Source organism: Miscanthus floridulus, chromosome 9 (assembly GCF_019320115.1).
Source record: "Miscanthus floridulus cultivar M001 chromosome 9, ASM1932011v1, whole genome shotgun sequence".
Lineage (NCBI taxonomy): Eukaryota > Viridiplantae > Streptophyta > Magnoliopsida > Poales > Poaceae > Miscanthus > Miscanthus floridulus.
Genome location: NC_089588.1, coordinates 96568083 through 96639628, shown reverse-complemented (window position 1 = coordinate 96639628; position 71546 = coordinate 96568083). Strand labels below are relative to the sequence as shown.

The 71546-nt window shown below is 44.6% G+C and overlaps 3 protein-coding genes and 3 long non-coding RNA genes across 7 annotated transcripts; 3 read left to right on the top strand and 3 right to left on the bottom strand.

The window, feature by feature from the left end:
- The first annotated feature begins 20394 nt into the window (after positions 1-20394).
- Positions 20395-55672, top strand: LOC136482435 (uncharacterized). 2 transcript variants are annotated; one of them, XM_066479642.1, is made up of 3 exons: positions 20395-21275; positions 55006-55113; positions 55476-55672. In XM_066479642.1, exons 1-3 carry the CDS (start codon positions 20754-20756, stop codon positions 55596-55598), a joined length of 753 nt encoding a protein of 250 aa, XP_066335739.1. In that variant the 5' UTR covers positions 20395-20753; the 3' UTR covers positions 55599-55672. The 2 variants fall into 2 exon arrangements, with proteins under 2 accessions (XP_066335739.1, XP_066335738.1); XM_066479641.1 differs by lacking the exons at positions 55006-55113; positions 55476-55672 and adding exons at positions 22100-22207; positions 22592-22823 and having other exon boundaries at positions 20557-21275.
- LOC136482434 (uncharacterized) lies at positions 23356-34023 on the top strand. The gene is made up of 3 exons (XR_010765078.1): positions 23356-23907; positions 24212-24282; positions 33811-34023. It is a non-coding gene; the product is annotated as an uncharacterized lncRNA (long non-coding RNA).
- Positions 43939-51892, bottom strand: LOC136483891 (uncharacterized). The gene is made up of 5 exons (XM_066481074.1): positions 51349-51892; positions 45786-45849; positions 44383-44541; positions 44252-44298; positions 43939-43975 (listed from the first exon to the last, which is right to left on the bottom strand). The coding sequence occupies exons 1-5, from the start codon at positions 51627-51629 to the stop codon at positions 43939-43941; spliced, it is 588 nt and encodes a 195-aa protein (XP_066337171.1). The 5' UTR covers positions 51630-51892.
- On the bottom strand, positions 46892-50095 carry LOC136483892 (uncharacterized). Its single transcript, XM_066481075.1, has 6 exons — positions 49522-50095; positions 48539-49424; positions 48232-48444; positions 47331-47891; positions 47127-47237; positions 46892-46902 (listed from the first exon to the last, which is right to left on the bottom strand). The coding sequence occupies exons 1-6, from the start codon at positions 50050-50052 to the stop codon at positions 46892-46894; spliced, it is 2313 nt and encodes a 770-aa protein (XP_066337172.1). The 5' UTR covers positions 50053-50095.
- On the bottom strand, positions 50142-51095 carry LOC136484373 (uncharacterized). The gene is made up of 3 exons (XR_010765927.1): positions 50961-51095; positions 50761-50882; positions 50142-50222 (listed from the first exon to the last, which is right to left on the bottom strand). It is a non-coding gene; the product is annotated as an uncharacterized lncRNA (long non-coding RNA).
- Positions 55673-58668: 2996 nt separating the features above from the next.
- Positions 58669-61099, top strand: LOC136482433 (uncharacterized). Its single transcript, XR_010765077.1, has 3 exons — positions 58669-59049; positions 59351-59436; positions 59928-61099. It is a non-coding gene; the product is annotated as an uncharacterized lncRNA (long non-coding RNA).
- The last annotated feature ends 10447 nt before the right edge of the window (positions 61100-71546 follow it).

The following is a 71546-nucleotide window of genomic DNA, read 5'->3' as shown; positions in this document are numbered from 1 at the left end:
ATGTTTTATCGCTCTTTTATATATACAACTAAAAAACGAGAAAGCATAGGCTGCATGCTGTTTTGTTTTGACAAATTGAGACAACCTATTGGAGGATCACTCAACTCACTTTCCATTAATCTCATGTGGATTTATATAGAGAGTACAAGGAAATAAGAAGAGATGGAAAATAAAGAGACTACAACTCTACAACTCTTAATATGCTAACACCCCCGCAATTGGAACGTCGACACTAATCAACATTCAAACTGGAACGAAATTCTGTAAATATAGAGGTAGGAAGATCCTTGGTGAACACATCTGCATATTGAGATGTAGAGGGCACATGAAGAACTCGAATTTCCCTGTAGCAACTTTGTCCCTTACGAAATGAAGATCGATCTCAACATGTTTAGTGCGCTGATGTTGCACTGGATTGGTTGGGAGATAAACTGCACTAACATTATCACAAAAAATCACATAGGAACACCGGGGACAGAAATGAAGCTCCTAGAGTAATTGTCGGAGCCATGAGATTTCTGCCATGCCATTAGCGACAGCTCTATACTCGGCCTCGGCACTAGAGCGAGACACGGTGTACTGGCGCTTTGAACTAACTCCATGCATGTGCATTAGGACCTAGTGAGCTAACAAAATCCTTAGGAAATGTTTGTGAAAATGCTAACTCATGTACACAAGTGATTGACAAACTTGTGGCTAACACTTTTGTTCAAGGGTTGAAGACTTAGATGCAAAGGAACTCGCTACAAGCTTCGGACCGACCCTGAAATGGTCAACTGTCGGACCATCCTAGTTCACAGTCCAACGGTCAACCCTAGGGTCGCAAAGAAGGTAGTCAACACGCATCGCGATCGAGAACACACTATCATTCGTGATTCTCGTGTCGCGGGCTATCGGCCGTGTTTTGGGTAACTCACTGTGTGCCCGCCACGTCACGGTTTCAAACACGGACTAGTTTTATTTCTAATAAAGTTATGCTAGACATCGACCGCGAGAGCACACTATCATTCGTGATTCTCGTGTTCCGGGCTATCGGCTGAGTTTTGGGTATCACACCGCGTAACCGTCATGCCGCGGTTTCAAACAGGGGCTACTTTAATTTCTATTAAAGCTATGCTAGATACTGACCGCGAGAACACACTATTATTCGTGATTCTCGTGTCGCAGGCTATCGGCCGCGTTTTGGGTAACTCACTGTGTGCCCGCCACGTCGCGGTTCCAAACACGGACTAGTTTAATTTCTAATAAAGCTATGCTAGACATCGACCGCGAGAGCACACTATCATTAGTGATTCTCGTGTTCCGGGCTATCGGCTGAGTTTTGGGTATCACAACGTGTGCCCGTCATGCCGCGGTTTCAAACACGGGCTAGTTTAATTTCTATTAAAGCTATGCTAGATACCGACCGCGAGAACATACTATTATTCGTGATTCTCGTGTCGCATACTATCGGCCGTGTTTTGGGTATATCGCATCCCAAGGCACCAAAACATGAACAGAGAAGGAAAAAGAAAAATGAACGCGTGCTTGTATTTTTCTGTGTTCAATCAATCAACGGTGATTTGATAAATCCGTGTTCACAAAAGCTTTTCATCATGTTTATGTACTTTCGTTGTGCGGTGGTACGCAATGCAATGGAAGCAACCGGTGGATCGGCAGCGGTTCAGCCAGCCGTCCCGGCAACCGTCGCGTCGCAAATCGCATTGCATTATTCCCAAAGTCTCCATCGCCCAAGCATGTGCTTTGCGGGCCCCACAGCTGCCAACTTGTCCTTTCCTTTGTGACTGACACGCGGCCCCGGTTAGCACCGCTGCCCGCCCGGATCGAATCAGAAGAGTCCACGTACTGCGGCACTGCCTACCACAGCACCCACTCGACGTGTCACGCTGACTGTGGGTCACAGGTCAACGCGTGGTCCCACCAGTCTTCGGTGACCCGCAACGCGACGCGCTCGTGACCAGATTCCCTCCCGTAGCACGTCGACACGCGTCGCCTTGGACGCGTCCGGCGAGAGAGAGGGCCCCGCCTCCGCCGCGGAAACTGGAACAAACGTGTATCACCACAAAACGAATAAAATAAGAAAATAAACACAAAGCCTCGCCCGCGAAAATTCATTGCCACGAAGCTTACAGTAACACAGAAGTTGTTGATTAAAAAAGAAATCAAGCCAATAAGGCCCAGTTTAGATGCAAATTTTTTTGTAAAATGAATACTGTAGCGTTTTCGTTGTTATTTGCCAATTAGTGTCTAATCATAGTCTAATTAGGCTTAAAAGATTCGTCTCGTGGATTTCGTCTAAACTGTGTAATTAGTTTTATTTTTTATTTATATTTAATACTTCATGCATGCGTCTAAAGATTCGATATGACAGGAAATCTTGAAAAATTTGGCAAAATAAAGTGAAACTAAACAGGGCCTAAGCAGCAGCAACACAGAAGTTGTTATGACACATCAAAAGAGGCACACCCTCCCCGGCCAGCAACCTGTGCAGGTCCAAACGAAGCAACCTGTGCTGGTTTCAAAATGTTAGCTTTATAAGGGCAGTCCCAATGGTGCATTGATAATGGTTTCTATCCTCATTAAATGACTTGCCACGTAGGCAAAATGCTGACATGGCAACGTAATTAATGAAGAAAGAGAGCAAAAATCATAGACCTGGTTTTTTCATGAAGAAATCAGGTCTACTCTTGACCCAATGCACCAAGAAACCATGAAATCGTCATTGGGGAGAAACCACCAGTTTCTAGGGAGCTCGTGTCGTACTCCCATTGGAGGAAAAGATAGAGTTGGGAGAGAGAAAGAGAAAATAGTTATTACTCATAGAAACCATGGGTTGGAAAGCGGTACTTTTTTGTGCGATATCCTATGTTATAGAAACTACTAGTTTCTTTCATTGGGACTGTCCTAAGCTCACAAAACCAAACCACCCTCCTAATCCAAGATGACCCCACAAAGTCAATCAACCTAAGGTCTATGTAAACCCCTTGCTTGCATCATCTTTGTCCAGAGCCCTAGGCACGGTCGAAGCTTCACCAGCACGCTCCGCAGTAAGACGAGCAGCAAGTTCTCCTTCCAGCTGGAAAGAAGAATTCAAACAACCATCGGTTCAAAAACAAAGTAAAACGGAGAGAACGCGTTTAATCTTACCCTCTGAACTCGAGCCATTGCCTTCGCAGATGCATAATCTCGTCCACCAGAATTCTAGTATTGCTCTTAATGTTAGAATTGATCTCATCCGTCTTGACCCAACGGTCGAGACGGACCCCTTGACCGTGTCCTGATCGGGGACGTCCAGCCATCTCGTGGCTAGTGGGCCCCCGTCGCACAGTGCCTATAAAGAGGAGGTGGGGCAAACGGCACAAGGTACGAGGTTCACCGCCGCCACAGCCCCACTGTCCTAACCCTAATCCGATCCAGAGGGTGGCACTGCCAGCGGCGGGAAGCGCCACTGCCTCCACCACCACCGCCGGTCTCCACCGCTACTCCGACCGTCGCTGCCTAGTGCAGAGCTTCACCAACGAACCATTGAAGGCAGGGAGCTCCTCCGACGGTCACATGCTCCTACATCTCCCTCTCTCTCTGTTATCTACTCCCTCTGAATCTCAAAGTCACTGATTATCCCAAATAGAAAAGAATTCACCCACTGGATCCACTACTAGATGATTCAAAAGGAATTAACAATGGTATCAAAGCCGGTTCTCTAGTATGTGGATCCGGATCGGGGCAAAGAAAAGAAGAAGGGAAAGAAAAAGAAATGAACTTCGGTTCGGAGAAAATGAAACCCTAAAGATATTGGACGGTCCGGGGAAGTTTTCCCCACCGCCGTCATTACCGCCTCACGCGGGATGGAGCACCCGCCGCCGGTTTGCTGACGCGCGGGAAGAGATGGATTAGATCCTTTCGGATCTGAGCATACAGACTAGGTTTTTCCCTAAATCCGTGAAAACTCATGGGAAAGAAGAACAGTGAATCGAATCGGCCCTAACCCTAACTTGCCGAAACCCTAACCCTAATTCCAATCCCCGTCCCCAAATCGGATTGGATCCGAGTAGAAAAGGAGAAATACAGAAGGGGAAAAAGGGGAAGAGGGAAACCTAGAGGGACTACCTCGCCGTTGTGCAGAACGGCGCGCGAGGAAAAGAGGGCCGGGCCGGGGGCTCTGCTCGCCGGGCTACGACCAAAGGGGCGCCGCGGCCAGGCCACTCGACGGCAGCGCGCTCACCCGCGCTGGGGAGCGCGCACACCGGCGAGGGGGCCGGTGACGGCGCCGTTGCTCCATGCTTCGCCTACTCCTCACTCGATGGCTGGCTCCTGCTGCGCTGAGAAGAGAGAGCGACGATGAGAGAGAAGGGGAGGGAGAGAATGAGGCTAGGGTTCCGAAGAAGCCGACCGCGACGGGGTTTTGTTCCAGCGCGAAGGACGGACGACCGTCGGATCCCAAGGACGGCTGATCGACGGCCAATGGCGCTCTGGCCGAAAGCGGCCCAGGCGGGATGCCACTTTCCCGGCCCAGGCCCAGGTTGCGGCCTGGGCGCGGGTGCGCGCTGCGCGAGTGGCTGCTGGGCCGAACAAGAGATCAGGCCTTCGGGCCAAGCAGGCCTCCGAGCCAAATGAACAAGGAGAGTTTTCAGTTTAATATTTTATTTTATTTTTCAGAAGCTATTTTGAATGAATAAATTTAAGTTTAAATGTTTTATCTCTACTCAAATTTGATCCAACGTGATAATTTGTTTAGAGAACAGATGAGTAAAGTAAAAATGCTTCTGAAAAGTAGGAAAAGAAATTTTGTCATGTTTCCGCTGCAAAGTTAAAGGTTTATTGTCTTCTAATTTGAAGAGCAGTTATAGTTATTCAATAAATGATAAAAAGTTTATCCTCCAGTTAAAATTAGAATCAAAGAGAAGATTTTTTTTAATTGGAGGAATAGTCGGTTTATAGATAAGATGAATTATAATATTGTTATTTTCTGACCAACGTTGATGATAACAATATTATAAGTTCATTTACGAGTTTAAGCTTAAAGTTAAATTATGGTATTGTTATTTTCTGACCAACGTTGATGATAACAATATTATAATTCTATGAATTTTATGTTTAAAGTTTAAATCTCTGATGAATTTTGCATCAAAGTGACCAATTTTTCAGAGAAAAGATAAAGATCAAGGAATGCTCTTAAACTAGAGAAATGTAATTTTATGTTTCCGCTGCAATGAAGTTGATTGTCTTCTAATTAAATTCGAACCAACGGGAGAATTTAATTTTGAGGAGCAGTTCTATGTTTTATTCCATTTCTGCCCAACGGTGATGTGGAATTAATGTAGAAGAATGATGTTTTATTCTATTTCTGCCCAACGGTGATATAGAATAGAACATAAAGTTTTCAAAGTTTAATGAGCATTATTGTTGAATATTTTTTAGACAAAAGACCTCCATGCTTTCATTCTTGAAGGCAGTAAGAGAAATGAGCTGGGTACTTGTGACTCAGATGATGTAATGCCTAAGGGCAAGTTATGTATGAAAGAATACCATTGTTTAAGGGAATGTGTTCTCTTTAAAGAATGGCTTCAAAAGAAAAAAATTCTAGGATATTGATCCAAGAAAAAAGATAGATTAATGAGAGTCTTCATTGAGAAATGTCTTTTATGTACTCTCTGTGAAGAAGAATTTATTTTCAGTTTCACTTATGAGAGTTGTAAAAGTCATATATATGTTTAATTTGACTAACATTGGATTACACATGTGTGTTAAAGAATATTCGGATTTATTTCTGAATTTGATGATTGAACACGAGCCAATCCTGGCAATTATGTCTGTTCAAGAGAACTATCTCGCATGGCGGGAAAAGTTTGAGAAAATACCCGCATGACGGGGTAAAGTTGGCATAGTACATATGTTAACCAATCCTGCAAGGCGGGAGAGTTTGGCATAGTATTTATCCCGCATGACGGGAGGAGGATGTGATGATTCATATGCTCTAAAGAAATATCCCGCACATGGAGAGAAGTTTGGGATAGCTCTTATGCTATTTTAGTATTTACCGTACACTCTGATTGTGTCATGGTCATAAGTACTCAATGAGTTTGAGAACAAAAAGAAAGTTGCATGTGAACCAAGAGATAAGAAAGATATGCAAGTGTGACTTGCAGAAGTATTGATAATAATAGACTATGTTGAGTTTTGAAGTGTAATGAGGAAAATGTACTCCCATACGAATTTTGTTTGCATGATGTAATCATGTGGATGAAGTAAGTAATCAAAGTTTCCTTATTCACAAGAGTTCTGAATGTTTCGAAATTGTGGTAGAAAAGTTCATACCACATTTCGAGGGGGAGAAATGTAAGATTAAGAAAGATACTTCCCCATACTTCAGATAATGCAATGCATACTATGCATTGAAGGTAAAAGTGATCTATAAAAGATGAATGTGATCGTTGAGGGAGTAAGACGGTCATAATAGCGATACCCCTAAAGTAAAGAAATAGCTAAATTCCTAGACTTTTTATAGTTCCGATGGGAAGATAGCATAGTCAGCTAGTATTTATACTAGATGACGCCATATGAGTTTTTAGCAGATTAAACCCAAAATAAGAAATTTGAAGATACACCATCTTTGCAGAAGATGGAGTAATCTGGGGGAGTATGGTATGTAGATACCTAAGGCTTGAATAGAAGTGGGATTATATATCCACTACAGTATTTTTAGAGCAACAAATTGCTTTATACATGCTGATGTTGTATGACATATACAACACCAGATGTTAGCTCTTAAAGAGGATAAATAAGTAAACAAGGATCTTGTGATACAGGAGGCTATAGAACAATTGCCTTTTGGCAATGAAGAGTAACAATAGCCCAATATGAAAGAAGTGCCACGAGGATCTAGAAGATCTCAAAGAATAAGAAAATCAGATATTTCTGGTGACTAAGAAGTAAAAGTTAAGAAAGAAATTCAAATAGAGAGTGATTCCACCTCATTTGAAGAAGCCATGAGAGACGTTCACTCGTCTAAATGGCAAGAAGCAAAGGAACATGAAATGAAATCAATAAATACTAACGATGTTTGGGACTAGGAAGAAATTCCCAATGAAGCCAAAACAGTAGGTTGTAATGGGTCTACAAGACAAAGATAACTCCAAAGGGAATATAGAAAGATATCAAAAGGGAATATTAAAAGCTATAAAGCGCCACTTGTGGTGAAATGATTTACACAAAGAGAATGAATAGATTATAATGAGCATGCAATGATTCTTTTAGAATCATAATGGTGTTAGTGGCACATTACGATTTATAGTTATATCAAAAGGATGTAAAGACACATTCCTCAACGGGGACTTGTATGGAAAAGTTTACATGGCATAACTCAAAAGGTTTTGTCGTAGAAGAAAAGAACGTAAAGGGATGTTGCCTAAAGAAATCCATTTATGGATTAAAGCAAACTTCAAGACAGTGGTTCTTGAAGTTTGACAGAATAATAAGAAAGTTTGGGTTTTAAAGAGAATGTGGAGGACAATTGTATTTATGCAAAGTTTAAACATGGGAAATTTATTTTCCTAATCCTGCATGTGGGTAGCATCTTACTCGCTAGTAGTGGTGTTAATCTACTGTTGGAGAAGAAGCAGTTCTTGTCCTCAAGTTTCAATGAGAATGGTCTTGGTAAAGCATCATTCGTTCCAGGAATTGGAACTTACCGAGATAAAAGGAAAAGGGGTATTAGAACTGTCTCAAGTGTATACTTAGAGAAGATTCTAAAGAAATAAAGTATATATGTGAGTAAACTTGCGCCTGTTTCTAAAGTAAAGGGTAATAGTTTTTGGAACTTTCAGTGTTCCAAGAATGAATATGAGATCAATCAAAAGGACGTCCTATATGCTTCAGCTGTTGGAAGCTTAATGAATGCTTATAAGCAAGAACTTACCCTGACATAGTTCATGTATCCGGGATATTTTGGCAGAAGTCCAGTCTAGATATAGATCACTGGAATGGAGATGAGAATGTTTTGCAATTGTGCAAAGATTTATAGGCCTCATGGTGAGTAAGAAAGAATAAGTACTCTCAAATAGTTGTGGGTACAAATGTTAAATTTTGGCGAGATGTTTAGTGAAACCCACATAGTAGCTAACACTCGCAGTTAGAGTTTTATTGTGGAAAAACTCCAAAGAAACAGTTGTGGTGTCATCAAGGATGCATATCCACAGTATAGCTTGATATGAGGCTTAAAGGACAGACGAAGTGATTAAAAGAACTTACACCCGGAATTGATAATGGTATACAACAGCAATAACCATTTAAGTAGTTCGCTCCTATAACAACGGGTCAAGTGTGCTGCCAAACACATTGACGATAAAGTTGTACGTTGTGAAGGAGAAAGTCCGGAATCATACTAAAAATATTGAACATAAAAGTAACAAGCAAGTGCTTGCGGATCCGCGTACAAAAGGCTTACCACCCAGTGTGTTTAGAGAACACACAGTCGACCTGGGTTTATGGTATAGCCTATGTTTTCCGGACAATAAAGGGCCCAAAGTTAAAGAATCTGTTTCAGAAGAGAGATGTGTATTGTAGCTGTTAAGTCTATCGGCGATTGACCGTGACGATGAAGCATGCTCTATACACTAATCTGTGATGGAACAAATAAAAGCGAAAGGGATTAAAGTCAAAGTTTAAGGTTAAAGTATGAGTTGAGATCAAGGGGGAGAATGTTAGAATTGATCTCATCCGTCTTGACCCAACGGTCGAGACGGACCCCTTGACCGCGTCCTGATCGGGGACGTCCAGCCATCTCGTGGCTAGTGGGCCCCCGTCGCACAGTGCCTATAAAGAGGAGGTGGGGCAAACGGCACAAGGTACGAGGTTCACCGCCGCCACAGCCCCACTGTCCTAACCCTAATCCGATCCAGAGGGTGGCACTGCCAGCGGCGGGAAGCGCCACTGCCTCCACCACCACCGCCGGTCTCCACCGCTACTCCGACCGTCGCTGCCTAGTGCAGAGCTTCACCAACGAACCATTGAAGGCAGGGAGCTCCTCCGACGGTCACATGCTCCTACATCTCCCTCTCTCTCTGTTATCTACTCCCTCTGAATCTCAAAGTCACTGATTATCCCAAATAGAAAAGAATTCACCCACTGGATCCACTACTAGATGATTCAAAAGGAATTAACACTTAAAACTCCCCCCGAATCTCGTTAGTCCTTGCAGAAACCTTAATGAGATCTTCAGCGGGAGGAAATTTATAATTAAGAGGGATCTTCAATCTTTGTGAGAAGAGGATCTTTCTCTTCCTTCATAATATGCAGCAATGCACCACTAGAATACATGCAACTGGCGGTCTGAATGATAGTGGGAAGATCCTCGTATTGCCGGCATAACTAAAAAACGACGTGAAATCACCATACTCCCAGTCCCAGCATGGATCTTCAGGCTTTGCGCCAAACTTATCAAAGCATTCATGGCTTTAATTCCCAAGTCTGGTTGGCAAAATGAAGGAAGTTTGAATCTTTCTCTTCTAGTTTTCTCACAAGCAAGCCTTTTTCGTGCTCCACTTTCGCAATGTCTTCGCGCGGACTCGCCAAAGCCTTCTCCACTTTCTCCAACTCCCTAGTAGCCTCCCAAACATTTTCCTGGAGCTGAAAATTATTTCTAACACATTCCATTCTCTCGGCCTCTTTCTTAGTCAGTTGGGCTTTCAAATCAGCAATCTCATCAAGCAACCTTTTCTTCTCAATAGCTGAAGACTGAGCTTCAGATTCTAGCGACTGACCAAGTCCACGCGCCAGCAAAACATTCTGCAAATCAAAAGCATGTGAACAACAACAAGTCAACAAAATAGTTGAAACAAATCGAAATCTCAATCACCTTGTATGCCAAAGCAACAGCAGCATCTGCAAGTTCAAGCGAAGGTTTTCCGGCGAGCTCAGCCCCAGCGTCTGGAACGACGAAGGCATCATCAATGCATTTAGACAATTGTATTTCAGAAACCATCGGAAGAACATTCAGCCTATCTAGCCCGATTCCAACAAATTTAAACACATTAGTGGCACACCTTTGTTTTTGCAAAACTCCATGCAACGCTGAAATGCAGCTTCCTCAATGCCAGCAGGCACAACAACAGTCGCAGGAGCATCCGGAACAACATTAGCAGAGCACTTAACATCAACAACGGTCTCTTTCTGCAAAGAAGGCTCGTCAAACAGCTCAACTAAAACCAAAGATGATCAAATGAGAAGAAATAAAGAAACTATAAATAATGCATAACCTATTGTGAACAAATGGGCTAATTAAAATAAATGAAAAATCATTTTTTTCCAAAAATAAAATGGAATCGAATTCGAGCTACTACTCAAATTAATCTAAATTAATTATATGCTTCTGAAATCAATGATTTCGCTAGATTAGCCCTTCGAAGTAGGCCTTTGCTCGCGAGGGTATGCTGTTGGGGATTTGGCCTCGGATAACACGATCCCCTAATATTTAATCACATAACCTTAGGCATTGCAGTTTTTGCTTCGTGGTTCAGGACACATTCAGATGCTAAGCTTCATGTCGATTAGCCTTCGGGAAAAGCCACAAGGAAGATATTTTTACCTGCGAAGATAAAGACTCCAAAGATGGATCAACCCTGAAGACCAAACACATTCGGTAGGATTTTCGTCCGGTGCTTGATTGAGTGAAGTATGATGTTGATCCGCGAGAAGATCCAAGATACGAAGACCATTCAGACAGAAATTAAAAGGGCTTAGTAAAGTCCCTGATTACGATAGCTTTACAGCGGATATATAGGATGGCTTATAAGAATGGCCAATGCGTCCTTTGAGGACCTTGTAATCAACTTGATGAATGTATAATGAAGGTCAAGGGCAAAAAGGGAACCTGATTCCCTCCCCTATAAATATCACCTGATGTACATAGTGACTGGGGTAAAGTCTTTATGCAATTCAATCAATGTACATCTAGTTCTTACTTTTATCCCCGTTAAGAGTTTCTCACTCAACACCAGTCAACTTTGGCGCATGACAACATTGAACCATTGCCCTCCAACTGCCAAACATAGAAGCTATGCTCACCAATCACTGTGTCAACACCCTCGACAGGCTGACTTCAACCACTGCAGCCAACTACACCTCGAATCCTGACTTGGTCTCCACCACAACGACCCTCCGGCCCCCACTTAACCAGATCAACGAAAGAGATTATGTGCAGTCGCAACACCAATGTCGATACATGCACGCCTCCACCATGCTGAACTTGGTCCACCCGCGCGACCGCACACGGATTGCGAGACACGCCGCACGCTGCAACGCCCCACCGGCTAGATCCAGGGTGGCGAGGTGCCCCTCATCACCACCGGGGTCACGCAAGGCAAGGCCGCCCTAGCTAGAACCCAAATTGGACCTGCTGCCAGCATCCGAGTCACCACATGGGCTTCATGCGACCAACAGCGGCGGCGGTGCTGCCGTTTGGCGTGCGTGGGAGAGCACCGAGCACGATGAAGGAGCAAGACTGCCAGACACTAGCTGCCCATATCCAGCGGCGTCCGCTTAGATCTGGGCAAGATGGCCCGCCACCGCCGTCCTAGCACCTGCACAAGGCCCGACGGCATGCTCCGTCAGCGGTGACACGGAGAGGTGAGTTTAGGGGTGGTGGTGCTAGGTATGTGACCGCTCGTGCAGCCCGATGCGAGCGATGCGGGGGCTGGCATGAGATAGTGATCAATTAAAGTATTTGTTGATTTATTATACACTTTCTCGGGCCATAAATTACTCCCACTGGCCATAAATTAATGTAGTTCTAGCACAACACCATGTTAAAATATCTTGAGTTTGACTAATTATAAATAAAATTGTTAGTATTTATAATATCAAATAAGTGTCGTTAGATTTGTCAAGAGATATATTTTTATAATACACATAAATATTAATATTTTACTTATATATTTAGTTAAACTTTAGACGTGTTAACTATGAAGACACCCAGAATTGCATCCTTTCTTGGACAGAGGTAGTATATGTTATTTTATGAATTATTGTTATCTACAGGTGTTAATCATATTTTAAATCTCTACAGACATAATGATTTTGTTCTACCAAAATTATCGATACACAAATAGATATGCGTAGATAGCTGAATGCGAATTGAATCAGAGACATATGTTTTATGTTCGAATCCGATAATATCTGTATTGCTACTTGGATTGAAATTAAAATGTACTTCTTCATTTCAAATTATAAGACATTGTGTATATCCAAGTGCATGACAAAAGCTATGTTTCTAAAAATGCCAAAATGTCTTATATTTTTTTTAGAAGGGACGGCAAAAGCTTTGCCGTGATTTTTATTAGATGGAGAAAATAAAAATACAGGGTCGACCTAGTTTTTTTGAGTGTAAACCGGGTCCAAAAAACCACCAACTGGGAAAGTGCATCACTCATGCTAACCAACTATTGGAAACATCGTCCAAGCAACTAACGACTTTGCCCCACAACTTGCTCAACCTTGAACCAACTTGGTCGAAAGCAACCCAACTAGCAAGTCAGCTGCACAAACTAATCAAGAAAAAACTAAGCATAACAACTGCAATGGGGAGGAGATGACTAACTGACAACTAGGAAAAAGAAACACAACATAGAGATCACCAACAACTAAGTAGAAACACCACCACCTCTGACCGAAAAGCACCACCAGACTCAGAATCTCTAAAGCGAGGTAGAGAGTTAACAGGTTGAAGGCACCGGCCTGTCCTAGAAAAAATCCCACATTCGAGTTTTCTTCACCTTCTTGGGCTGCCCGTGCTCGATTAGGGCCATGAATGTCTCCATGCTATGTTTGGTTAGCAGACGGTCCAAATACTGCGCTAAACGATTAAACTCATCAGAGCTTGAGGCATCGGTTGAGGAAGGAGATGGATCCCCCAACTTTTTAGCAACGACATCTTGTATTAGTTGCATTGAGTTCTTCCCTGGTGTTCTCTTTGCTTTCTCTACTGATCTGCAACTTTTTCGTTGGCTATCTTGCATTGTCACTATCTCAGTTCTTGTGGGTGTTTGTGTTTGCTCAGCTGTGTGATACTCTGATAAGTTTGGTGGCAATTGAAACAAAGGTGCTGATATCGGTAAAGTGATATGGTCGATAAACTGGTCAGTAGTCATGATATCTCCCGGTAGCTTCTCAACAATTGGAGTTCTTGTTAGTGATTGTGTTTGCACAACTTGCTCAGAGCCTTGTAGCCCGCTAGCCCTGTTGAGTAGAGGCGTTGCCTCAACATGAACCTCTTGTGTAGTTGGTGAGGTCAGCACCATGTTACCATCATCACTTTTGCGTGTCTCATGCTCCTCTTCGCTCACACTCTTTTTCCTGTGCCTATACACCAACAATTCTTTAGTCACTTCTATCTTTTCATTTGTTGGTGGGTGAACTAGGTGATCAACAATCTCCTCTAGTGGTGGTGGGAACACCATGATGGAGTCGTTTATCTGTACTTCTTCAGGTGCATCACCTATAGTGCCCCTGTATGCTCAATGGAACCTTCTCTCTCTCAAACAAGGTCACTTGGTCATCTTCCTTGGTTGATGTGGCACCCACTAATGGAGTAAACCATGCACAGTCAGGCGCAACCTCTAGCATATTTAGGATTCTGCTCTCAACCTGTACTGATGGTGATGATGTTGAACAGGGGATGGGTATTGGTGACATAGAGATATGGGACTCAAACAGCATAGGGTCACCTGAGTAAATGCTCTGGCCAGGAGTAAAGGCATTATCTAGGAAATGGAAGCTGCTGTCATCATAAAGTGTTGGCAACTCATCATTGCAAACCTTGAAGAGTGGAGTTGCAAAGGTTACGTGTTTTGTTATCTTCCTCCTGTTGTAGCCATAGTCGTTTCCATGAGCCAAAGCAGATAATGCTTCCTTATGCAACCTAGTACAAATAGGGGGGGGGGGGGAGAAAGGACTAGAGCAAGGAGGAGGGGACCCATGAAGATCGCCCCTGCCACGACGACGACCCATAGAGTTGTAGAAATCGTCCACGGGCCCTCGCCGACGCAAGTCATGGTCCTCCTCAATCCGGTTGTGGTGGTGAGGTCTACGCCTAGGGCAGGAGAAGGATCTGTGACCCTCGTTCAAACAGCGCCAACATCTTGTTCTACGATAGCAAGTGGCCACACGATGGTCGGTAGATAGGCAATTAAGGCAACACCCTCTAACATGCTCAAGGAATTTCCTCTGTCTATCTGATTGGTGTAGATTTGAAAGTGGGCTTGGCTGACACTGTTCCTTTTTCCACCCACTAGTGGGAGGAGCTCTGATCGATGACCATGCATGATTTGCCTCTATGGAAGTGGGCTTGGCATGGAATTGTGGAGAGGGTAGCTGAGACGGCCCTGCTGTAGCTGTATCTTGTGACTTGTGAAAGTGATTAAGACCCATCGGAGAAGCCAAACTTCTCGGTATGACCAGAGACTCCTTGGGTTGAGCAGACGGACAAGTCTCCTCCTGCATGGAGGCAAGGTGGGAGCCGGAGGCATGCCACGCCGAGTGACGATTAGGGCAATCAAAACGAACATCCGAAGAACTTGAAAGATGTTGGCTTGAAAGCTTTCCCGCATATTGGCCTGGATGTTGGTCCTTTGAGTAGGTAGCCTTTTGCTTGTCCTTTTGGAGGTAGGAGCATTCCCTCTTGTTATCTTCAAACACTTGGATGTTGGACTCAAATTGATTGATGTTGTCAGCAAGAGGATCCCAAGCTTGGGGAGGAGGTGTATGCCGTAGAAGGATATCTTGCAGCAAGGGGTCCTAAAATGCCTCCACAGTCCTCCCCCAGCCTGTTCAAGTTCTAATTGGTTTACTTCCAAGAGATGCTTCAAATCACTGGCAAGTTCTGGAAGGAACGGCTTGGCTACTTTGCAATCTGATTCTCCTGATGCGATCTTGATACCCTGTGTAGTTGGGTTGCTGCTCTTTCCCATGTCGCCGGCTCGTAGATGCGGTGCCAACAAATCTCCCGCAGGGAATGACCCAGGCATGGAACGAAGTGGACCACGGGGCACGACCACCACGCGCTCAACCCGTAACCATAGGACACAACCACAGGACCACAAGCAGGCGGGGGGACGAGCGAGGAACAACAGAGGGAAGCTGGCCTATTGGTAGATCAGGTGTCTGCAGCGGTGCGTGCGTGCGACGGGTAGGGGCAGAGCTCCTGCAGCGGTGGGCACGACGAGGCTGGGAGGCTGCGGCAGCGGTGGGTGCGACGGGGAGGGGCAGAGCTACTGTGGCGGTGGATGCGGCGGGGCTAATGTCTTATAATTTGGAATGGGGGAATAGTAAATAGGGTTTTCCCTATTCGATTCCTTTCGGATCGGATCGGAATCCATCCTACGCAAGCAAGCGCCCTGACCAGCAGTCCTTGTGCTTCAAATCCCCAACAGTGCTGAACCCAACAATAGCAGAAAACATTTAAATGCCACTAATTTTATGCAACAATATTTCCGAACAAGAAAAGCTTATTTATTATTGAACCATACCCTTGAGGCTTACTCCAATAATTTGATGCGGAGTATCTGCTTTGGCAGCTGAAACTACATCACCGTTACCAGAAGTTTCACAAATATTTGATTCTTGCAGCTTCTGTTGTTGATGCCCGAATATAATGACACAAATCATAATCTTCCTCAATGTAATCGTCTCGAGTCATCACATAGCATAGGAACTTAGCCTCCTTCGCTAAAGCCTTCGATCAAAGCATCATCATCAGCATAGTAAAAGGAAGAAATAAATAGTCCAAAGAAACGGATTACATACAACAAAAACAGAGCATTGTAGCAGTTGTTCTGGTAAGGGCATACCAACAGGGCGCCAGCAGCGGCAGCAGATTCAGGACCTTTATATAGCATGAGAGCACAGGCAATCTGCTTGAGTTTTTTGCTCAGGGTGATCAATGGGGTGGTGTCAAAACCAGATTCCAGCAACTCAAATAACAAGGTGTTCTCCTTTCCAATACACTTCAAAATCGGTGGGAAAAAGTTAGTAGCAAACAGCAAGTAAGAATTGGTACTAGAAAACAGGGAATTGTAACAGGCATATATATTACATACCAATAAGGTTGGTGCTGTTTGGTTGCGTCGGTGGGGTGGCAACGTAAGTGCAGTCGGTTACGGCGGCACCGCGTTGCATGGGAAAGGAAATTAGCGGGATTTGTTTGGTTCGAGTTTTATTGACTTGCAGCCGGCTACGGATCGGATAACGCCCGCAGAGGAGGGGCAATGGAATTGTACAGGCCGTCATCTGATTACACCGCGACCGGTTACTGGCGGAACCAACCAAACAAAAATCAACGGAATCCATTAGCGCTGCTAACTGGTTACGGGCCAAAAATGCCGAACCAAACAGCACCAAGGCTGCAGCTGCAGTAGGATATTCATCCTCTGAATGTATCACATGATTCGCACGCTTCTCGATCTGATCGCCCAGGTCGATTTCTTCAGCAACAGGACTGTAAACGACGTGGTAGAAGGTCTCCGTTTCAATACACTAGAAGGGATTCATATTTTGCATACATTGGACTAGGGGCAATGAAAAAGCTACTAATTAGCAACTGAACCAATAAGACAAAATATGATTATATATAGGCCAGAGTAGTTTCATTGCATATACAGGCATCCAGGCAGGATCGGAGGACATTACTAGTCTGGCTGCAGCATCCAGGAGAAGCAACGAACTCTCCATCTCTGTCGTCAGGTTCGTTGGTGATGACACAGCGGCTAGGCTTGCCCTCATCCCTGTCACGCTTCCTTTCCGCGTGAAGGGCGGCGAGCTCAGCGGCAGAAATAGGCGCTGTCTTTCTCCGGCTTCTCGTTGGCGCAGAGAGCGGCGATCTCTCCTTGAGGTATTCCTCGAAGAAAGACAGCCGCGAATGTATGGCATGAGCCTTTGCCATCCCCAATCCCCATCCTTCCTCGAGAAGATCTAAGGTGAATTCGAATGAAGTAAACATGGGGCAGCAGAAAGGTGGTAGTGGTAGAATGAAAACAACCAACAATTTGAATGCGCGCTACTGACTGCTGTAAGGAAACAAGGAGAAATATTGATGAATGCGTACCTGGGACTGGGTGACAGATTAGGCATGTTGGCGGTATTTCAGCCACGTCGAAGACGCAATGATCCAGTCCTCGCAGCCAAACCCTGGAATCGTACCTAGTCGGGTTCTCCGACATGCATCTCGCGGTCGCCATCGCTGTCCTCGGTATCGTAGCCGGGGGCGGGCTAGCTACAATGAGGCCGGCGGGTCAATCAAAAGGACTAGGTTGTGATGCGTCAGCAGCGTCCGCACGTGAGCATCGGGAACAGTGTTACATTATGCAGGAATCGGAAATCAACTCCTTCCCCACATCAAGAACACGTGGCATTCTTTTTTGCTTAATCTTTTCTCACTACTTTTTAACAAACCTTCCAAAACCTTTTTTTGTATTCTTTTTTTTTTATTTGGTATGGTTGGTAATACTTTTAGAATGTCGATTCTATGGTGCGGTTTTATAACTTTATTATAATCTTATTATTGAGTTGATTCTACGACTACAATAAGTAAAGTTTATCTAGAATTTGTGCTTGGATTTTTTTTTAGAATTATTTGTGCTTGGAATGTTGACTGTATAACAACATTATGTTTGTGAGTAACTACGTGAAGTTACTTATAAAATAATCTTCACAATAAACACAACCCAATCATTAATGGAGGCGTCACAAAATTTGACCGCCTCGTAAAATACCTAAGGATATTCTAAGGTGGATATTTTATTTACGGAGGCGGTCACAAATGCCCGTTTCTCAAAATGGATTTACGGAGGCGGTCATAAATCACCTGCCTCCCAAAATCTATTAACAGAGGTGGGCCTCCTAACAGGTCTGAAAAATGCCCGAGGCCCAAAGAGACCCATAACGCCTGTTATCTATGCTAGGTCATGTAACTCGTCTGCGCACGAGCTTGCTAGTTTGGGTATGAGTTGGGACCCTGGTCAGTTTTGTCTATGGACTGATCCCCTCTTGATTTTGTAACTCGTTGGACTGCTCGCGATTTGGCTGAGCCTGAGTCTCATATTATAAGGCCATAGAGCCTGGTGAAGGATAAAAAAATACATATATATAGAGAAGTTAGGGTTTGGAGACTCCTCATCCTCTCCCTCAACTATCTCTCTCTGTCTCTCATCTCCTAGCACGAGGCGCGCGGTGCCTCTCTCTTCTCTCCCTATGCTCTCTCGGCGTCGATGGCGGGGGCTGTGCGTGCCTGGTGGCGAGGGCTACTCGCACTCGGCGATGGAGAGGGCCGCGGATCCAACTGCGGGGGCCACGTGTCCTAGTGGTGGGGGCTATGCGCCTCGGCCAGAGAGGTGGCCTGGTGGGAGAGGCACCTCGGCAGCGGCGCTCCGGTGGATTTGCGAGGACTAGGTGGCGGCGGCAGCTACGGATCTGAGAAGACGGTGGTGGCGTGAGCGGCTCCCAGTTGGCGGCGTGTCTCTTCTGGCGGTGGCGACGCATGCGACTCCTAGGTTTGGCAGCGGCGGCGTGCGCAGATGGAGCGGGCTCGGCCAGCGTGCCCGAGAAGGGAGCTCCATCGACGTGCCTAGTTTTTTATGTTTTTAAATCTACTAGCAAAGATACCCGTGCGTTGCAACGGGAGAAGAAAAAAATAATATTATCTCTTGGCCAATAGACTTCAACTCAAACGATAATAGTTTGATTTAATATAATTCTAAAAGTTATTTCATTTGGGCAGAGTGAGTATAAGAAAGAGTCTCCTAAACAATAGTAGTAGTATTAGTAGCAGCAGCAGCAGTAGTAGAGACAATGTTGACCTATCACTTGTGATGTTGCACAAACCTTTTCCTTCTTTACCCTGTCGTGTCCAGTAACTCATGTTGTTGTTGCCATTAACCATAGGCCACACCTACTTCTTCAGCATTTGATACGTCCGCAAGATGTCGCTGATCTTGTTCCATTTTTCAGCATCGGACAGATCCATCTAAATAGTATGGGTAGTGACGACGCCGAACTTCTCCATCTGCGCAGTATGGAGGAGTGGTGATGCGGGGAGACAGACAGCTCTACTCGGTATGGTGGAGCGGCAGCACCGGACTGCTCAATCTTTTATTTAGGGACCGTTTGATAGAGCTTGCAGCCACAAAAATAGCTCTAGCCGTGGCTTCTGTGGTGAACCAGATTCTCTGATGGAGCTGAACATGTTTGAAAAAAGCGTGTGATAAAACAGCTTTGCCTGTTGTTGAAGAGTGAAATATCCATATAGCCTTTTTTCCTTTTTTTTTCCTATTTCCTTTTTTTTCCTTTTTCCTTTTCTTATTTTTCTTTTCATTCTCTCTCTACCTTATCCCTATCTTCCCACCCCACAGAACTTCTCCACCTGAGTCGCGGACAGCGTCTTCTCCACGCACGGCAAATTCCTCCGTTCCTCACCACACCGGCCACCACTCCCTCCCCGCGCCAGCCTCCGCGCCCCTGCCCGGCGGCCTCTCGTCCCCAGCGCAACGGCGACCGTGCCCCGGCGCCCGCGCGTCCCGACGGCAACGGCATCCCCGCGGCCACGGCGGCTCGCGCTCTGGCGGCCACGGCGTCGTGGCAGTCACGTGCTCCAGCGGTCCCTTCCTCGCCATCACGGCCGCGCCCAAGCTCCGTCTCGCCGTCGCGGTCGTACCCAAGCCTTGTCGTCAGCTTCCGTTGATGGCTCAATTTATTGACCGGTTGTATTTGCTTTAAGGTGTGATTTCTGCTCAAATTATGATTTTATTGGTGACTTGTACTCGATTTGGAGAGTCACCGTGCTACTATTGAGCCTGCATAGACTAGATGCACACACACGCTATCAGCTGCATGTTGTGGGAACTGTGATGCTGTGAACAACCCGGCCGTGTGTCTGTATTCAAGAGATGACGTGGGTTGGAGGAGTGATCCCTACAGGTTTCCCATGAATGGTCGCATGCACACGTACGCTATCTCTTGGAGGCAGCTGCGTGTATGTGGGTGGGGGGCGTACGTGTGGGTCACACCGTGTAGTACGTAGCCTGAGCGCTGCAGGAGTACGTAGCCAAGCGAAGCCGCCATTCCAATCTATTTGGTCGCATTCTCGTCACTGACATTAGTCTAACCTTTTGGCCCGCAAGTCATGTTGTGACTTCCAACTCTATATCAGATTGAACTGGCATTTTAGAATTCCGAAATTTTGAATCTATCTGGAATTCGGAACGAGCTTTACTTTTTCTTTCAAGAATATACCATAGCACATATTTTATTAAGAGAAAAAAAAAGAATTACACGACATAGCTACAAACGGACCCTCGTAGCGCAGGCTACAAACCACCAAAGACAGTGGTAAATGGCCTAAAACCAAACGAGCTTCACCAAATTCAGTGATTTTATTTATTGGTGACCCAGAAGAGAGAGAGAGAGAGAGAGAGAGAAACACAGAACGGAATTGAAAATCTTGGTTGTCTGGTTGAGAATCGAGATAGGAGGAAAGGACCCAAAGTTAGTGCACAAGGAAGAAACTCAAGACTTTTTTTATTTTATTACAGAAGAAACTCCAGCTCCCTGAGGGCCGGCCGCACACGTGTCCCGCCCACCGCCTCTCGTGCTCCCGCAGGCCGCAGCCCCGTCCGCGTCCGGCCGTCCCCGCACTCCTCCACACGCCACCACTTCCTCCGTCCCCAGCCGCACGAGCTCTCCGCGGGATCCCGGCCCTCCATTCCGCGTCGATGCCGACACGACGGCCAGATCCCGCCCGCGCCGCCGCCAAGGCCAAGCGAGCCCGGTCCTCCGACTTGGCCTCTCCTCCGCCTAACAACGCCTCGCGACGCCTCGACGCGCACGAAACCGACGACGACCCAGTCTCCAGCCCCGCCGCGATGGCCATGGCCGTGACCCGCCTCGCGCGCCCCGCTGCCATGCGCCCGCCATCGGCCACCGCCGCGTCCCCGTCGCTACGGCCACGGCTGCGCCGCCTCCGCGTCGTGAGGTGCCGCGCCAGCGGGGAGGGAGGGAAGGGGGAGGGGGAGGCCGCCGAGGAGCCCGAGTCGCTCTTCGCCAGGGAGCTCCGGCGCCGCGGGATGGCGCCGGGGGCCGGCGCTACGCCCGCCGCGGGCGCTAATAAGGAGGCGGAGGAGGGGGCGCCGGAGGCCGGGGCCAAGCGCCGGGTGGCGGCCGCCGAGTTCGAGCGCGGCGCCGCGGCGAACGGCCAGCGGGAGCGGTCCATGGCGCTCAACAGCGAGGGCCTCGAGGTGCGCTTGCCGTCCCCCACTTTTCCTCGCTCTCTCGCGCGCGCGCCATTTTGATCGGCTTTTCCTGAGCTGGAAGATCAATTTTTTTGTAGCATGGCCAAGTTGAATGAGGCAAGAACTGGATATCGTGTTGTACTAGTAATTGAAAAATGGAAACGTGAGCGTTGTACTAGGAAGACGGCGCAACAATCACGTTTGTGAATACTTCATAGGAGACAAATTGGTCTTGAAAAATCTTCAATAATCCTAAGCTGGAAGCCTTGAAAAATGGTGATTGTTGCTGTCTTCCTAGTGCTAGTAGGTAGAGATGTACTGTTGTGAATAGGAGACAAATTGGGCTTCTTTGTGTGATTCTATTGGTACTTCTGCATCAACATCGCTTCTGGTTTGTAGGAAAAATTTGTCAATTTCCTGATCATTAGTTTTATCCTTTTTGGTAGGTAAACATGAGCTGATGAGCAGTGCTTTTGGCATATGGTGTGTGTTAGAGCATCGTCGGAATTCCTGGGGCCTGATTAGTACAATTCTTTTATCTGTTCTGTGTTTGATAGTTGAACCCATGCTCATGTATCCATGTAACCCATGCTCATGTATCCATGTTTATATCAGTTAAATAGTCATGTTCAGAAGAATATTCACCTGTGTCAACTATCTATTCAGCAGTACTATATGATAATCAGATAATCAACAGCTGTTCTGTCTTCACCTTATCATTATTTACTGAAGATTTTTTGTCTAGTACCGGTTATCAGAGCAGTAACAATGTGATAATAAAATAACCAGTGACTTGCCTTTCCCTTGTAATTGTTTATTTCTTTTCACAGGGTCTTGTTCCTCGGGCAAAGTTACTACTATCACTTGGCAGTACCTTCTTTCTGGCATTTGGGCCCCTGATTCTTGTCACCGTTTCTCTTTTTGCTGGTTTATACGTGGTAAGCCCCTGCTAATCTCACCTCTCATGTGCCAAATGGTCGATATGTGCTCTGTTCTTAGTTTTCTTTCTGCTTGCATCCATTACCTGACTGCTAATCTGATTATTTGTTTTAGCATAATTGAACAAACTCTGTTAAAATGGATACAGATCTGTACAGTGAATGGTACAGTTGCAATGTCAGCACTGCATTTGACTATGTTGGAAAATATAGAAATCCAAACTCCGTTGTTTTCAACTACTGCTATTGAGTTGTCGTTTACTCATCTGGAATATGCATGCAGAGTAGCTTTATCTAGCTGACAGTTTCTACTGATCTTAGATGTTTGTATAGTTGAATGCACCAAAGTGTCCGCATCGTTATTGACCTGGTTTCTCGTTGCAGTACATTGGACCGAGTTTTGTACACGATGCAAGCAAGACACCGGTGTCGGTGCAACCATACATTGATCCATACGAGCTACTGGAGGACGAGAGGCTCAGCCGGCCCTCCCCAGATGTGTTCTGAACCTGAATAGTGCAAGATGTGTTCTCTTTTTTTACTAGACGTGTAGTTGTAAATGCAACTATATAGCTGTAGACTGTTATAATAAAAATCTTCAATTCCCAGTGTTCCATCCATCGATTTCACGTCAACCTCGGCGCCCATGCCTCAAGTCGGAACAGACTGAAATCTTCCGAGCTCTGTCAGTGCCTTGTTTTTTAGCTGGTTCATAGTCTCATTCTGCTGTATCTCCTGCATGTTCCCACGAGTCGGGCACATAGAAGTGGATGAGGTGGGCGCCATAGTCCACTTAGTGTACTTCTTTAAGATATATATTCTAAATGAGCTCAAAATATATTTTGATTTTTTTTCTATTTAAAAAGGTGTTAAAAACAGTTTGTTTTGGCTTCCAAACTTTTAAGTAAAAGAAATTTTAAACTGGGTTCTATAAATATATGGTTTAACAGGGGATTCCCCAAATTTGTTTATAACGATTTGAGAGTTTTTAACGTAAAGGGTTTTGGAAGTGATCAAAATCCAATCTTAAGAAAAAGAAGAAAAAGAAAAGCTTCCTTTTTTTAGGCCGCCATTCTCCTTTCGGCCCAGTCCTTCTCTCTTTGTGGGCTGTACCCCTCTTTTTTTTTCTTACCACGCAAGCCCTTTTTCCTCGTGGGTTTGGCCCTAAACCCGAAACCCTATTGTGCCGCCGCGCCTCCTTGCACTTGGGCCGGCCCGTTACCTCGGCCCAGCGGAAGATCCGTCCAGCACCAGAACCTTCTTCTTCCCTTGCCCTCGATCCGTGCGACTCCACGTCACAGAATAAATCGGGCGCCCCTGTTGTTTCCAAACCTCGCCTGCCGGCGCCGCCTCTGATCTCGCCGCCCACCGCTTCTCCGGCGTCCATAGCACGAGGATGATTCCGGCCGTATCCACCGCCAAGATCGATCCCATCGGGCTCGGCATCGTTCGCTGCAGCTGCAGCCATGGAGCCGCTCCACACACCTTGTCGTGCGCCTCTGCCGGAGATCGTCGTTAGGCCGTGCGTGCTGCCGTCTGGGCGCCATGGTCGGGCCTGCTCCCGTCACCACACGCCATCGTCGCCAAGCCGCCCTGACCGCTCGATGGCCCACCGATGGCCAAGATTGACAGCTGACCGAAGTCAACATCACCGCTCGGCCGAGGAAGAGCCGGTCAGCGCCGGCGTGTCTGCAGAAAAGGTCCCTGCCTCTCTCGTTTCTCTGATTTTACATATGAAAATGTGCGTCTTGGTTGCTATGGGAAATCGCAAAAAACGTATTTATCTTTTGCAAAAATGCTCCTGATACCTGTTTTTAATCATAACTTACCAGCTTTAAATCGGTTTTTGATGAAACTAACACTCACGAGTTCGTAACAACGTATAGTATAAATCTATCATGATTTAGTGTTGCTGCTGTTGATGTTTGTTGTGTGGTTTTATTTATTGTTTGTTTGCATGTACCGATTATGTTCTCGTGTGGGTTCATCGTTCGTTACGCTTAGGCGGAGAGCAATTCATGATCATCGAAGACCAAGCATTTGAATAGTTCTGAGTACCACCAGTTTGGAGAAAGGTTAGTGTCCCTTGTACCTTGACCATATTCTTTATCTATACATACAGCTTAATTCACTTTTTATTCATACAAGTGTCTACTTTTGCATACTCGCCAAGTTTCCAATTTTTTTCTTTCGTGGGTTTACACATGGGTAGTAGTAGTCACTACCGGGACCGGCTCTTCGCCGAGTGCCAAGTGGTTTGCCGAGTATTGTTTTTCGGGCACTCAGCAAATACGCCTTTGCAGAGTGTTTTTTTGACACTCGGCAAAGAAGCTCTTTGCCGAGTGTTTTTTTTTACACTCGGTAAAGAAAATTTCAAAGCACATTTTAAAGCAGTAAATTAATTCAAATAAAAAAGTTTTCAACTACAAAGTTGTATAACTCATCAAGATGTACAATGTTTGTTTTGGTCTTTTCTTCATATAACAAAGTGAAAGTAAATTTATTCATAAATCTAACATATCTCTCTTGTAGTTTGTGAAACTACAAGAGAGATATATAAGATTTGTGAACAATGTTAGAACGACCATATTGGATGAACAGATGACTAAACAACCAAAATAAACTTTGTATATCTCGAAAAGTTATAAAACTTTGTAATTGGCAACTTTTTGATTTGAAATCATCTTGTCATGCAAAATTGTGTTTGAATTTCAAAAATTTAAAATTCGAATTTTTCAAACGACCTCGGATGGAAAAGCAACCAAAATAAACTCTGTAGATCTCGAAAAGTTATGAAACATTGTAGTTGGCAACTTTTTGATTTGAAATCATCTTGTCATGCAAAACTGTGTTTGAATTTTAAAATTTGAACTTTTCAAACGACCTCGGATGGAAAAACAACCAAAATAAACTCTGTAGATCTCGAAAAGTTATGAAACATTGTAGTTGGCAACTTTTTGATTTGAAATCATCTTGTCATGCAAAACTACGTTTGAATTTCAAAATTTTAAAATTCAAATTTTGTAAACGACCTCGGATGGAAAAACTTCCTAAACTAAAAGTGTAGATCTCAAAAAGTAATGAAACTTTGTAGTTTACAACTTTTTTATTTGAATTCGTTTAGGGCCTCAAACAAACAATTTACACTCGGTTTAGTATAATATGTTAGGAACTAAAACGGAATCCAGACACAAGTGACAGTGTTGTGCAGTGGTAGAGGAGGTTCACGCGCAAGAGGAGGTCGCGTGTTCGAATCCCGTCGGCCACGTTGCTGCGAAATTTACATGAAAAATGCCGGAGACGGGCGGTCGCCCCCCGGTGGGGGCCTCCACCGATTAAAAAAATCCATTTTTTTTTTCATTTTTTCCCATTTTTTCTAGGTTTTTTTTCGGTTCCAACTTTGCCAAGTGTCGGGCACTCGACAAAGGCTTTGTCGAGTGCCCGACAAAAAACACTCGCTAAAGGCACCTTTGCCGACCCATTTTTTACCGAGTGCAGCACTCGGTAAAGCCTTTGACGAGTGCAAATTGAGCTTTGCCGAATGCTCCTGGCACCCGGCAAAGCCACTGAGTCCGGTAGTGAGTCTTGCTTAGCTAGTTCAACCATGCTAATGACATACGCTCTGTAATTTTGACTAATGGTTTTATACAACACATGGTAATAAAATGTTAGCTTTTTAGCAACGTGGCATCTAGGGACTGTGCGTTGGGTTTCTTTCATGAACGTTTATGCCCCGTTTGCTTGGAGAAATTCTGGAGTAATCTGGATGAATCTGGAGGAATTTGTGAGAGGAAAACACTGTTCCGGATAAAAAAAGAAGCGAATGAAGCCAGGTTTAAAGGCACGCGAACGGGCCTATGCCTTCTTACCCTAAAGACCTATTCGTGGTGGTGGACCGTCCATCTAGTACATACAAACATAAAGGGTGCAGCCACAAGTACCCTGCTAATGGATTGGGCTGGAATGGGTTAAGCAGTTTGGATTGTGGTCGGATGGCTCTAGGTTGGGAGCAATAGTTTTCACGTGCGTCTTGGGCATGATAGATTTGGGGGTACGGGGTAATGGATTGGGCTGGTTTGGTTGGAGTCACAACTTTTGAGGTTCAAAACGGTTCCAACCCATGCTTAGATAATAAATGTTGGAATCCTCGGTACAATTTTCTTGGTGTACACTGCTTGGCACGTCTCAGCGAGAACACGATGGCAACATTTGAGTGTTGGGCTACAATGCAGCCCAGATTCGGTAGTTTTTCTATAAACATTTCCTTTTCAGAAGATATTCACCATACTAATTTGTGAAAAATAGTGAAGCAGAAAGCAGCAACAATGCTTCGAATAATTTGATCATTATATAAATTAAATCAAGCAACCAAGATCGTGGTAGAAATATTAAATAGTCTAGATACTTTGATTATTACAAACTAAATGCAGCAACCAAATACATAGGCAACATTGTGCGGTCTACATATTTTGAATCTTTCTAACCAATGAAAAGCCACAAAGTGACACTTATTGAACTAAATTCATGTCCTTCATATATTGAAAGTGCATGTCAAAAATGTGTAAATAATCTCAATATTATTTATTTCTCTAAATCGGTGAGTAAGCATCATGGCTTCTCTATGAGATGCAACACAGTGTCATGGGCAAATTCTTCAACTTGGTGATGTTTGGCTTCATCAACAAGCAGACGATTACGTAGGCCTATAAACAAAAAACTTTTGGATTAGTGCTATATCTGAGAAATTAAATCAATGAATTATCCTAAAAGAACCTCACCTTGAAATGAATACGCCTGATTACAAATACGAATAGGACATAATACCATTTGTTTGAATTCAGTAGTGGTCACTCCACCTATCATGCATGAGCAAAAAATGTAATAACTAAAACTTTAATTAGTCAAGAGATATGAGGACATCGGTAATGCAGTACCTCTCCTTCTATTCATTTGTACATGGAGGACAGCTAAAGTGCGCAACTCTGATGCCGCTTGCCGCCATTCCCATATGTGACTCAATAGGCGTGGTTCCTTGACGTTTATTATGATGCACTTGTACCTACAAGTTACAAAATTTATTCGCATCGATCAATGATAAATTTTTTAATCTACTATCTCTCACAACTAAACAAATACCTTTCATTCATCACCACAACATGTCTCTACGGACCCATCTGGAAGTCATCCCTTTCTTGGATATCGGACACATACACAACCATATCAATGACATCTACAAACACAAATGATATGTATTGATGGAATAGTAGCATGAACAGTTACTACATGATTTTAAATATAGGCGTATGAGATATACCTGCAAAAATGGACTCATCCTAATCATATACATCCTCGATTTCCATAAAGGTACGAGGACACTGAGTAATCCAGATAGTTCTCTGTGGTGCATTAACCATAGTTTGTGGAGATAGAACGACATAGTCGTCAGCACATAAATGGAAATGTAGCACAAGCGATCAACATAAGTAGGCGCGAAGCCAACTCTCATGAAGTCATAAGCTTCTCCTAGACCAAGCAAACTGTCAAACCTCAAGGTTTGATCGCGTAGGCAATCGCCTCCATTTTAGTTCCTAGTAACAACATTGTATCCAACAGATAGATAACAATTGTCTATAGACAAAATTTTTAGACATGGTCCAAAAAGATAAGCTTTGAATGCACCTGCTCATCCACCATGAGGTTCAACAGTTTGCTTGGTCTAGGAGAAGCTTATGACTTCATGAGAGCTGGCTTTGCGCCAATCACTTGCGCTATATTTTTCGTTTATGTGTTCATTACTATGTCGTTCTATCTCCATAAACTATGGTTAATGCACCACAAAAACCTATCTGGATTGCTCAGTGTCCTCATACCTTTGTAGAAATCGAGGATGTATACGATCATGATTAGTCCATCCATTTTTGCAGGTATATCTCATACGCCTATATTTAAAATCATGTGGTTAACTGTTCATGCTCCTATTCTATCAATACCTATCGTTTGTGTTGTCATTGGTATGGTTGTGTATGAGTCCGATATCCAAGGAAGGGATGACTTCCAGATGCATCCATACAGACATGTGATGGTGATGAATGAAAGGTATTTGTTTAGTTGTGAGAGATAGTAGTAGATGAAAATTTTATCATTGGTCGATGCTCATTAATTTGGTAACTCGTATGTACAAGTGCATCATAATAAACGTCAAGGAACCACACCTATTGGGTCACATATGGGAATGGCGGCAAGCGACATCAGAGTTGAGCACTTCAGCTGCCCTCCATGTACAAATGAATAGAAGGAGAGGTACTGCATTACCGATTTCCTCATATCTATTGACTAATTAAAGTTTGAGTTATTACACTTTTTGCTCGTGCATGATTGGTGTAGTGACCTGTCAAGGGCGTCGAACCCCCGACCGGCCGGACCGCGGCTACGTAGTTCGTAGCCGTCGGCCGTCTTCTCCGGTGAGATTATTCCCCTCCACCGCAGGCTTAACAGAAAGAGAGAGAGAGAGATTAGGGATATAATTCTTGTTGCCTTCATTGTCAAACTATTACAAATATATATGGCCAATGGCCCAACCGAAATAGAGAAGGCTCTCCTTGATTCTAGGAATTTCCAAACAACTAACTAATCTGAGTTTCTATCTTTAGCCACTAGAGGATAATTCCTGCAGCGCCTGCCCAGCGCGCCCAGCATGCTCAGCCGCGCGTCGCACGTCGTGGGCGCGCCCGCGCCTGGCATATGTGCGCCCGCACATGACATCTCTCCCCGCCTCGAAGTCCAGCTCGTCCTCGAGCTGAAAGGAAGGGAACCGAGCACGAAGGTCGTCCAGATCCTCCCATGTAGCCGAAACAGGTGGTTTGCCCTGCCATTCAATGAGCACCTGGCGCACGCCCCGGGCCAGCCGAGCTCGAGTCACCCGGGCAGGAGCAGGCACCACCGCACCATGCAGGAGCGGAGGCAGCAGCGGTGGAACGACCAGTGGGGTACCGACAAACTTCTTGAGGACGTCGACGTGGAACACATCATGAAGGCGAGCACCAGGAGGAAGCTGTAGCCGCACAGCTACCTCGTTGATGAGATCCGCCACCTGGTACGGCCCGACGTATCGCAGCTTGAGCTTCCCTGTTGCCGAGCGTGGGAGGGATGCTGCTGCCGGCTGCCGAAGGCGAAGAAGAGCCCAATCGCCGACCTGGAAGGACACCGGCCTGTGGTGCTGGTCGTAGACGCGCTTCTGGACCGCTTGTGCCTGTTCCAGGCGATAGCGGATGTCGTCGAGGAAGGCAGCGTGCTCCTCCATCTCCTGGGCAACCGCTGCGACGCGGGTCTCGCCGGGCTCATAGGAGCGGATGGTCGGGGGGTCCCTGCCATAGACGACACAAAACGGAGTTTCACGGAGCGATGACTGATAGGCGGTGTTGTAGGTGTACTCCGCCCACGGCAGCCAACGGAGCCACTGCCGAGGACGGTCGCCGGTGAAGCAGCGCAAATACATGACGATGACCCGGTTGGCGGCCTCGGTCTGGCCGTCCGTCTGTGGGTGAAAGGCGGACGACATGTAGAGCTTTGTCCCAGTGAGCCGCATGAGCTCCTGCCAGAACATCGAGGTGAACACTGGATCGCGGTCTGAGACGATGGACTGCGGAACGCCATGGAGGCGAATGATGTCGGCGAAGAAGGCGTGAGCGACGGACTCGGCGGTGTAAGGGTGCGCCAGGGGAATGAAATGGCAGTACTTGCTGAAGCGATCCACGACGGAGAGGATGACCGTCTTGCCTTGCACCTTGGGCAGCGCCTCGATGAAGTCAATGCCGATGTCAGCCCACACCACCGACGGAACCGGCAGTGGCTGCAGCAGACCGGCCGGCCTGAGGTGGTCAGACTTGTACTGCTGACAGGTGATGCAGGCCTTCACAAAATCCTACACCAAACGACGCATGGTGGGAAAATGAAAATCCCGCCTGAGCCTGTGGAGGGTGCGGTGGATGCCTTCATGGCCGTCGTTGTGGACCGCGGCCAAGATCTCCTGCAGCAGCGGCGATGCCAGGGGAATGTACAGGTGGCCGTCGAAGCTGACCATGCCGTCTACCAGCGCCCATGGAGTGGTCCCGGACCTCATCATGGATGGCGACCAGAGCCGGGTCAGTGGCCTGGGCGTGGCGGAGGCGCTCTATGAAGTCAAAGCGAGGCGCCGAAATAGCCATCACCTCCCCTTCGTCATTGTCGCGACGGGAGAGGGCGTCGGCGACGACGTTGGTGGCGCCCGACCAGTACTCCACCGAGAAATCGAAACCCAGGAGCTTGCCGACCTAGTGGTGCTGAGAGATCGTGGCGAGGCGCTGATCGAGGAGGTACTTCAGGCTGTAGTGGTTGGTCTTGATGATGAAGCGCCGCCCCCAGAGATACGAGCGCCAGTGCCATACCGCCTGGATGAGGCCGATGAGCTCGCGCTCGTAGGCGGCTAGCGAGCGGTGGCGAGGCGCCACCGGCCTGCTGAAGAAGGCGACCGGGTGGCCCTCCTGGACCAGGACCGCGCCGAAGCCGAACGTCGACGCGTCGCACTCGACGGTGAACAGCTTGGCGAAGTCGGGCATGGCGAGGATGGGGGCGGACGTGACGGCGGCCTTGAGCGCTGTGAAGGCCGCGGCCGCCGCGTCGTCCTAGGAGAAACCCTCCTTCTTGAGTAGGGCCGTTAGTGGAGCAGCGATCGCCCCGAAGTTGTGGACGAACTTGCGGTAGTACCCGGCGAGGCCGAGGAAACCGCGCACAGCCCGGGGCGAACATGGAGCCGGCCAATCATGGATCGCCTGCACCTTGGCCGGGTCCATGGCCACACCCGCCACGGATATGACATGGCCGAGGTAGGCAACGAAGGAAGTACCAAAAGAGCACTTGGTGCGCTTGACGAAGAGTTGGTGTCGGCGTAGTTCCTCGAGGACGGCCCGAAGGTGACGAAGATGATCAGCCCACGACTTGCTGTAAATCAGAATATCGTCAAAAAATACCAGGATGAAGCGGCGTAGGAACGGGCAGAGCACGTCATTCATCAAAGCCTGGAATGTCACCGGGGCGTTGCACAGGCCAAACGCCATCACTAGGAACTCGTACAGGCCGTCGTGGGTGCGGAACGCCGTCTTGTGCACGTCCTCTGGGCGCATGCGCACCTGGTGGTACCCAGACCGGAGGTCCAGCTTGGTGAAGAACTTGGCACCATGGAGCTCGTCGAGTAGCTCATCGACCACCGGGTCAGCGCCCGGTAGTCGACGCAGAAGCGCCACGAACCATCAGGCTTCTTGACGAGGAGGACGGGCGACGAGAACGGGAGTCGCTGCGGCGGACGATCCCATGATCAATCATGGCGGCACACTGCCGCTGCAACTCGTCCTTGTGCGCCGTGGGGTACCGGTAAGGGCGAACGGCGACCGGCTGGGCATCGGGCTTGAGAATAATGCGGTGGTTGTGTGCACGCTTGGGGGGCAGACCGATGGGGTCCGCGAAGAGCCCCCCAAACGAGGTCAGCAGCGCCTCCAGGAGGGGACCGGCCTCTGTTGTTGCACCCTGGACCGGCATAGAGGGGCTGGCCACGCCGGTCCAAGAGACGGGGCGCCCCTGGCGTTGGAAGGACATGCGCCAACGGCCGAGGTCCCACACAATGGGTCCCAACTCGCCGAGCCACCGGGTGCCGAGGACGACGTCGTACCCGGCCAGTGGCATGACGTAGAGGTCGGCCGGGAACGACTTGCCGGCGATGAGCAGGGGCGCATCGCGGATGACGCCAGCGCAGGTGACCCGCTCGCCATTTGCGACCAAGGCTGTGAGGCGAGGCCGTTGGCGGAGGGGTAGACCGGAGCACCGTGCCGCCTCCTCCGAGATGAAGTTGTGCGTGCTGCCGGAGTCGAGTAGGGCGACGAGGGACGCGGCGCCGAGTGCCACGGTGATCTGCATGGTGCCGACCATGGGAACCCCAGCCACGGCCTGCAGAGAAAAACAGGGCGCCTCGGCGTCGTGCTCCGTGTCTCCCGCGGCGTCCGCGGCATCCTCGAGCTCCACGCCTTCAAGGAAGAAGATGCGGCGGCAAAACCTGTTATGGCCACGGGTATATTTTTCATTGCAATTAAAACAGAGCCCCAGACGGCGCCGTTTCGCCATCTCGTCCGGGGTGAGGCGCCTCTAGTTGCCCTCGCCGCGACCCTGCTGGGCGGCCACCAGAGGGGCAGGGAGAGCCAGCGGCTGGTGGGGCGCCTGGAGCGCTGGCCGGGGCGCAGGGGCGGGAAGGAGGCCGCGCGGGGGCACCCGAGGGGGAGGCTGCACCGGCCGGTCGAGCTCCATCAACTCCAGTTGGCGCGCCAGGCTCATGGCGGCCGTGAGCGTCGCCGGGTTGTGGATGCGGATGGCGTGGCTGAGCGGCGGCAGGAGTCCGCCGGTGAAGAGCTGGACACGCTGAGCCTCATCAAGACGACCCGCGCGAGGCAGGAGGGCCTGGAAGCGATTGAAGTACTCTTCCACAGTCCCGGTACGCCGGCACTCGGTGAGCTCGAACAGCGGGGCCGAGCGGATGGGAGGCCCAAACCGCAAGTTCAAGAGCTCCTTGAAGCGCCCCCACGGTGGCGTGCCCTCGTCCTCCTGGAGTTGGATGTACCAGAGTTGCGCGATGTCCTCCAAATTGTACGAAGCCATCCACACGCGCTCCTCCGCCATGGTGCGCTGTTGGCGAAAATAGGATTCGCACTTGTTGATGAAGAGCATCGGATCGGTCTTGCCGTCGAATCGGGGAAAATCCAATTTTTGGAATTTTGGGGGGCGATCAAGATCGCGCGGCCCCTCCTGGCGGCCGCCGGTGCCGCTGTCCGACGACGAGGCCGACTTCTCCTTCATAGCCGCCATGTCGGCCTTCATGGTTGTCATCTCCGTGGTGATGGATTTCAACATTGCCATCACATCGGCGATGGTGGGATCGCTCATGGCTGCTGGCTGCGGAGCGGAAGCTGTGGAGGACGGCGGCGATGGAGGAGGGCTAGGCTGGTGGGCGGCGGCTGTGGAAGAGTGGGTGGAGCGGGTGGGAGAGGACCGACGTGACCGTGATACCAGGTTGTCAAGGGCATCGAACCCCCGACCGGCCGGACCGCGGCTACGTAGTTCGTAGCCATCGGTCGTCTTCTCTGGTGAGGTTATTCCCCTCCACCGCAGGCTTAACAGAAAGAGAGAGAGATTAGGGATATAATTCTTGTTGCCTTCATTGTCAAACTTTTACAAATATATATGGCCAATGGCCCAACCAAAATAGAGAAGGCTCTCCTTGATTCTAGGAATTTCCAAACAACTAACTAATCTGAGTTTCTATCTTTAGCCACTAGAGGATAATTCCTGCAGCGCCTGCCCAGCGCGCTCAGCCGCGCGTCGCACGTCGCGGGCGCGCCCGCGCCTGGCATATGTGCGCCCGCACATGACATGACCACTACTGAATTCAACCAAATTGTATTCTGTCCTATTTGTATTTGTAATTTGTAATCAGGCGTATGCATTTTAAGGTGAGATTCTTTTGGGATAATTCATTGATTTAATTTCTCAGATATAGCACTAGTCCAAAAGTTTTTTGTTTGTAGGCCTATGTAATCGTCTGCTTGTTGATGAAGCCGACTGTCACCAAGTTGAAGAATTTGCCCATGACACTGTGTTGCATCTCATGGAGAAGCCATGATGCCTACTCACCGATTTAGAGAAATATATAATATTGAGATTATTTACACGCTTTTGACTTGCACTTTCAATATATGATGGACAGGAATTTAGTTCAATGAGAGTCATTTTGTGCCTTTTCATTTGTTAGAAAGATTCAAAATATGTAGACTACGCAATGTTTCCCTATGTATTTGGTTGCTCCATTTAGTTTGTAATAATCAAAGTATGCAGACTATTTAATATTTCTACCACAAGCTTGGTTGCTTGATTTAATTTATATAATGATCAAATTATTCGAAGCAATATTGCTATTTTCTGCTTCACTATTTTTCACAAATTAGTATGGTGAATATCTTCTGAAAAGAAAATGTTTATAGAAAAACTGCCGAATCTGGGCTGCATTCTGGCCCAACACTCAAATGCTGCCATCGAGTTCACAGTTATTGTCGCCATTATCTTCTTCTTCACTACTACAAAGGAACACTCAAAACAATCCTAGTTACACCCGAGAAATTATCACCCGCTGAGACATCCCAACCAATGTACACCAGGAAAATTGTACCTAGCATTCCAACATTTATTATCTAAATATTATATATGGTAACCTTTTTCCTAAAAAATGTGTATATCTATATGCCTCCTATGCTAACAGATAAATATCTATAATTTATAGTGTGACATGATAGTTGTCGATATATGACGCTAAGTCTTGGTTCCGCATGCAATCAAATTGTGAACTATTGGCCTTGACAAAACTATCATCCTTGGAAGTATGCTCAGAGTCAACCATAAAAACAGTAAGTAATTGATTCATCTCAATCTCTAATACAGCAAATTGATTATTATTATTATTATATATATATATAACTGAGATATACAAACGGTCTACAAACTGGCCATGCACTTAGTGTTTGCAAACGTCGGGTTATACAACTATAGTATTCAATCCACATCATCGTGCAATGAAGGAAAACTTCAGGGTGACTATATCAAACACAAGATCTACACACAAACAGAAGTAATCTTGTAATCTATATATTTTTTGAAAGATAATGTTTACTAAAACATTTCATATCAAAGATTGAAAGCATAAGTCATCCGACAGACGTTGGTCATGGGGGCAATGGATGTCACATTCATCAATAGATTCAATGAAAGGCGGTGGAGGTACTTGGCAACTGTGGTCTAATAATTATGTGACGACATTAGACAAATTGATTATTTATAATATAATCTTAGGTTTACTCTACTTTGCACGGTGCTACTCTACTTTGCACGACTTGTTGTATATTTGCAATGTGATGTGATATTTATTATTTCAACTGTGTCTCATTGCTTGCAATGTGATATCTACTGCAATGAGCTACATGTTTTTATATTGATATATTAATTTTGGTCTTTATGTCCACGCATATTAATGTACACAATATATCTAGTGCACTAAAATCCAAGAAGGATAAATCCGATTGGACTCTGATAGCCTAAGTCCAATTTTGTATAGGCCTATGAAAAAAAGCAAATATGAAAAGTCATATGTACTTTCCACCAGCAACATGGCAATGTGCAAAGAAGCTTTAATAATGTCCTAGGTTTTAAATTATATAAACTCCATTAGTGATACTGCTACCTTAAGTCAGGTTTCATGTCAAACTATATATGTTGGACTAAGCATGGAGAAAGCGGGGTCATGATGGAAGAAGGTGAATGAGAAGATTTAGACATTGATGACATTATTGCTCAGTATGGTGCCTTTGATGATACTACAATGGGGGGGGGAGATGAAGAAGAGGTAGCGGTAGAAGATGATCTCGGTGATGCTCTTGGCGATGCCATTCGTGATGCACAACAAGAATGGGAAAGTGAAAAAGAGAAAGTTAAGTTCGAGCGCATGCTTGAGGATCATAGGAAGTTGCTATACCCGACGGCCGAAGAGGGGCAAAAAAAGTTGGGTACAACACTAGAATTGCTACAGTGGAAGGCAAAGAATGGTATATCCGACAAGGCATTTGGGAATTTATTGAACCTCATAAAGAAGATGCTTCCGAAGCCAAATGAATTGCCCACCACTACGTACGAAGCAAAAAAGGTTGTCTGCCCATTGGGATTAAAAATCCAGAAGATACATGCATGTCCTAATGACTGCATCCTCTACCATGGCAATGAATACGAGAATTTGGATGAATGCCTAGTATGTAACGCATCGCGGTATAAGATCAGGCGCGACGATCCTGGTGATGTCGAGGGTGAACAACGTCCTAGAAAGAAAATCCCTGCCAAGGTTATGTGGTATGCTCCTATAATACCACGCTTAAAATGTTTGTTCAGAAATAAAGACCACGCAAAGTTGTTGCGGTGGTATAAAGAAGACCGTAAGGTAGACAATATGCTGAGACACCCCGCTGATGGGTCCCAGTGGAGAGCGATAGACAAGGAATTTCCAGAGTTTGCAAATGAGGCTAGAAACTTAAGGTTCGCCTTAAGTACAGATGGTATGAATCCTTTTGGAGAGCAGAGCACTAGTCATAGCACTTGGCTAGTTACTCTATGTATCTACAACCTTCCTCCATGGTTATGCATGAAGCGGAAGTTCATTATGATGCCGATCCTCATCCAAGGTCCGAGGCAACCTGGCAACGATATTGATGTCTATCTGAAGCCATTAGTTGAAGAACTTCTAGTTTTATGGAACAAACCAGGTGTACGTGTCTGGGATGAGTACAAACAAAAACACTTTGACCTACGAGCAATATTGTTCGTAACAATCAATGATTGGCCTGCTTTAAGTAATCTTTCAGGTCAGACAAACAAAGGATATAATGCATGCACACATTGTTTTGATGACCTTGACAGTATATATTTGAAAAGATGTTGAAAGGTCGTGTACCTTGGCCATCGTCGATTCCTTCCTTTGAATCACCAAGTAAGAAAGAAAGGGAAGCATTTTAAAGGTAAGCCAGACCACTGGAAGAAGCCTCATAACCGAACCGGGGAAGATGTACTCGCAATGGTCAAGGATGTGAAAGTAGTATTTGGAAAGGGACAAGACAGTGAACCTGTTCCCAAAGATGCTAAGGAACACGCACCCATATGGAAGAAGTTCATCTTTTGGGAGCTACCCTATTGGCAAGTCCTAGAGGTCCGCAACGCAATCGACGTGATGCACCTGACAAAGAATCTTTGTGTGAACCTGTTAGGATTCATGGGTGTGTACGGGAAGCCAAATGTTTCACTTGAAGCACGCCAGGACTTGCAGGGCATGAAAGAACGAGACAACCTTCATCCAGAGAAGACAGATGATGGACGTCATTACTTAAGTCCTGCTAGCTACACGCTTAGCAAAGAAGAGAGGGACAGCATGTTCGAATGTCTAAGTAGCATCAAGGTCCCATCGGGATTCTCCTCCAATATAAAGGGTATAATAAATGTGCCAGATAAGAAATTCCTAAAGGGTATATAAAGGACATAGTTTTAGAAAGTCTATATGAGATTCAAGAAGTTGTGACTAGTGTTTGATAAAAATTTCTCAAATGGAAAAATGAGCTATAACAATTGTAGATCTTGCTGAGATGATCAAACTTGGTATTCAGAGTTTTTTCATCTGAGGTCATTTAGTGTCTCATTTGAGCAAGTTTGACCAAGTCAAATTTGGTCAAATAAAAAAACAACACTTTAACTCTAGTATTATGAACTCTAAATGACTTCAAATTGAAAAGTTTTGAATACCAAGTTTGTTAAACTCAAAAAGATCTACAATTGTTGTTTTGGTCAACTTTCCATTTGAGAAAGTTTGGACAATTCAAATTTATGATTTTTAAATTTCGACGCCTACAAACTAGTTTTCGGAACCCTAGATTGTCTCAAATTGAAAAGTTTTGAATACCGAGGTTGTTAAGCTCATCAATATATACAATCCTTATATAGGCCATTTTTTCATTTGAAAAAGTTGTAGAACAAAAAATACTATATTTTCTTTATTTTTATAAGTTCAACAAAAAATTCCTGTCAATTTTGGTCAAAAACCGAGAAAAAATTGAAACATTGACGTTACAATAATGTGATAATAAATTTCCTATCGAATAATATTAGTTTTATTAATTTTAAGTTACAAATATATTTTTGCATTAACAAAATACTTAGTATTAGTAACATTTATATTCTATATTCATAAAAGAAATTAAAAACTTTAGGTTACAAAATTTTCCTATTTACAATAAATAATTAGTTAATCAATAGTATTTTTTAAAATAAATATTGCAAAGTATTGAAGTTGCTATGGAATTAATTGATTAACCTAGTATTAAACAAAATTAAAATCCCAGGCCTTTCCAATTACGTTGGCGGGTTGCCAAAATTTTTAGGCCTTCAGTCCCGGCCCAGACCAAGAACCGGGAGTAAAGGGTGGGCGGCAATTTCGGTGCCCGCCAAAAAAAATACCTTTAGTCTCGGCTGGTAACACCAGCCGGGACTAAAGGACATTTAGTCCCGGCTGGTAAGATCAACCGGGACTAAAGGGTTGGACCTTTAGTCCCGGTTGGTCTTACCAGCCGGGACTAAATGTCCTTTAGTCCCGGTTGGTGTTACCAGCAGGGACTAAAGGATCCCGGCCTATATATATCGAACGTCTGTTCTGTTCATCTTCGATCTTGCCTCCGTCGCTTAGCCCCGCCCGGCCGCGCCATCCACCGTCGTCGAGCTCGTCTCTGCCGCGCGACCGTCGTCGTCTACCCCCGCCCGGCCGCGCCATTCTCCCGGCCCGCATCGCCGCATCCCGTCTCCACCGCCGCACCCGACCCCACCCTCTGTCGCTGACGCTTCCCGCGCGCCCACCGTACGGCCTCCGTCGAACTCGATCTTGATCTGCTGCTCTCGATTGGCCATGTTTTTTAGATTTTTTTTACAAAGTCTCGGCTGTATGTTAGATTAAAATGTATTAAATTTTAATTAGTAGTTTATTGTTAGTTTTTTAGTTATTTTTTAGGTAGTTTTTGATATATTAGATTTAAATGTATTAAAATTTAATTATTATTTTATTTAGATAGTTTTTTAGATAGTTTTTTATTATAGTTTTTGATATATGTTAGATTAAAATGTATTATCTATTACTAGTTTATCTAATTTCGTGTTAGATTTATTTAATTAGATTTAGTAATTATATATTCTATCTCTCTATATATATTATATCTAGAGAGAGATTCTATATGTATACATATGTACTTAATTATTTCTATATGTATATATACATGTACTTATTTTCATGTGTTGAGAGAGAGAGAAAATTGTATCTAGAGAGACATTCTATGTGTATCACATGCATATCTAGAGATATAGACATATGCACTTATTTCTATGTGTTGAGAGAGAGAGAAAATATATTGTATCATTCTATATGTATATATATACATGTACTTATTTCCATGTTTTTGGATCGAAAGTGTTTTTAATTCGATTCCAAAGCCTATACCTTATTATTGTTTATCCTTATGAAATATTATGTGTTATTATATTTAATTGGATTTAGTAATTATATATGTGTTATCACATGTACTTATGTTATGTACCATAGTAATTCTATCTATGTGTTATCTTGAAGATACAAATGGCTGCTTCGGATGATAACTTGAGTGATGACATAATGGCGGATATTATCAACGCCGGCAACAATGTGGATGTAGATGACACGAGTCAGTACTTTGCTGATTATGAGGATATCCTGAATATGCCGATGGTTGAAGATCAATAAATTGTCGCGCAAGAAAATACTGCGCGAGGTATATTCGATTATCTATCATCTCTTATAGATGCATGCGTACGTATATTTGTTAATCATTGTGTTTCTACTCATGTAGCCGGTCTCTGGATCTACATCAACCACCGACAAAAGTAGGAAAGTCCGAGGGCCAAAAAAGCCATTAGAGGGCCGTTTCATAATATCAGAATTCGACACTGATACCGGCAAACCATTGGGACCACATGCTCAGACATATGTCAATCAATGTGGGTTCATTGTAAGGGATAGGATCCCAGTTAGTGCTCATGAATGGAAGCAGAAGATATCCGCTCCTAATGTTAGTTTTGTATCTAATCATGACAAGAACCTAGCTTGGAGAAATATCACTCAGCATTTCACATTACAAGCAGATGATGCTTTGAAGGAGCTAGTGAGGGATTGGACAATGAAGAAGATGGCAACATTGTTCTAGAGTTGGAAGAAGACATTGTATAAAAAGTTTATCTTGAAGAATGCTACGCCGAATTTCAATGCTAAGGCGTTTGTCAAGTTGGAGTCCCATTGGGATGCCTTCGTAGAATACAAGACATCTCAAGACAGTGAGGAACGTGTGATGAGAAATCGGCAGAATGCCCGATAGAAGCAATACCATCATCGCATGGGATCATGTGGTTATAAGAGTGCTATTCCCAAGTGGCAGAACCTAGAAGCAGAGATTACTGCCAAGGGAATCATACCTGAAACAATAGAGAAGAACTGGCCTCAACGCGTGAAGAATTGGTTCTACGCTCATGGGGGAAGCCTAGACCCAGACACTGGCAAGCTAATTTTCAGCCAAAAAATTGAGAGAGCAACACAGAGACTAGCTCGTGCTAGGGAAGAAGCTGATAGTGGTGTTTTCAAACCCAACAGAGAGAAGGATGAATTGACATATGCCCTAGAGAATCCCGAACATGGTGGTCGAATAAGAGGCTATGGGGTGGTTTCGTGGCTACACGCATTCCCAGCAGACAAGGATACCTACAGAAGCCGCCAGAGAAAGAAGGATGAGGAGGCAGAACGAATTCGTGCATTGGAGCAATTTGTTGATGAGTCACGACAAGCATTGCTTGAATCACATGAACGAGAAAAATCTCTTGAAGCAAGAATGTAGGAGGAGATCAAGAGGCAAGTGCAGCTAGCAATGAGTCAAATGCAATCGCAATCAACGCCGGGAGTCATCATTAGCCCCGTTGGTCAGATGAAAAGCAGTTGTGCTTCTACGAAGCTGCCAGTTATTCAAGACGACGCTAGGTTGCGCTTCCCTGTTTATGACATTACCGAGCCTCTAACAACATGTGAGCTGCACATTCTAGATGGTAATAATGCATCAATCATGGTGGCTATCGGGGTTGTATCTCCAATAGACCGAACGAAGACACCAAGAATCCATGGGTCAGTTATTCAACCTGGATATGCTAGCGTCTCGGTCGATAGAGTGCTCAAAGGTTACAGCAATGTTTCTCTTGACATTGAAGGCGGTGATGGGGAGAAGACACTAGGAGAAGCAGAGAAGACATTTATTCAATGGCGCAAACGCTTCATCATCATTCCTGGGGCGCCACCGCTTCCCCTACCTCACCCTAGGTACGAATGAAAGTGAATAAAATATTATTTTCCATTAATTTTCTATTGGCTTCAAAAATAATTGACACACAACTTGTTTTTGTAGCAGGGTCTCCCCCCAGCCTAGCCTAATCATTCATTCCCCATCTCATCACAGCATCGCGGGGGGCGAGACGACTTCATCCCCACGGCGATCGCCAACTCCTACACCGGCCCCATCGCCTCCACAACGATCTCCAACTCCTACACCGGCCCCACTGCCTCCACAACGATCTCTAACGCCTCCACGCCGGTCTCCACCAACACCGGCCACATCGCCTCCACGCCGGCCTCCAACACCGCCCCCACCCCCTCCACAGCGATGCACTACAAAGACGTCTAAGGTCCCGGCAGCAAAGAAGACCCTAAGAAAAAGAGTTATTTCTCAAAAAATACTTCCTGAAAAGACTGATGAGCAAATAGCAGTTGAAGAAGACAAAAAAGTGAAAGATTTTTTTATAGATACCAAAAACAAGAGTCAAGCGAAGCTTAAGGAGAAGCCGTACTTTTACCTACCACGAGAGGTGCTAAGGCAGAAGGTCGATGCTCACAAGAAAAAGATGATTGAACTTCGTAAGCCTTCGCCACTATCAGACTATGACCGCTCCCTCGTGAAGTCACATGATGCAGATAAGAAAAGGAAAAGAGCATCAGGGAAGGATGTCCCATAGCTCGGACAACAGAAGCAACCAATGCAAAATCTTGTTGTTGCTAATGAATATGGTTCCAACATAGAAGTCTATCGACTAGACAACTCTGGAGAAGTGTCGGTTCAAGCCCTTAATGCTTTTTTTGAAGATACTAGTTTAACCTTGGATCAATTGAAGGGCAAAGCTCCAATCCAGAACCTAGAAGTTGATACCTGGAAGACTTATAAATATGGCAAAAGTTTGTACAACCCTGCGGCTCTGAATGAATTGGGTACGCAAATGTACTTGCTCAACAAGTGGTACATGCAGGCGTGTGGCAAGGGTGAGCAGTGGATCTTTGTCAGATTTAGAGACCATCATTACTTCCGTGGCGATGACATCTTGCATATTAGTTTCGAAGAATTGCATCAACTATACCACATGGACGCTCTGGACAAATCAATCATTAGCTCCTTTTGTTTGTAAGTGATTCTTACTTTTATTTAATAAACTCACTTCCACGCGTATGTGTATATAATTATCCTCACATGTAACTTATATTTATATACAGATTCCAGATGTCAGAGCTCCAAAGAATACAAGACACCAGTGTTGGCTTCATTGATCCTTATATCGTATTCAAAACCGGTATTATTGTCAAGGAGCGGTGGGTATCTGAAGCACAGGAGAATATCATGATGTTCTTCGTGAAGCAGCACGACAAGACAACAATACTTTTCCCGTACAACTTTGAGTAAGTGTTAATAATAATGTAGTCTACACATTTTATGTAATATCAATACAACTTATACGCATGTACGTGTGTATAAACCAATGCAGGTTTCACTGGATACTCATTGTCATTGAGTTAAACTCAAGTCGGTTAGTAATCTTTGACTCGTTGAGAAAAGAGCGGGCACTATACCAAGATATGATAGACATTATCCAGGGGTAATTTCGATCTCTCGCGCACAACTATTATTGAATAGACTTTACCATAATTTATTAACGATCGTATATTATTGGTCACACAGGGTTTGGAAAGAGTTTATTCGACAACATCGTAAGGATTGCAAGGCACCACTTAATGTAGTTGAAATACCAGTAAGTTGTACTATATACATTTTCCCACGTGTTTAATTACTATATCGTACTTCAATTTACGTGTGAGATGATGAGAATAATCTTCTTCTCGTACAGTGATATTTGCGGCAGGAACCAGGTAATAACTTGTGTGGATACTACGTTTGTGAATTTATCACTGCGCACATAAGAAGAACTCCTAAAGATGTCCTCAGAGTACGTATATATCAATTTTTTATTTATTTTTAAATGAATATATATATATATATATGTATTAATACTTTTCCTTTTATTTCAAATGCAAGACTGAATGGTTGAAATGAAGGGTCATGCAAAAAGACCATCTGAAAGCAGTTCAAAAGTCAATAGCAGGATATCTTCTAGAAAAAGTGCTAAATCACAACGGCGAGTTCTACTTTGATCCTAAGGAATAAATGATGTAAATTAAATGTTTATTTATATCGTTATTTTCGAGAACAAGATTATGAAAGTGTTGTATATATACATATATATATCTATAATATATATAGGTTCATACTTTATTCGAATATAATAATGCTCGAGATGAGAATTAGATGTAATTATATGCGTGTGTGTATTTATATTAGCAGCGTAGAATACGTACATAAAAACATATTATATATTAAACAAATACGTGTAACTGAACTGAAAACAAATTAAACAAAAAAAAAAGAAAAAGAAAAAGGAACCTTTAGTCCCGGTTGGGGTTACCAACCGGGACTAAAGGGTGCGGCCACGTTTGCTCGGCTGGAGGGCCTTTAGTCCCGGTTGGTAACACCAACTGGGACTAAGTCCCTCTTTAGTCCCGGCTCGACCTTTAGTCCCAGGATCGTTGTCCCGGCGCGGTAACCGGGACTAAAGGCCATTACCGCCCGGGACAACAAGTCCATTCTGTAGTAGTGATATGAAGTTATCACTAAATTTTGTCAGTAACAAAACAGTGCAGTTCAATAATAGCTCATCCCAAGTCGAGAAAGCTGTATACTATAGAGATGACAAACAACAAATTCAGGGACAATTTCCATGTGCAAAACCCACCTATGTTACAGGCTAAGTAAAGGCAACAGATATGGTCAACTAAACCACACAAGTACCTAAGGCACGGAGATTTCAATGTTCTAAAATGTGCCCTTAGTGATAACCACTAACTTATGCACCAAGATGAATTACTGATGGAACTAGGTACTGTTCACGTGCAAGGTGGGAATAATATAAAAAACTGTAACATGTAGGATGCATATATTAGAGCTAGTAACATACCATTCAAGAATGCATTGGAGATGGAACTCATGTTTGCAGCCAGTCAACTAGAAAACAAAGCAAGAGAAAGATTTGGTTACAGAAATAACCCCTATATGCAAAATAGCTCAACTAACAAAATGGCAACTTACCGCAGAAGGGTCACTCTCACAGAAAGCCTCAAGGCAAATGCTGCATGCATCATCACATGCGTCCTGAATGCCACCCTCCACAGAGGCTGCAGCAGATGTCAAACTCTCCATCTTAGCTTTCTCATCAGTTTCAGATGCCATTGCAATGGAATCACAGCCCTGAAACCAAACAGGAAAAAAAGGAGTTCAGAATCAAGAATTTAATTCTCCATAGCAAAAATATTGAGCTGCTGAATTGAGAGGAAAGACAAATATGTTCAGCTATGTATTAGTATTTATTACAAGATCACATTCCTAACAGTATTCAGAAAGTTTTGACATATGGAAGTTATCTTAGACATCTTTTATTGAACAGTCCAGCCGAGACACTAATCACACTAGACGAGGGAACACGATACTAGGAAAATTATCAATATAAAACAACACTCGGTAGGAAAACAACAAGATCCACTTTGCAGGATAGGAGCATCTTATATTTCATTTTACATTCTAATCCAACAAGTTCTACATAATAACATCAACAAAGCCTTGACATATTTATGCAAGCTCTAGAAAAGCATTAGCAACCTCTCAAAAATGCACAACTTTTTAGTAAATCACAATCTAATCATTGGAGCAGCACAAAAACAGAAGGAAAAGTTAATGGCACACAGAATTATCTGTCTCAGCCAAGACATGGGCTCAGCATAAGTACTCCATAAAACTAGTAGACACATGAAAACTAATTTCAGAAATCAAAACTTTAGGTGCAAAACAAAAGATCACTGATTGTCACTGGTACTGATATCTCCCTTGCTATCAAATCATTAGACCTTCCACAAATTGGAACAAATGCATCTCAAGTTTCAAGGTGTAACAGGCAATAGAAGAATAGCGACACCAACTTCAATTTCCCGGTATGCATATTTGTGAATTTTGCCGAACACATCAGGGCTCTATTCCATACATCACACTCTCCTTAAAACACCCCCAAGCATAGAGTCACACTCCTAACCACACGTATCACTTAAAAGTGAGTCCATTTCTGATCATGTAGCAATACCCAGTTACAGCGGTACAGCCACGGCACACTCTAGTGCCAAGGCCCATTTCTGGATCAGCAACGGGCTAAGTGAGCCAGACTTGACACAGCGGAATACTCCACATTCTCTCACCTCGGTCAAACTGGACTCAAAACCCCAAGACATCAACTGACAAATTTCTTCAGCACAAAACATCCTCAATCCCACAGAGGTCCTCACCCAAATCCCCGTCTTCAGTATGGCCAAATGGCGAAACCAATGAATCCCCCATAAAAAAGGTTTTCCCCAAAGCAGAAGAGGAACACCAAAAAAAAGGCTACCGTATGGAGCTAATCTCCGAAATCACTCTAAATTCCCGTGTCCAGAACCCCAAATTCCCACCACACAACATGGCTGCCTAAGCCTTCTGCGCCTCTTCCTTTGGAACATGAAGTAATCCATTTTCCTACAATCACTAGATATGGGATAAGGTAGCACCGACCAGTCATGCTACATACCTACTATTGTAACCGCATTTCTAATACTCAATCACCAACACAGAAACCATGACAAAACAAACAAAAAGTAATACTACGTTTTGCTTCCTTGCATCTAACAATAGCAAGAGGAGGCCAACCCTTGCACCTAACAATAGCAAGAAGATGGCACTTGCTATTTCACAGAAAGGAAGCGTATTCTAACAGCTAAAATGAGCACCTCCCAGTCTAATCTCTCTTACTCAAATTCATGACAACAATCGATGCTTACAACGTATAGCTAAGTAAAGACCTAACAGTAACAGTAAGTTTTGCTCGATTCTAAGTGGCACAGATCAATCCTTCCAACCAAATGAAACTGGTGTGTGACCAGTTGAAAGGGGAGACTAGTCTAACAGCAAAAATGAGGACCTACCAGCCTAAGCTCGTTTCTAAGAAACAAAATCATGACCGCAGATGCTTATACAACGTATATATAGCTAACAAAAGAACTAACAGTAGGTTCTGTATGATTCTAAGTGGCACAGAGCAATCCTTGCAACCAAAATGAAACTAGTTGCGTGCATAGTTTAGGTTACCGTTTCGGCCAAAAATATCGGTGCTCAGCGGTAAAAACGAAAATCGGGATTTTCGGTGATTTTCGGATTTTTCGGGTGCAAAAAATGCTCAAACTGATTTTTGAAGAAATAAGAAAATTTGGCCGAAAATCGGCAAAAAAGAAAGTCCAAAATTAAGCAAAATCATAGAACAAAGTAGTTTTTCCAAATCTAGATAGCAAATGATCTAACAGTGCACTTAAACAGTTCATATAGAGATACAACAAATCATAGTCTAAAATTAAGCAAAATCATAGAATTAAATAGTTTTTCCACTTAATAATCAGTCCACTTAAATAGTCCAAAGTAAATCTAACAGTCCACTTCACAGTTCCATACAGAGATACAACAAATCATAAGAAAAATAGTCTCTCTCGATGGTGAAGCATAACTCTGTGGTGAAGGCTCCAGTTTACTACTTGCAACCTGCACACGAGCAAAACTTAGAAATAGATTAAACAAAACAATTTAACAAATGTACGGTGAAACAACTCCACCTAGAGAATAAATATCCTTGGTTTTGTTTCGACACGCCCTCCTCGGTCTACAATCAATTCCCTCCCCTACAAAATAATAATAAGCATGCAAAAATACTTGGAAATATTTCACTATGCTAACAGACAAAAATGGACACAACAATGATTTAGAACCTGCTAGCGCGGTTTCATCATCACCATGCGTTTCTGGAGCAGGACATGGATTGGAAATCCTCTCTTCTTTCAGCCCTTGCTGCTTCTTAGAGGAAGGGACCTTATCTTCATCTATCAGAAAGCACAATTAGTCAATCAAATATGTTAATATGCAGATTTCCAGAAATATCAAAATACTTCTACCTAAAGAACACTAAGGCTAACCTTCTCCGTCTCCATCAGTTTCTCCTTCGTCATCATCCCCATTATCGCTATCATCCCATGTTCCAATATCATCACTCTCACTCTCGTTTTCATCAAACTCATCATCCCCATCCTCACTTGCCCCCTTCTTTCTTTTATCATGCACTAGTCCAGCTTTCCCTCGCTCTCTCGTTCCAAGAAGACTCTTTTCATGCACTAGTCCATAAGATTGTTCAGCTTTTTGATCAACAACAGAATCTGGTTCATTTAGCCACTCTGTAATTGGATTGGTATGATCAAAAAGTGCACAATCTATCATATCTTGAATAGGATCTGCAAACTTTTCCTTCTCAAGTTGATCATTAGCTTCAAGATGTTGCACACGTAGCTTCAGGTTATGATTCACATAGACCAACTTATGAAGTTTAATGTAGCACAGTTTGTTTCTCAGTTTGGTTTGGACCAGTGAGAATCTACTCCAGTTTCGTTCACAGCCACTTGTAGAAATGCACTGTGACACAATCCTCAATGCATATTTTTGCAATTCTTTGGTGTCTCCTCCATAAAGAGACCACCAAGTGGCTGCAGGAAAACCAAATTCAATTATAAGTATGCATATTCACTCCTTTATTAACAATCTGCAGTTGTTTAAGTCAGATGTGCGCAATTATATATAAAGAACATTTCATAATAAATATTAAAACAGATAAAGATCTATATAGTTTTACTGGTTATCACCAACAAGATGTGATAATGGAGAAGATGGAACAGAACCTCCAAACAGCAGAATCAGAATAGTACAAAGCCATTTCTATAATACGAAGTTAACTTTTGACTACGAATATACTATATGCAGCCCAATAATTAATGAGGCACAAGCAGATAAGCACTAAATTAAGTTAAAAAAGGTAGCACAACATACTTGGAGTTACATTAGGAGAAATAGCAGCCAATCGAGCTGTTGTAGTACCAAATATTCCTTTGTTCGCTTTGTAATCCTGGAACTCAGATAAAGCCTGAACTGCGCTTTCAGGGGAATCAGCAATCCTTTCGATTACAATTGCTAGCTCCTTCAAATAGTCAGGATTTGAAGTGGTGCTAAACTTGTAGTGACCTTGAGGGTTTAGCACGGCAGCTACATGGACAAGAAGATTTCATATAAGAATGAATCACTGCAGTAAAATGAGCAAGATAACAGAGAGATAGGTATATAGAAAGCAACTCAGTACCTGCAAGCATTAGGGTTTTCTGGCACATACTTTTGACCCTACTATCTAGTAGTGCCAAGATATTCTTCAGGTCTTTATGCCCCTCCATGTAAACTTGCAACATATCCCTACAAATTATCACCAGTGGTATGAACCCCGAGACAGTACCAATCTTCTGTGAATCTGCATAACGCAACAGACTATAGATTGGCGAAACCAGCTCTAGCACAAACTTGATGTTGTCCCACCATTGCCTACATGACAAACATTCGTCTGCATAGATGTACTCGGCATCTCCATTGTAGCAGCTGTTAGCCCATTCCTCTGACGCCATCCATTGTCGGAACTTATCCTTTCTATCCCAAAAGCTTTGGAGGAATATAAAGACAGTTCCAAATCTGGTGGCATTCCACCTATACAGCTCACCACCAATGTTGCGCTTCATTTCAGCACGTAGATTGTTATGGTTGTAGAAGAACTTGCATATTCTTTGGGCACTAGATATAACCCTCTCAACATCTGTAAATTTCCCTATGCTCTTGAGTAGGAGGTTAATGGTGTGTGCAGCACACGGCTGCCAAAAAATCTTTGGAAACTCTCTAGTGACTTGTGCACACGCCTTCTTGTAGTTTGATCCATTATCGGTTACAATTTGCATAACTCTATCAATTCCAATATCATCTACAATAACCTTTCTGATGCAATCATATAGGAAACTTGCATTCTGAGTTTCTCCAGTGGCATTGATTGTTCTATGAAAGAACAATTTCTCATTGCAGTATATCATGAAATTGATGATGCTCTCACCATTTTGTCCAGTCCATGAATCGCACATAAGAGTAACCTTGTACTGATCCCAATCCATCTGGCATTGTTTCATATCATGCTCTAATTCTTCGAAATTGCTCTGCAATTCAAAAGAAAAATTAGAAACAAACAATGTAGCTCTGAAATTAGAAACAAACATGTGAACAGTAAGCAACATGTGAAAGTTCATTATGTACCTCCAAGTAGGAACCATCAATACTTTCTCCTGTTGGGCATGGAACCCCTTCACCAAGCTGCTGAGTCAGCTTAAATGCAGCCCGAAAATAAGGACAATTTGCCTTCCTCCCGGCCACACTATTTGCTTGAAAAAACTTGGACCATGCTCTACCTAGTTTATCCTTGAGGTCGGGATTTAAGGCGACATTAATTCTTGGTTGCACAGGAGCTCTACTGCATGCTAGGTCTATGTCAAACCCCACTCGTCTCTTGGATGCAGACTGCTTCTGAAACATGGTGTCAATTCTTCTCTGGCTGCCACCGCCAGATCTTGAGCAGGTAGCCACATTCCTTATGTTGGTTTCATGAATTGATCTTTTCAGTACAAACTGCAACTGCCCTTCCTCATCATTAGGAATATCATCACCATAATCATTGATTGTAACAACGTCTTCTACTCCAACAGACCGTGCAATTTCATCATCGATTCTTTTCTTTCTAGCCTTGTTCACCGCCCTTGCTCTCTTCCCTTCTGTTCTGCTTTCCTCCATACACTTCCGCACATCCTTTGGCACCTTCTGGCACGCTTCCACATTCCCAATGATCCCCGCCAAGTGTTCTTTGAACTGGGTTGCACCTCCACCTGAGAATGCTCTATTGCAGTAGTGGCATTTGAATCCAGATCCAAATGGTATACCATGGGTCCATACACTATCAATGGCTGCGCAAAATAACAGTTCTAAATTAGCTAAGTGACTAAATCTAAGCCTATAAGCATATCTCAGATGTATGACTACCACAAGGACATGGTGAGTAACTAGTGGATTCAATAAATGAGAGAAGCAAGCACAAAATAGTACAAGTGCAAACCCATTTTCATGTATGACTACCACATGGACATATGTTGTCGACAATTGTTTGCATTAGTTACTTCTTTCCAGCCGATACACAACGCTCATCTTTAACTTGGTTGTTGCTGCTCGATACTCATGTTTGACACAAGTATTAATGATGTACAGACAAAACTATGCAGATTAATGCTTTGCTCAAACTAAAAGGCTGACCAAGAGAACAATTTATCTAAAACATAAAAACAACAACTAAATTCTCATGGATCATGTAAATATCCCATAGTTAATGTTGTACAAGGTTCAGTTGCATTCAAGTACTAATCTACTCAGAATGAGACATCCTTGATAGAAAAATATAGGCTTTGTGCATATGAAATTGCAAGATCGAAAAACAATTGTACAGATCACCTGTCGAAGCATTCCTCTTGCCTACAGCAGCTTTCTTGGTGGCTCCTCCTGCTGCACCGTCAGCATCGGCTCCTTTCCCGCGAGCATCGACAGGGAGTCTTCCCCTCGTGTCATCCATGTACCTGCACGCAGTAAGTAGTCTGATTCAGTGCGTTGACAAGAGAAGCCACGCATCGATGTGGCCGTCCTGGTACAAGAACCTGATGGCGAGGTCGCCCGGGGCAGGGGCTGGCTGGGGCCGGGGGCGAGGTCGCCCAGGGGCTGGGGCTGGGGTAGAGGCAGGTGCCAGGCGGCGGCGGCGGCGGGCGGCTGAGAGCCTGAGAGTCGAGGAGAGAGAAATGAATTTGAGAACAGCTAGGGTTTCAGCTCAGGTATTATATAGTTGGGAAGGAATTACTGGGCCAGTCCGACTGTGATGGGCTAAAAAAAATTCAAAACAGGCCGAAATGTTTTCACCGGTTTGGGCCTTTACCGGACCAGGCCGATAGAAACGAATTTCGCCGAAATTCGTGAATTTCAGGCCGAAATTCTGAACCATGGTTGCGTGACGAATTGAAATGAAAGGATATGGGATAAGGTAGCACCGACCAGTTCCTACCGAGGACCTCCTCGGCGCGGTAGCCCGTGGCTTCCTCGAAGCCGCGGTTGACGTAGATGATGGGGCAGTCGGGCTCGAGCGCATCGGTGACGACGAGCCCGCACGGCCCGGACGCGCGCAGCATGCCTTCAATCGCGAACGTGAACATCCCACCAGCTCCCCCGGCGTCGCCACCTCCACTCTCGCCTCCCCGCTCCTCCCCCTCCTCCTCCTGCTCCTCCTCGCCGGCGCCGACGCTGCCGGCGCCGTCGGACTCGCTGTCCCACTCCATGGCGGTGCCGCTGAGGATGGCGGAACCCTAGCTCCGGATCCGGGCTCCCCACCGCGACGCGGTCAGCCCATGGATGCCACGTGCGCGAGGCGTGGCGCGGGTGGCCTAGGGTTTGGTTGGCCTGGCCTAGCTCTGGAGTATGGATTGGGTTTTGGGCGGAGGCTGAAGGGCGGAAGCAGCCGCGAGCGGAATGGACGGAGGTCGTGGGTTCGGGCTTGCCTTGGAATTGGGAGGAAGCCTCGCTGTCTCGAGATCAAGCTGGTCGTGCGTCTGTCTGCTGACGCTGGCCGTAGTATTCGCTCGTACTTGTACTTTTTTTTTTGAAACATGTCATACTTATTTTCTTCCCAAACATTATTAAGGTAGATGTCACCAATGCTTATTGTGTTTATTATGGGTGCCAGGTTGCTTAAATGATTTTTTCGAAGATTCATGGTTTTTCTGCTTTTATTTGTACTGTATTTGCCAAGCTTTTCCGTTGATACTTTAGGAGCTAAAATCAAAGTTGTAGAGGTCGTGAAGATCTACAACTTTTATTTTGGTCATCTTGTCATTTGACAAAATTTGAACCTTTCAAATTTGAAATTTTAAAAAATCACAAGTTCAAACCAAAATTTGAGACCCAAAATGATTTCAACATAAAAAGTGATGAATACCAAAGTTGTTCAACTCATTAATATCTACAACTTTTATTTTAGTCATCTTGTCATTTGACAAAATTTGAACCTTTCAAATTTGAAATTTTGAAAAACGACAAGTTCGAACCAAAATTTGAGACCCAAATTAATTTCAACGTAAAAAGTGATGAATACCAAAGTTGTTCAACTCATGAATATATACAACTTTTATTTTGGTTATTTCTTCATTTGACAAATTCTTAGCACACATTGTTCACTAATCTTACACATGTCTCATATAGTTTATAAAACCTTATGAGAGATGTGTCACATTTGTGAACAATGTCATTACCACTTTATCATATAAAGAAATGACCAATACAAAAGTTGTAGATCTTGATGAGTTATTCAACTTTGGTATTTATCACTTTTTCAGCTGAAATCATTTGGGGTACCAAAATCTTGTTTGAAGTTGCATTTTATTGAAATTCAAAATTTAAATTGCTCAAACTTTTCATATATATATATTGACAAAACCAACAAAATAAATTGATAGAGAATGATTTTAGAAAATTTTAGGAAAAAAAATCATCAGATTTAGAGTTAGTATGAGGAAGAAAAACTAGTTACAAAGTTGACCCACAGATTAAAAAAAGAAATCACACTGTTCACTATGATCATGTAAGGATCATCTAGAACAGTGTGATTTCTCTTTTTAATCTGTGGGTAAACTTTGTAACTAGTTGTTCTCCCTCATACTAACTCCAAATATGATGGTTTTTTTCCTAAACATTTCTAAAATCATGCTTCAGCATTTAAGTTTGAGCAAACTTGGATGTGACAATGTTTTACACATTTTATATTTTGAAATTTGAAATGTGACAAGTTCAAACCAAATTTTAAAACCCTAAATGATTTCAGATGTAAAAGTGACGAATATAAAAGTTGTTCAACTCATCAAGATCTACAACTTTTATTTTGGTCATCTTGTCATTTGACAAAATTTGAACCTTTCAAATTTGAAATTTTAAAAAATGACAAGTTCGAACCAAAATTTGAGACCCAAAATGATTTCAACATAAAAAGTGATGAATACCAAAGTTGTTCAACTCATTAATATATACAACTTTTATTTTAGTCATCTTGTCATTTGACAAAATTTGAACCTTTCAAATTTGAAATTTTGAAAAACGACAAGTTCGAACCAAAATTTGAGACCCAAATTGATTTCAACGTAAAAAGTGATGAATACCAAAGTTGTTCAACTCATGAATATATACAACTTTTATTTTGGTTATTTCTTTATTTGACAAATTCTTAGCACACATTGTTCACTAATCTTACACATGTCTCATATAGTTTATAAAACCTTATGAGAGATGTGTCACATTTGTGAACAATGTCATTACCACTTTGTCATATAAAGAAATGACCAATACAAAAGTTGTAGATCATGATGAGTTATTCAACTTTGGTATTTATCACTTTTTCAGCTAAAATCATTTGGGGTACCAAAATCTTGTCTGAAGTTGCATTTTATTGAAATTCAAAATTTAAATTACTCAAACTTTTCATATGTATATATTGACAAAACCAACAAAATAAATTGATAGAGAATGATTTTAGAAAATTTTAGGAAAAAATCATCAGATTTAGAGTTAGTATGAGGAAGAAAAATTAGTTACAAAGTTGACCCACAGATTAAAAAAGAAATCACACTGTTCACTATGATCATGTAAGGATCATCTAGAACAGTGTGATTTCTCTTTTTAATCTGTGGGTAAACTTTGTAACTAGTTGTTCTCCCTCATACTAACTCCAAATGTGATGGTTTTTTTTCCTAAACATTTCTAAAATCATGCTTCAGCATTTAAGTTTGATCAAACTTGGATGTGATAATGTTTTACACATTTTAAATTTTGAATTTTGAAATTTGACAAGTTCAAACCAAATTTTAAAACCCTAAATGATTTCAGATGTAAAAGTGATGAATACAAAAGTTGTTCAGCTCATCAAGATCTACAACTTTTATTTTGGTCATCTTATCATTTGACTAAATTTGAACCTTTCAAATTTTGAAATTTAAAAAAAAACAAATGGGCACTGCAGGGGCGGCTGGTGATTGAGCCTCCCCTACAGATCAACCCCAACTGTAGGGGTGGCTCAAGTTACCAGCCGCCCCTACAGTGCCATCTATAGGGGCGGCTGGGCTGCTGGGGCCCAAGGACGCCCACTGTAGGGGCGCCCCCAACCCCAGCTGCCCCTACAGTAAAAATGTCCCTGTTCCTACAGTAAGAATCTAGCGTAGTGATTTTTTGTCAATTCAGTATTGATAGTTGAAGAAAGGCAGGCCTGGTACAGTGGTGAGAGCTGTCTCACTAAGTCACCAGGTCATAGGTTTGAAGCAGCCTCTTTGCAGATTTTGCAGGAGAAGGCTTTGCCTTGTTTTTTTCCTTCCCCAGACCCCATACATGTGGGAGCCTCCGGCACTGGGTCTGTCCTTTTGTATTGATAGTTGAACCCATGCTCATGTACATGTTTATATTATTTAAATAGTCATGTTCCGAAGAATATTCACCTTTGTCAACTATCTATTCAGCAGTATTATATGATAATCAGATAATCAACAGCTGTTCTGTCTTCACCTTCTCGTTACGGAAGAATTTTTGTTTAGTACTGGTTATCAGAGCAGTAACAATATGATAGTAAAATAGCCAGTGACTTGTCTTTCCCTTATAATTGTTTGTTTCTTTTCACAGGGTCTTGTTCCTCGAGCAAAGTTACTACTATCACTTGGCAGTACCTTCTTTCTGGCATTTGGGCCCCTGATTCTTTTCACCGTTTCTCTTTTTGCTGGTTTATATGTGGTAAGCCCCTGTTAATCCCACCTTTCATGTGCTAATAATGCATGTTCGCGGTCGATATGTGCTCTGTTCTTAATGTACTTTCTGCTTCGTCCATTACCTGACTGCTAATCTGATTATATGTTTTAGCATAATTGAACAAAATCCATTAAATTGGATACAGATCTGTACACTGAATGGTGAAGTTTCACTATGTTGGAAAATAAGGAAATCCAAATCCCATTGTTTTCAACTACTGCTTTTTTGTTGTTCACAAATCTGGAATAGGCAGAGTAGCTGTATCTAGCTGTCAGTTTTTACTGATGATCTTAGATGTATGTATACCAGATTGTCCGCATGGTGATTGACGTGGTTTCTTGTTGCAGTACTTTGGACCGAGTTTTGTACACGATGCAAGCAAGACACCGGTGTCGCTGCCACCGTACATTGATCCATACGAGCTACTGGAGGACGAGAGGCTCAGCCGGCCCTCCCCAGATGTGTTCTGAACCTGACTAGTGCAAGAACCAGTGCAGAAGCGATTACAAGAAATAGTCACACATAGCCCAACATTCTCTTTTTTTACTAGACGTGTAGTTGTAAATGCAAATATAGCTGTAGACTGTTATAATCAAACGTTTCAATACGCAGTGTTCCATTGATTTCACGTCAACCTTGGCGCCCATGTCTCGATTCTGAACAGACTGAAATCTTCCGAGCGCTAGAAGCAAATCATCAGTTTTTTTTTTCCTGGCAGCTCCTGTACAAGCAACGGAAGCATGCCATCGTGGACAGCCATGTGTTCACTTGTCTTCCTCCTCTGTTGTCTTCCTCCTTTGTTCTTCGCTAAAGTACACCTGACTAAAGCAGTGTATTTGCCTGTGTATTGTCACTAGCTTAAGTTCTGTAGGTAGGCTAGCTAGTACTAGTGGCCTTGTTTTTTTAGCTGGTTAAGCAGTCTCATCTCCTGCATGTTCCCACGAGTCGGAGACAGAAAACTATAGAAGTGGATGAGGTGGGCGCCCTACTATAGAAGTGGATGAGGTGGGCGCCCTACTCCACTTCGAGTACTTCTTTAAAATACATTCCAAATGAGCTCAAAATATTATTTGGATTTTTTGATTTTAAAAAGGTATTAAAAACAGTTTGCTTTGGCTTCCAAACTTTGAGTAAAAGCAGTTTTATAATGGGCTTAAAAAGATATGGTTGAATAGGGAATTTCCAAAATTTGTTATAAAAGTTTGAGAGTTTGTAATTTTAAAAGTTGTGGAAGTGATCAAAATCCTATCTTAAGAAAAAGAAAAGGCTTTTTTTTAAGGCAGCCATTCCCCATTCAGCCCACTCCCTCTCTCTTCCTGTGCTTGAACCATCATTTTGGAAATCATACGCCACGGGCGTTTGTCCCGTCCGGACGGATTGCTCGCGTCGTCCACTCCTGCTCAGCACGCCCCACCCGCGTCGCCCAAGCCGCTGCTCCGCACGCCTCGCCTGTGCCTGCTCCGCACACCTTGCCCGCCCGCGCCCTCATCCATCTCGCCCGTCATGGAAGAGGAGGCAAGGGAGGCCTGCGCCCCCATCCACCTCGCGCTGCCGGCAGGAAGGGGAGTCCTGCGCTACCGCAGTTCCCCATGAGGTAGGCTGTGACCGGCAGCGACGTTGTGTTTCAGGTGTTTTCGGACTTGTTGCAAGATTATGTTTAAGTTGTTTCAGACGTATGTTTCAAGTGTTTCATCTGGATGTTGCATATGTTGCTACGCATGTACACGCATGTTTCAACGGAAGTGATACACCATGGGCGTCCATCCCCCTTCAGACGGACCGCCCGTGTTGCCCGTGCCTGCTCAGCACACCCTTGCTCGCTTCCGCCCGCGCCCTCATCCACCTCGCCCATCATGGAAGAGGAGGCAGGGGAGGCCTGCACCTGTGGCCCAATCCACCTTGCGCCGTCGGCAGGAACGGAGGGGAGGCCCGCACTACCGCAGTTCCCCACCAAGTAGGCCATGACCGCCGGTGACTCTGTGTTTCAGGCGTTTTTGGACATGTTGCAAGCCTATGTTTCAAGTGTTTCAGTTGTTTTAGACGTATGTTTCAAGTGTTTATCTGGATGTTGCATATTTTGCTATGGCTATCCACGCATGTTTCAAGCATATGTTTTAATGTTTTCAGACTTATGTTGCAAGTGTTTCATCTAGATTTGGTCCATCGTTCCGGGGGATCTGCACGTGGACTCTTCTATTGTTGTGTGTTAGGAAAATTTCTTCTCCTGTTGGCTGCACGCTAGGAAACGGGTGCCAAAGGTGGCGTGTCGAGGATTTGACTCATTAACTTTCCTCATTGGCTGGATGATCTGGAAAGAGCGAAATGAGATGACATTCAATGGGATGTCTACGTTGCCGGCACAGTTACTGGTAAGGATTGTCGAAGAGGCCAAGGAGTGGTCCTTGGCGGGGTATGCTCGTATCTAGGCGATACAAGAGCTACTATAGGGGTTGCGATGTGTAGCTAGTCGCTCATCGTGTTGTGTAATATCACTTGTTTGTTATTGTGGTGGAGGTTCTGTTTGGGAATCATGTGATTACCAATCAAAATGCTTGTAAGTTGAACTTGGCTCTTTTTGCCTCCTCTTATTGAAAAACATGCCACTTTACACGGTCGCGAAAAGTGTTTCATCTAGATGTTGCAAAAATAGATCTGGATGTTGCATATGTTGCTATGACTATACACACATTTGTTCAAGAGCATGTTTCAAGTGTTTCATATGTTTCTAGATGTATGTTGCAAGTGTTTTATCTGGATGTTGCATATGTTGCAAATGTTGCAAGTGTATGTTCTAAATGTTTCATCTGTTTTAGATGTATGTTGTAATTATTTCATCTGAGTGTTACAAAAGTAGATATAGATGTAGATATGGAGAAAGCTTAAGCCCTCGATGGTGCAGCTGCTGTCACTTCCTGGTGTGGTGAAGATGGAAGCCGCGGACACGAGAGCGGCAAGGATGGGATGCGGCGGCAGATCGGTTGGGATGGGTGCAGGCATGACACATCGGGTGAGATGGGACATGGGCCTCTATTCTGCTTGCGTAGGACACAAGCTTGGGAAGGTCAGTCCAGACATTTGCTGCCATCGAAGCAAGAATGTGTGTGCGACGTACGTCGGGTGCGGGCACGAGAGCAGCATGTGAACGGACGCTGCGTCCGGATGTCTGGGCGCTAGTCGATCCATTTCTTTTTTTTTCCTTCCTCGCAAGACAATGTCGTGGGCTTGCCGAGTGGTCCATCAGCAAGGCGGGTTCAGCATTTCCCCTACGCCGCAGGGCCTCCTTGCACTTGGGCCGGCATGTTACTTTGGCACAGCGGTAAATCCTCCCAGCGCCAGAACCCCTTCTTCCCCTCCGTGTGACCGTGGAAAAAATTGCAAAAATGACGCTCGAAAGATTGACTCCTTTTATTCGGTGACGGTGTGACCGAGTCAGAGCGGGCACGCACGCCAAGGCCGAGTCTCCACATCATCAGGAACCCTGCGCAGCGCCTGGCCCACATCCTCTTCCTCTGCATCCGCACGGAATAAATCGGGCGCCCCTGTTGTTTCCAAACCTCGCCGCCGCCTCTAATCTCGCCACCCACCGCTTCTCCGCCGTCCATAGCACGAGGAGGATTATATTCCGGCCGTCTCCGCCGCCAAGATTATTGATGCCATCGGCCAGGCTCGCCGTCTTTCGCTGCTGCCATGTTGCCGCTCCACACACCTTGTCGTGCGCCTTAGTAGGAGATCGTCGTCAGGCCATGCACGCTGCCGTCTGGGCGCCATGGTCAATCGGGCCTGCTCCCGTGACCAGAGAAAGGAGAAGCCCCTCTGACCGTTCGATGGACCACCGATGGCCAAGATCCACAGCTGACCGAAGTCAGCATCGCCGGTAAACCATGGAAGAGCCGGTCAGCGCCCGGCATGTTTGCAGAAAAGGTCCCTGCCTCTCTGGTTTCTCTGGATTTACATATGAAAATGTCTGTGTCTTGGTTGCTTTTGCGAAACCCTAAAATCGTAGTTTTCTTTGGCAAAAATGCCCCTGAAACCCTGTTTTAATCATAATTTACACGTCTTAAATATGTTTTTTATATAAAACTGGTACTCACTAGATCGTAACAATGTACAGTATAGTTTTTCATGATTTAGTGCTGCTGTTGTTAATAGGTTTGTTGTGCTGTTTTATTTATTTATTGTTTGTTTGCTTGTATGTACGGATTGAATGCTCGTGTGTTCCCAGTTCGTTACGCTTAGGCAGAGAGCAGTTCGTGATCATTGAAGACCAAGCATTTGAAGAGAGTATGATACGCAGCAGTATGGAGAAAGGCAAGTGCCTCTTGACCATGTTCTTTACCTATACACACTTTAATTCACTTTACTTTCATGCATGTGTATAGTTTTGCATACTATAAAGATCACCACTGTTTTCCCCTGCACATGGGTAGTAGTAGTCTTGCTTAGCTACTTCAACTATGCTAGGGGTATATGCTATGAAACGCTCCATAATAAAATGTTGGCTTTTTAGCAACATGGCATCTGTTTTTTCTTTCATGAACGCATTATGTTTGCCTACCCTAAACACGGACTCGTGGAGCTTGCTCTGACCTGACTAGCACCTGTGTGTTCTTCTAGTTTGTAGCAGTTTACTGAAATGTCTAATTTGTTGTCATGTAATGATTTACTGAATGTCTACATTGTTAAATGCTGACGTTCCCCTATATGTGCTGAAATTAGGTGCGCATTACGCTCGAGGTAGGCAGTATTACCTGAATGTGCATAGGTATAATTGAACTTTTCTACCCACATCTGTGTTACAGATAACTACATCGGGCTTCGTTGGGCTGAACGTGGAAATCAACCACGCGTGCTGTCATCAGTCTTGTCACCCAATCCCCTCCCAACGTTTATTGTGTTGTTTCATACTTTCAGCCCTCGTTTGGCTGATTATGTATTTAAAACACATGTGAGCCAATACATGCGTGGGTTGGGTGAATTATACATACGTCTTGGATCCACAGGAAAATTACATGCCTGGAAAGGTCAATCAAATACATGTGAAACTCTCCACGGTACGTGTCTGAAACTGTCCACGTTGACGCCTTGCTTCAATAATGAATGACTATATGTTTGGATGCCAAAATAAAATAAAAAATCACAGAACACCAAATCTATGGTCTAAGATAAATAAAGAGTGGCTAGAAAATAAAAAATATAAATAAAAAAGGGAGTTTTACCAAAAAAAATAAAAATAGAATACAGAAACTCTGAAACTAACAGGAACCCCGCGCAGTGGCATGGGCTAGCAAGCATAAAAATGTAGCATGAGAATGAAGGCAATGGTAGCGTGTAAAACTGTTCTAAATTTTGCAGATAATGCAAAGCACACAGTGAAGAATAAGCACCTAGTAACAAACAGGCTAGATAAACGTATGTGATTGTCTGCATAAACCATAGAGCTAAGCAGCAAGTGGACAGAAGGGGAGATTTTGTAAAGCATAATAATAATATTAAAGCTAACAAAGATGCCAGAAATTAGGGAATAGACACATATATTTTGGAAGAAAATGTTTTCAGGCAAGTAACAATGCGTAGGCAAAAGGACCTATGAATGTACATGTACTGAAACTTCTAATATTTTTGTGCAATGTGCATATGAACCTATTTCTGCAAATTCCATTCTTCCATTCAAATCATGTACAGAAGGACACTATAGGTAGGCTTATATTCCGAAATTCAGCAGCAAGTGTAGAAGTAGGGAAAATATTCACGAGAACTGCTGGCAATCTGTCTGAGCTATGCCTAAAAAAACAAACTACTACTGGAAACGGGATCTTTGCCTAGTGCAAACTGCTTTGCCGAGTGTCAAAAATCAGGCACTCGGCAAAGACCTTCTTTGCCGAGTGCCGTACTCGGCAAAAAAAAGCTCTCGGCAAAGGACTTCTTTGACGAGTGTCAGGCTCTCGGCAAAAGTGCGGCACTCGGCATAGGCTGCCCCGCGTAACGGTGTTCGGCCACGTCCTTCTTTGCCGAGTGCCTGCTGTTAGGCACTCGGCAAAGAAGTTTTTTTTAAAAAAAATTTCTTTGCCGAGTGTCCCAGATCTGGCACTCAGCAAAGATTTTATTTTTTTTAAATACTTTGCCGAGTGCCCCTGACACGGCGCTCGACAAAGAATTTTTTTTTGAAATTTCTTTGCCGAGTGCCCTGTGAAGGCACTCGGCAAAGAGGATATTTTTTAAAAAAATCCAAAACCCTCTTTGCCGAGTGCCTTATTCTTGGCACTCGGCAAAGATCCCCTTTGCCGAGTGCCATGCCCCGGCACTCGGCAAAGTTTTTTTATTTTTTTTTGTTTTTGGCCTCCAAATTTTTTGTGCAGCCCTTTTAAAGTACCAAGAACTCCTAGTTAGAATTTGCGGATTTTTTGTGGTTTTTTGATATATTTAGTTACTTTATTTCCTTTACTTGAATTTTTTCAAAAAATATAAATTTGAACTGCACGTGGTACGAATAATGGAATTTAATGATTCAAAAAATGATAGTCCTGTTAGTGAGTGTAGTGTGAGGCCGTATCCAGGAACGGACCCGAAATTTCGGAAATCTTGTTCACGAAACATGACCGCGAACTTGCGTGCGAAGTGTTTTTAAATTCTATAAAAAACAAACGAAGTCTGAAAATCATGAAACTTGTTGAGATGTCGTGATATCGTATGTGGAGGCTATGATAAAAATTTGAGAAGGTTTGGTGCACGTTGTCACGTACGATGCTTACAAACTAGGACATCTCCATATGTGATATATGGAATTCAAGTAAAAGAAATAAAGTAACTAAATATATCAAAAAGCCACAAAAAATCCCCAAATTCTAACTAAGAGTTCCTGGTACTTTAAAAGAGCTGCACAAAAAATTTGGAGGCAAAAAAAAAACTTTGCCGAGTGTCGGGGCATGGCACTCGGCAATCTTTGCCGAGTGCCAAGAATAAGGCACTCGGCAAAGAGGGTTTTGGATTTTTTTTAAATATCCTCTTTGCCGAGTGCCTTCACAGGGGCACTCGGCAAAGAAATTTCAAAAAACAAAATTCTTTGCCGAGCGCCGTGTTAGGGGCACTCGGCAAAGTATTTCAAAAAAAACAAAAATCTTTGCCGAGTGCCAGATCTGGGACACTCGGCAAAGATTTTTTTTTAAAAAAAATAAAAATCCCTTTGCCAAGTGCCAGCTCGGGGGCACTCGGTAAAGGGGGCATTTAACCCCTCCCGCCTCGGCCGGCCACGCAGCCCGCACACAGGCCACGCGCACACGCCACCGCCCGCTCGCCCGCGCCGCCGCGCCCTGCGCCCGGCCGCGCCCTACCCCCGGTCGGCCGGCCCTGCTCCCTGCCACGCCCCGTGGACCGGCCACCCCGAGGCCATCCGTGCCCGACTCCGGCGACCCCGAGTCTGACCCCGACGCTGCCCGCCCCTACCCCTGGCGCCCGTCAGGTATGCCTTCTCTCTTGTTGTTGTCAATAGTATTAGTTGTACTAGCAGTGCTAGTGGTAGTAGTAGTATTAGAAGTAGTGGTAGTAGTAGTAGTAGAATTAGTGGTAGTAGTAGTAGAAGTAGTGGTAGTAGTAGTAGTAGAACTAGTGGTAGTAGTTGTAGCAATAGTGGTAGTAGTAGTAGTAGAACTAGTGGTAGTAGTAGTAGCAATAGTGGAAGTAGTAGTAGAAGTAGTGGTACTACTTGGATATATTCTTCTGCATGGATTGATATCCAAACTACATGGCTTCTCTTGACACATATGTGCTTGTCGGCCATCGTGCCATTGTTTTTTGCAGGTTTTGGAAACCTCACCGTGAGGGGAGGTTCTGCCGATTTTTTTTTAAATGACAGTATTTTGTTCCATTTTTGTAGAGAAGAGCCTGTCGGAGCCGAGTCGGAGTTCCCGTCGCCGTGCCGGTCTACCTGCACTGCGTCGCCTCGCCACTGCACCGACCCACCACGGCCCCGCTAGCCTGACTCCGCCGCCACTTTGGGTATAACCCCTCTTTCCATACCATGGTCGTAGATCACGTAACCTAGTTAGGCGTCTCCCATTCGAAAGAGATATGGTTGGAGGTATGCAGATCTTTGCATATCTATGACCGTATCTGTTTCAGATTATCCACATTTTTTGGACAGCCCGCGGATGCGTAGATGGGTTAGTTTCCATGGTCTACTCCGGTCCGAGACAGAGTTTCGGCATCAACTCCCTGTTGTTCTCCGGATACGCACTCTTCTTTGGCAGGACATGTATCTGGAGAACAGCGGAGAGGTGCTGCCAAAATTCTGTCTCAGATAGGAGTAGAGCATGGAAACTAACCTCATCTACGTATCCGCGGGTGGGATTAGGACCTATCCTCACCTACTAGACAGTAGGAACGCCATGTAGATGCAATTGATGGTTACATTACTCGTTGATACATATGTTAGAGGATGGATGACCATCAGTGGATGTACATGGGCTAGAGAAGTCAGAGTGATTACACCACGGAATGGATGAACAAGACCGATGCTTTCTTGAATAGTGCATTTGGCAAGGCTGCTAAAGGACATTGCCTAGTTTTGTGTCCCTGCAGCAAATGTGGAAACAGGAGAAGGGTAAACATGGTGGAAATGGGTAAACATCTTGTGAAGAATGGATTTACGCCGGACTACACCCGGTGGGTCCACCATGGTGAAGCCCATCGTATGAGAGAGGAGGTGGTGAGACCATGGGTGGAGGCTTTTGATGCTGATGCCGGGGTAGCAAACATGTTAGATGACTTTCACCAAGGACAGTTCGATGAGGGACATGAGAAGGAGGAGATGGAGGCAGCCGCACAGGCGTTCTACGACATGATGGACTCAGCACAGAAACCCCTTCATGATCGGTCAATGGTGTCTCAACTGGATGCCATTGGACGCTTAATGGGGTTGAAGTCCGAGTTAAACTTTAGTGGACCTGGCTTCGATAAGATGTTGGCCGTGATTGGCACCTTGCTTTCGGAGGGCCACATTCTGCCAAAGAGCATGTACGAGTCACAAAAACTCCTTCGTGCACTTAAGATGCCGTATGAGCAGATACATGCTTGTCCGAAGGGGTGCGTCCTATTTAGGAAAGAACACGAGCATGCAAAGTTCTGTCCAAAGTATAAATCCTCTAGGTACCTAGAGGTAGACTCTGATGATGGCCAGAAGAGGCAACTTACGATCCCCGTGAAAATCCTATGGTACCTTCCGTTCCTACCGAGGATCCAACGGCTATACATGACCGAGGAATCCACGAAACAGATGACATGGTACAAAAATAGCAAATAGTACAATCCTGACAAGATGGTACATCCATCTGATGGTGAAGCTTGGATCCGCTTTAATGACAAACATCGTGACAAAAGTAGATGAGGCTCATAATGTACGTGTTGCGCTGGCAACAGATGGGTCCAATCCTTATGGAATGATGGCTGCCCCATACACATGTTGGCCCGTCTTCGTTATCCCCCTTAATCTCCCCCCGGTGTCTCCTTTCAATGACATAACGTATTCTTGTCGTTGATAATTCCTGGACACCTAGGGAGTAATATGGGTGTGTTCATGGAGCCCGTGTTTGATGAATTGGTCCATGCTTGGGACGAAGGGGTATGGACATACGATCGAGCTACAAAGACAACCTTCAAAATGCACATTTGGTACCACTACTCCCTGCATGACTTCTTGGCGTATGGGATATTCTGCGCCTGGTGTGTTCACAGGAAGTTCCCATGCCCAACATGCAAGGAAGGTGTGAGGTTCATTTGGTTGTAGAAGGGTGGCAAGTATTCGTCGTTTGATAGACATCGTCAATTCCTACCTCTTGACCATCCATTCAGACAAGACATCAAGAACTTTACGAAAGGTGTCAAAGTGACAAACCCTGCACCATAGATGATGACTGGTGCCAAGGTTCATTCTCAGATAGATGCTCTCGTGCCGAATGAAGAAGGTGGTTTTGTGGGATATGGTGAGCAACATATGTGGACTCATATCTCGGGCATGACAAGGCTCCCCTATTTCGATGACCTTCTTCTACCACATAACATTGATGTAATGCACACTAAAAAGAATGTCGTCAAGGCACTTTGGGCAACACTCATGGACACTAAAAAGTCTAAGGACAACCCGAAGGCTAGAGTGGACCTGGCAACGTTGTGCGATAGACCAAATCAAGAGATGCAGCCTCCTAGTCATGGCAAGACCTGGAGAAGGCCTAAGGCCGATTTTGTCTTGAAAAAGGACCAAAGGAGGGAAGTACTTGAATGGATCAAGACGCTAATGTTCCCTGATGGGTATGCAGCGAATCTAAAGAGGGGAGTGAACTTAGGCACTCTGTGAGTCAACGGGATGAAGAGGCATGACTACCACATATGAATTCAACGGCTTCTTCCGACGATGGTTCAAGGCTATGTCCCGAAGCATGTCTGGCAAGTGTTGGCAGAGTTGAGCTACTTATTCCGCCAGCTTTGTGCCAAGGAGCTCTCTCGGACCGTCATTGATGACTTGGAAAAAGTGGCACCCGTGTTGCTCTGTAAGTTGGAGAAGATCTTTCCACCCGGCTTCTTCTTGCCGATGCAGCATTTGATTGTGCACCTCCCATATGAGGCACGGATGGGGGGGCCGTGCAGAACCATTGGTGCTATCCAATTGAGAGATGTCTAAAGACTCTTCGCAAAAAATGTAGAAATAAAGCCAAAACTGAGGCTTCCATTGCAGAGGCATACATTCTAGAAGAGATGTCGAACTTCACAGAGAAATACTACACTGAGAAACTTCCTAGCATTTATAATCCACACCCTCGTTACAATGCTGGTGAAAATGAATCAAACCTCAGCCTTTTCCAAGGGCAACTCGGAAGCGCAAGTGCATCGACCACTAAGCAATTAAAAAATGAAGAGTGGCGCAGTATCATGCTATATGTGTTGACCAACCTTGTCGAGGTGCAGCCGTTCATTGGGTAAGTTCTGAACGAACTTGTTTCATTTCACCGTATGTCCTTCTTTCTTCGTCCAACCCCCTTGTTTCTCGTTGGTACAGGGAATTTCTTTGTTAATCCTAGCATGGATCAAGGCAACCTACTCCGCAAGAAAATGATACCCTTCTTTCACACGGTGTGGGACCAGGGAGCCCCAATTTCATTTGTTGGTTCAAACAGAAAGCCCAAACTGATGCGCCTATAAGTGACGAGCTGAGATAGGTTGCAAACGGTTGTGCTGTTAGGGTCAAGTCATTTACCGGTTATGATGTGAATGGATATCGTTTTCACACAGCAAGCTACGAGCAGAGTCGGCCCAATCAAAAAACCACAAACAGTGGAGTTGTTACACCCGGCACTGATGGACTCGACTATTATGGAAGAATTGAAGAAATCTACGAACTATCATTCTATGGTTCCAAACCTCTTACTCCTGTCATATTCAAATGCCACTTGTTTCATCCTGGAGTAATGAGATGGACCCCTAAGCTTGGGCTAGTCGAGATTCGACAGGATTTCATCTATCTAGGAAAAGATGTCTACATTGTGGATCAACAGGCCGTCTAGGTTTATTATACATCATACGCGTGCAAAGACGCCGAGCATCTTAAGGGTTGGTCTATTGTGCACAAGGTATCGCCACACGGTAAACTATCTATCCCAAACGATGAAGATTAGAACTTCAACCCAAATACATATGATGGAGAGTTCTATCAAGAAGAGGGCCTACAAGGGAGGTTTGACAAGATAGGAATGAAAGTAGACAATGAAAGGGATAATGACGAGGACGCTGGAGACGAGGTGCGAAATCTGAAGGACATACAAATGCTTGAGCGATTACGTTTAGGCAATGACAATGAAGACAACATTCCTCCTTCGGATAGTGTTGATGAGTTGGACAATGTTGATAGTGATGACGAGACCTATGATCCAGCTAATCTCAATCATGAAGATTATTTCTAATACATGTAATACTATGTTTTTTGTAATTATGTTTTGTTCATTTTTGCAAATATTTCTAATACATGTATTACTATGTTTTTTGTAATTATGTTTTGTTCATTTTTGCACCTATTTCTAATTACGTCTTGTTTTTCTTTTTTATTGCAAGTGATTGAACAAAGATGGCGGGCGACCATCATAGGTCTGTGAACTCGATTTACCAAAGACGCAGCCGGCTGCAGGAGGAGGCGGAGGGGGCGGTGGAGGGATCGGACAGGAGGAGGAGGAGGACCGCTAGATGCAGGAGTGGTCGTCTCCTCCCACGCCGCGTGAGGAGGAGCCGGAGGAGGAGGTGGCGCCCATGGACGAGTCGGACGATGAGCTGGTTCGGCAGACGGACGAGGAGGGGCCGCATGAGGACGATGAGTTGGAGGCGGCAGGCATGGGTTCTGCTTCCTCTGACTCCTCTTTGAGTGTCTACTTGTGAGGTCCCGCGAGCCTCCCACAGGTTTCGCTTCCTCACCAACGCCCAGTGATTCGCCCCGAAGGGCAAAAGTAAGTAACTTTATATGTTATCACCACTACTTCATATGATATGATGAAAAAACTAATATTTTTTCTTAATCACTTGTGCAGGAACTAGGTGGTTGTGTTGAGTGGTTGCGCACGACTAGTCAACGGCATCCTGGGTCTTCTGTGCAGGCAACACTTCCCCGGCATTATCACGTACACATCGAAGACGGAGCTGGCCTACTCGTTTGACCACTACGCCGTCGCCACCGATGCGGAGTGCCCCAACAAGGCGGCGCAGGTGAAGGCAGAGTTTTGGGTAAGTCTCCCTGGCACAACATTGCTCAATACGTCGCATTCATTGGACTTTTCTTGAAATAATGAATGGATACATCTCTTTTGTATGTAGACTTATTACCGATGCGAGGAGGGATTTGAGGCCAGGGCAGAGCAGGTGACTACCAAAGCCTGTAAAAAACTCATCACCGACATGCATCACGAGGTGCACATCCAGGCCATCGTAACCTACTACGGGTCGAAGCTTGGAGAGAGGAAAACCAAGAAAGACGCAAGAGAGATGCAACTGACCCGGGTGCGGTACCTTGAGGTAAATGAAGAACATCAATATTGATTCGTTTTGAGATTAAGTTGGTTTAATTTGATCTTCTTATATGTTCAATACTTGATGACGTGTAGATGATTCCCTAGTGGTGCCAAGCGTATCCTGAGTGCTAGGCGATGATGGTGGAGAGGTGGTTCACGAAGGAGTACCTCAACATGCATAGGGATGCCTAAGACCGTCATTTGTAGATGCAAGGTCCAGCACACCATCAAGGCAGCCGCAGCCTCACCGGATACAAACAAGCATGGGTACGCGAATTCATTTATCTATTGTGACACTCAGTTCTGCCTGATTTCTAATCATTGTGCTGTCTTTCTCGCAGTCGGTGTCACATAGTGGCTAGGCTTGCTCGGACTTCTAGGCATGGTGTATGGCCCACAAGGGCAAGGCGACGCCCGACGTCTCCTTCAACCTAGAGGACCCGCCTGAGGCATACACGAACCCGAGCGTCCACTCTCGCATCAGTGAGTACACTAAGGTGGCGAGGTTGCTCCATGGGTCAGACCACGATCCGAGCACCCAGGACTTCGATGGAGAGGCTATCATGAGGGCGGGGCAAGGCAAGAAGCATGGGCGGTTCTGGCTTGGCGACGGCGTCATCGACACGGCCCCTACTCCCTCTCTCTCCCAGATCCGAGCACGGAGCACGAGTGAGAGCCCGGCCATTCGCACACGGCCGACCGCTGCACAGCACCGGGTCGACACACTCGAGGTTATTCCTGTTTTACTCGTTATACATTGATCTTTACACATCTTAATTAGCTTTGCATTACTGAAACATTGGAGTGAAATATTGCAGGCCCGGCTGGAACAAGAAATGAGGCAACGTCAGGAGCTGGAGGCCGGGCACCAGAGGATGGTGGCCCAGGCGCAGAGGCTGACGGACATTACGGAGTTCCTACAAGGGCTTGGGCAACGTGTGGGCTTCTCTCTGCCAGCTGGGCTGTTGGTTTCACCTCCGCCTCCGCGTCCTGCACCTCCAGCTACTCCTGTGAGTATGAAAGTTTTTTACTTTCGCTTGTGCTTTGCTTGTATGGCCTCTACCTTCCTAGATTAGCTATCCAAATAATCTTGTCTTACATGCAATCTTTTCTCCTTTGTGCAATCTCCATCTGACGGTGGTTCGAATAATCCACCTCATGCACCTCCGAATGATGGACCTTCACCACAGTCGCAGTGGCCGAGATGAGTGCACGTTGTATTTTTTTCATTTGTTGTTCACTTGGTGATGGACTTGTGATATACTTGTGATGCACTTGTGGACTTTGATAGACTTGTGGATTTATTTAGATGGACTTGAGCACTTATTATTATATATGTGATATATATTGTGATGGATGTGATATGTGCGGATAGATGTGTGGATGGATGAGATATATATGTGATGGATGAGATATATATGTGATGAATGAGATATATGTGATGGATGAGATATATATGTGATATATGTTTGTATGAATTTATTTGTCATGATGGAATGTAAAAAAATTAAAAATTGCCGTTTTGGGTCACTTTGCCGAGTGTTGCACTCGGCAAAGGACCCCGTTGCTGAGTGCCATGGTCACAGCACTCGGCAAAGCTAGAAAAATGGGCGCTCGAAAAACCATTTTTCCAGCTTTGCCGAGTGCCATGACCATGGCACTCGGCAAAGAATTTTTTTTAAAAAAAATTCAAACTTTGCCGAGTGCCGGCCAGAGGGCACTCGGCAAAGAATTTAAAAAAAATTCAAACTTTGTCGAGTGCCGGCCAGAGGGCACTCAGCAAAGAATTTTAAAAAAATCAAACTTTGCCGAGTGCTGGCCAGAGGGCACTCGGCAAAGAATTTTTTTTAAAAAAAATTCAAACTTTGCCGAGTGCCGGCAAGAGGGCACTCGGCAAAGAATTTTTTTTTAAAAAAAATTCAAACTTTGCCGAGCGCCGGCCAGGGAGCACTCGGCAAAGAATTTTTTTTAAAAAAAAATAAAATAATCTTTGCCGAGTGCCAGCAGGGTTGGCACTCGGCAAAGCCACCGTGAACGGGGCCGGCGCCGTGACGGTCGCTTTTCTTTGCCGAGTGCCCCCGGGGCTCTCGGCAAAGCCTTTGCCGAGTGCCCGATAAAAGACACTCGGCAAAGCGGTCTTTGCTGATCAATTTTTTGCTGTGTGTTCTTTGCCGAGTGCCGCACTCGGCAAAGGCTTTGCCGAGTGCAATTTGGCCTTTGCCGAGTGCCTCAGGCACTCGGCAAAGAACCTGAATCTAGTTGTGAACTACCTCAGTTAGAGGGAAAACAGATTTTTTTTCCTAGGCTGGGCATATAAGATGGGAAAAATACTAACCTAGTATAAATATGGATGGCAGGTCTCAGCTCCATCTTTTGGAACTACAATCCACCATGGTATGGCCATGTGGATTTCTGCATTCTCGGGCACTCTTAAAAGAATGCATCAAAGCGGCAACTAAAAAGAAATCAATCTGAAGTCCATCACAGAGAAATGGATGTCAAATACAGAGGCAGCACCCAACGAACCACCTAAAGGGGTGACAATAAAGATGGCCAATAGGTAATAGAATAGCAAATCAACATGATACAAAAAATACCACTTTTGTATCACTAAGCTAATAGCCTCTGTGATTCACGCGATTGCTTGAGCAGTCTGTAGTCAAGGCTATTCTTTTAATGTTGGTAGGAAGAATTAGCATTCATTAATTTCAGTAAATAACATGAAAACTAAGAAGGGTATGAATTCAGAAAAAGCAACACCATGTAGCATATGTGCAGATTTCCCTTGGCACAATAGTTCTCCACAATTTTCGCTGACCATATTGGGCTTACATCTGAATCTGACTGCATAGAGTGCAACTGGCTTTTGTAAAGTATAAAAAACAATATTAAAGTTAATCTAGATGGCACGAATGAGGAAATAGAGTAAAGTGGGTTATATATATTTGTTGGGAAAAACAGTGATGAGGCAAGCAACAATACATAGTCCAAAGAATCTATGAATGCACACTAGTAGAGAACAGACCTTTGATCCAAGGGCCAAACCAGGCTCTAGTCCCGAGGAATATTGCGCCCGGGACTAGAGAGATTTTTAGTCCCGGTTGGTGGCTCCAACCAGGACTAAAGGTCCCTGCCCAACGGCTCCTGCGCCAGGCCGTTGTGGCACGGGACCTTTAGTCCCGGTTGGAGTCACCAACCGGGACTAAAGGTCGACCTTTACTCCCGGTTGGTGGCTCCAACCGGGAATAAAGCTCTTGTCCCGGCTAGTGGCGTGGCCTGGGACTGGAAAGTGACCTTTAGTCCCGGTTGGATCCACCAACCGGGACTAAAGGTCCCCCCTATAAATCCTGCTGGCCGTCTTCTTCCTCCCCGAGCCCGCCC

Coding starts and splice junctions, on each gene's coding strand:
- LOC136482435 (XM_066479642.1), top strand. CDS start 20,754: ATGCCGACACGACGGCCAGATCCCGCCCGCGCCGCCGCCAAGGCCAAG. Junction 21,276..55,005: donor TCAACAGCGAGGGCCTCGAG/GTGCGCTTGCCG, acceptor TTCTTTTCACAG/GGTCTTGTTCCTCGAGCAAA. Junction 55,114..55,475: donor TTTTTGCTGGTTTATATGTG/GTAAGCCCCTGT, acceptor TTCTTGTTGCAG/TACTTTGGACCGAGTTTTGT.
- LOC136483892 (XM_066481075.1), bottom strand. CDS start 50,052: ATGGAGGAAAGCAGAACAGAAGGGAAGAGAGCAAGGGCGGTGAACAAG. Junction 47,892..48,231: donor TTCTCCTAATGTAACTCCAA/GTATGTTGTGCT, acceptor GTTTTCCTGCAG/CCACTTGGTGGTCTCTTTAT. Junction 47,238..47,330: donor AACTGATGGAGACGGAGAAG/GTTAGCCTTAGT, acceptor GCTTTCTGATAG/ATGAAGATAAGGTCCCTTCC.
- LOC136483891 (XM_066481074.1), bottom strand. CDS start 51,629: ATGGAGTGGGACAGCGAGTCCGACGGCGCCGGCAGCGTCGGCGCCGGC. Junction 45,850..51,348: donor GAGGTCCTCGGTAGGAACTG/GTCGGTGCTACC, acceptor TAGTGATTGTAG/GAAAATGGATTACTTCATGT. Junction 44,542..45,785: donor TTAGGCAGCCATGTTGTGTG/GTGGGAATTTGG, acceptor GTTTGGTTTCAG/GGCTGTGATTCCATTGCAAT.